This window comes from Benincasa hispida, chromosome 4 (genome assembly GCF_027475165.1).
Source record: "Benincasa hispida cultivar pf3 chromosome 4, pf3_genome.v1.1, whole genome shotgun sequence".
Classification (NCBI taxonomy): domain Eukaryota; kingdom Viridiplantae; phylum Streptophyta; class Magnoliopsida; order Cucurbitales; family Cucurbitaceae; genus Benincasa; species Benincasa hispida.
In genome coordinates, this window is record NC_143481.1 from 22954004 (window position 1) to 23026092 (window position 72089).

The 72089-nt window shown below is 35.2% G+C and overlaps 3 protein-coding genes and 1 pseudogene across 3 annotated transcripts; 1 reads left to right on the forward strand and 3 right to left on the reverse strand.

The window, feature by feature from the left end:
- Positions 1-34532: 34532 nt before the first annotated feature.
- Positions 34533-36081, reverse strand: LOC150036580 (uncharacterized; annotated as a pseudogene).
- Positions 36082-38626: 2545 nt separating this feature from the next.
- Positions 38627-40983, forward strand: LOC120076371 (Pentatricopeptide repeat (PPR-like) superfamily protein). The gene is made up of 2 exons (XM_039030184.2): positions 38627-38781; positions 38935-40983. Exon 2 carries the CDS (start codon positions 38949-38951, stop codon positions 40779-40781), a length of 1833 nt encoding a protein of 610 aa, XP_038886112.1. The 5' UTR covers positions 38627-38781; positions 38935-38948; the 3' UTR covers positions 40782-40983.
- A 1034-nt stretch (positions 40984-42017) lies between these two features.
- On the reverse strand, positions 42018-46488 carry LOC120075642 (14-3-3 protein 10). The gene is made up of 4 exons (XM_039029225.2): positions 45107-46488; positions 44529-44651; positions 42951-43067; positions 42018-42330 (listed from the first exon to the last, which is right to left on the reverse strand). Exons 1-4 carry the CDS (start codon positions 45602-45604, stop codon positions 42310-42312), a joined length of 759 nt encoding a protein of 252 aa, XP_038885153.1. The 5' UTR covers positions 45605-46488; the 3' UTR covers positions 42018-42309.
- Positions 46489-46856: 368 nt separating this feature from the next.
- On the reverse strand, positions 46857-53187 carry LOC120076004 (uncharacterized). Its single transcript, XM_039029777.2, has 5 exons — positions 52837-53187; positions 52606-52683; positions 52395-52470; positions 47316-47389; positions 46857-47216 (listed from the first exon to the last, which is right to left on the reverse strand). The coding sequence occupies exons 1-5, from the start codon at positions 52939-52941 to the stop codon at positions 47145-47147; spliced, it is 405 nt and encodes a 134-aa protein (XP_038885705.1). The 5' UTR covers positions 52942-53187; the 3' UTR covers positions 46857-47144.
- Positions 53188-72089: the final 18902 nt, after the last annotated feature.

Here is a 72089-nt window from a genome sequence, read left to right on the forward strand (position 1 = left end):
TTATGTCGATTAACCTAATTCCATCATTGACTTAAATGAATTCATTCAATTTATTTGTTCCATAGTTCATTAAGGTTAGGCCTTAATTCCCTAATTAGTCAGTTAATTAATTAGCCCTAATTTAGTTCATAATTGTTTCCTAAAGACATTCTACAATTAATGCCTAAATTGTATTAATTTTTTGGGTTTTCTTAACTATGACATTCTTGAAATTAAGAAGACTAAAATCAAGATCGATTAATTTAAATATTCTAAACTGGAAATTTTTTTCAAGAAAATAGGAAAAAGTCAAAATTCTCATTCAAGATTACTAGTTCTTGCAACCTAATTATAAAATTGCTATGGAGCTATGTAATTTTGCATACAAAAATCTATAAAAATTGAGTTGTCAATTCAATCTTAAAAGGTTTTATTCGAATTTCAGCAAGAACATTTAAGAACAACAAATTGTAAGAAGAAAATTAAAGAAAAGCCTCAAGAATTGATTAATCAAACATAATCCCCAAGAAAAGAAATTACCTACTCATGGTTTGGCAAAATCATCAAGTGATTCATTGAATTCAACATTGAATATCTAGAGATTGAACAAAAATTGACAGAATCTCTCTAAAAAATATAGAGAAAAGCTCTCTAATTTTGTGGGAATCGAATTCTCTCTAAAAAATTATGAAGTTCCTCCTCTTGTTGAAGTATGAAACTGAAGCTTTTATACTGAAGAGGGTCGCAATGTTGCAACCTTACGAATTTGTAGGTCGACGTTGGCTTACGCAGGCACATACTTTTTATTTTTCCATCATTCTCTGGAGCATTGCAACGCTGCATAAAGCGTTGCGATGCTGTCCTGTTTTGCAGCAAAATAGTGTTTTCTGTCTTGTAGCATTGAGGCAGCGTTGGCCTATGTTTTTTTGGGAGCGTTGCGACGCTCCGAGTACTTCTGAAATGTGTTGATTTGCATTGACTGAGGGGTAGAATGGTAATTTAGCTTTGCTCTTCTTCTTAAGTGATTTTTTTGGCTTATTTTGGCTCGATTTAGCTCCAAATACTTCGTGATGACTCCATTGATGTCGGGATCAGATTTTACCTATAAAATATACATTTTAAACAAAGAATTGAACTTGAATTGAGGGAATTAGCATAGAAATCATGGTTTTTTTTAAGACCTAACAGAGAGTAATTAATTTAGACTTTACTAAAACAAGGAAAGAATTAACTTTAGAGATAAATTTAGATCTTTTACATGAAATCAACTCAGCATACATTCTAGAAATAGCATAAATGTGGCATTCAACACCGAGAGATGGATTCATTTTGAGAAGTTAAACGTGGACGCCTATGTATGACTCAAGAAAATGTTGGTGAAGCTTTTTAACCCTACCTTATCGATCTTCACTACATCGCCTGCTGTTTTCAGTGATTGTTTAACCACTACACCCATACGCTTCACCACACACCATAACATATTCATCGCCTCATCATTATCACCTTGTATGTAGTTAAACCTCGTCGAGGAGTATTTCACACTATCTACACTTCACCACAAAAGATCATGGAATCATTCAAAACATTCAGGATACTAATTCCCTGTGTTCGACCTTGGACTTACCAGAAAACCTTGTTAGGATTTATACTTGGATTCAATTAAAGAAAGCTTCTGGTACATCATTATATTTGGCACATTATCAAATCGTCTTAACAATAATAATAACTAGAGAAAGCAAAAGTGAAGCAACCACAAAGCCGCACCAATATTTTGAAGATGAAGAAAAACCAATATTTTGAAGATGAAAAAGCAAAGTCGCACCAATATTTTTTAAGATGGAAAAGCAAAGAAACCTCTGATCTTGAACTTGAAGAAGAAAAGCAAAGAAACCTCTGATTTTGAACTTTTAAGATGAAGTAAAGCAACCTCCAATCTTGAACTTGAAGATGAAGCGAAGCAACCTTCGGTCTTGAACTTTGAAGATGAAGCGAAGCCCCAATGTTGAAGATGAAGTGCCAAAATTTCGGTAGGCGATGCCTTGAACTTGAAGCAAGTGGCATCTAACAATGCTTCCTTATTTAAATGAGCAGAAAGACGACTGAATTTTCTAGCGAGGTGTCACATACCGCCCCGAGCCTGCTTCCTAAGTCCGAGGAGAGGCATGAAGAACCGCAGATACCACCCTTTTGTGACACCTACTGCTCATCTCTACCTTAATACACTCAGTTGTTTGACTAACTCATTTATTACTAACAGTACAACATTTATACAACTTTCAAGCTTAACTACAAAGTTTACATCAACAACTCTAAAAAATCGGAAGTGTGACTATGGCGTGGCGGACCATGACCTTAGTAACACCTTAGAACTCCTTAACCTCCGCTACCTGGGGGGGGAGGGGGGGAGAAGAAATAAAACATGGAAAACGTGAGCTACAAAGCTCAGTGAGTGGCAGCTTTATACAAACATAGCTTTGATTTTAGAAATTCATTTATGGGAAAACAATTCCATAATCAACAACAATCATATAACAAAATGTAATCTCCCCAACCTGTCAGCTGGACTACCCTAGCATGATCATGTATTTTCCCCGGGTACTCTCTGCAAATAACCGCAATAACTAACGTGGATACAAGCTCAATACCCTATAACCCACCAGCCGTGCACATGTCAACATTTCTTGTTAGACATGTTTGGGTACGCTGACAATCTCAGCCAGATACCCTGCCAATTACCGCCAAGCATCCATAAATCATGCTAAGAGTATCCCGAGTACAAATCCTGTTTCCCAATGCAATTACGCGTATTATGAAAACAACACAACAACAATCAAATCCTGACAAAAAAAATTTCCCGATCATGTCAATATTTCAAATATAACCTATATATATAATCACATTTATACATAGAAATTACTCATACAAACAGTAGAGTAACCACTCACCTTGGTTGGTTAGGAACTTTCCTGTTTGAAGTCCCTAAGTTTCCTCAGATTTCCTTTTTAACCCTAAATTCTAGATTAAAAAATAAGCTTAGATTACTCATAGTTCTAGATCTTATTTCGAGATTCTTCCTTCTGCAAAAATGTTTAAATTGTCTCAAGAATCTTACCTTAAATTCTTAGCTTAGAAATCCTCGTGGTTTGGCCGAAATCATCAAATCATCAAGACTGGCCCAAGCTTACCCTAGAGCTCACCATTCTGTCTTTTCCTCACTCTTCAGCCTGATTCCTTGGAGTTTCTTCTCTAGCAGCCCTACCTTGAAAACTAGACTCTTTGAGATTTCAAGTGGCTTTGAAATCACTCAAAACGCGCCAGTAGTCTGGGAGAACTCCTCATCTTAAGTTGATGCTACTTCATGGTCTCACTGTCCGACAACATCTCCTCCTCTTGGAACCACTTGACCAATGTATGGTCTTGCTACCAACGCATGCCCCTCATGATCAATGGATAACCTACTCCCTATTAGCTCTCATACACTCTTCCTAATGCCTTTTGAAGAGAATTCGAGTTATGATCTGAAGAGAAGTCCTTGGCCCTATTTATTGGCGTCTAAAGTCCCTCCAAGGCCGACACCTCCTACTTGGTTGCATGTCCAGGCGTTCTCTCTTCCTTTTGCCAATGTAGTTCCTTAACATAACAACACTAAAGTGTCTTCTTTTCCCTTATAAGCCCCTCCTTGCATGCTTCCTTGGTCGTCCACCTCAACTTGCACGAGATCTCATCTATCCACCTCCTACTTACTTAAGTTTAACCTCTTCTCGATTAGCCACTATTAGCCTATGGCTTTCTCATCAGCGCATCACTTGAGCCATACTAAACTCAAGACATTGCAAGTCCTTGGCCACATATCTTTCTTCCCTCGCATGGCTCTTGGCTCATGTGCTCAACTAAGATTATGACCATTACACTCTTCCACGCATGCTACTTGCTCAAGCCTTGACCTATGCGCCCACATGCCCTCAGATGTCCTTAGCATATAGCACATAACCAACGCATAATTAACCTTGGGTCAAGCTAGGTCTCAACTCAACGCCTCATGGTTTATCTTACCATTGCTTAGCCTCTTGCTAATGCATCCCTTATGACTAACGCTAGCATGTCCTTGTTGTTTGCTAACGTCCTTAGTCTCTTGCTCAAGACCAATGCAAACTAACCTCACAAGGCTTATGTACCGCAAGCCTTAGCAATGCATAGACACTTCACCATATGCCCACCATGACTTGGCTCATTGTCTAGTTCATCGTGTAGCTCTCTCGCTCATTGCCTAGCTCATCGTCTAGTAATCTCTTGTCGTCGCTCATCATCTAGCCCTCTTGCTGTCACTCATCATCTAAAGCATAGCCCATCGCATAGCGCCTGCGCCTACACCCCATCGCACAGCTTCATCATCTAGTGATCACTCGCTGTCAACGATCTCGCTTTTGCGTATCACTTGCTCATCGCATAGCGGTGACGCCTATCGTCTAGCGCATTACGCCCATCGTCTAGCGCATCCTCTTATCGTGTAGCGCCATCGTCTAGCACCTGCATCTGTCATGCAACATCCCATCGTCTAGCATTCACGCTCATCGTGTAGCGCCCATCGTATAGCTCTTGCATTTATCGCCCAGTGCCCGCGCCTAACGCATCGTCTAGAATCTACACTTATCGTATAGAGCGTCTGAGCTCATCGTTTAGCTCTATCATCTAGTGTTATCGTCCAACGCTTATGCTGATCATTTAGTGCCATCGCCTACCGTGTAGCGCTATCATCTAGTGCTATCGTTTAACACCATATGCAACTACGCGATCGCCTGCGTGCATGCTCCAACGCCCAGCACCTTGCACATACTAGTTAGCACGCATGCCCAGTCTCAATGCCTAGTACCTTACACTCATTGTCTAGCATTCTCGCTCTCGCTCACGCATCCTCCTATCATCCCAATGCATGAGCAACCTTTGGTAGTGCCTCTTGCTAATGCTTCGGCCAACATGCGTCCAAACCTCACCTGCTCAACGCATGGTTGTCCTTGGCTTCAATGCTTAATCCCTTATAACTTTATAAACTTAGTTTTATTAGATCCTTATGCGTTAATGTTTCCTAACATCAAACGCATTGTTGTCCTTTGACTTCATACTTAGCCAAATTTTTACTAGTTGAGGCTCATCTCAAAGCTACTCAAAGAAAATCTATTCAACACTTAGAATTTTCCTTCTCTTTAACATAAGATTTAACTTATACTTAGTTAATTCCCTTAATTACCTGCTTAAGTAGGGAAATTGAAATCGGGGTTCCACACGAGGATCCTATTGTACGCATCCAATATATATAGTATAATATGTTGGGTTGTATGTCCTAAAACTCGCACTTTGTAATGTTAAACATTTTCTATTATCAATAAATATGTAATTGACGTTTATTCAATAAAATTGTTGTTGAATATGTAAATTGCACTTGTAAAGACTAAATCCAATAAACTAAGATCCATGGCTATTACATGAATACTTGGACTTTATGTGGAGACATAAAGATGGATTAAGTTCAAGTAAATAGCTAAAACAATTTATAGTATACAAATAAGATTGGGTATCTTATTCTGGTAACACTATCGATGTGGCCCACTCCGTAGTTGTTACAATTTGTTGTAAAGTGTTGCAAATAAAGTGATCCTGGTTCGTCCATGTGTTTATATGAGGAGTGGGGGTGACCTATGCAATGAGTTTGCATAAGATCGGACCAAGGAATAAGTCACTCTTACTTTATAACGTTGTTTACTGTTTAAGACTGACTGTTTCAAATTGATGACCTAGGTAACTCGACCTTAATTATGAGCTAACTATGAACTCCTGTTTATTTAGGATTATCTTTAGATTTGCATAGGTGAGGGTTGGCTCAACAGCAACGACTCAATAAGCCTCCCATTTCAGGGATAAGACCGGGTAAATAGCTGGGGATATAGGGTGCAATATGAAATTCACACCTAACCGATTTAGTGATAGTAGAGAGGTTGTTCTCTTAAGTACTAAATCCATGTCTTGAATAAGGGCCCCCACCCTCTCATTGGCCTGAGAGGGACTCGATTTAGGGATTGGATCAAAAATAAATTGTTCATTAGAGGATTAGTGGGACTTAAGAAGCAAGATGTAATTTCGGGGGTAAAACAATATTTGACTCAACCATTATTATGAACAACCTGTGAAGGGTCGACTTACTGATTAATGTTAAATCAAGTGGACATAAATATATCTACAGTGAGGAAAGTGCAACTACTAAGCTATAGTGATGTGTCTCGGTGGTTAACGAATATTGATTAATTTGGTTTAAAGAGTTTAGCCAATTAATCTCAAATCATTAGAGCTCATGATCTATAGGTCCATAAGGTCCCTCTACTAGCTCGTAAATCTTAGATTAGTATATTGAGTGAATTTAAAGTGTTCAAATTCAATTTAGGAATTAAATTTCAAATGCTCAAATTTTAAATTAAGATTTGAATTTGAATTGTTCAATTTCAAATTAGGGTTTGGATAATTATATTCAATATAATTAACGTTTAATTAATCAAAATTAAACGTAATCGGAGAAATTAAAACATATTTAGATATTGATTTAAATTTTAATTACATAAAGCAAGTTCGCCACCAACTGTAGCAGCACCGTCTGCTAAAATTTTCCCTTTTTTCATGCTGGTGAACCTAGGATTTTTGCTGCATACAAGTCTTCGTGAATGAAGTAGGTGTTTGGCTAATTTAATATTTGATATTAAATTATTAATTAATTAATTAATTAATTAAATTTGTTTAATTAATTAGAATAAATCATTTTCAAATTAAGAAATTCAATTTTGGAAATTAAATTTTGTTTGATTTAATTAAATTAAAACTTGTTTAATTTAATTGAATTTGTTAATTGGTTTTTGAAAATTAATTTAATTTACAAATTGATTGAGATAGTGGATAAATCCATATTTTGAGCAATTGAAGTGGATTATCTCTAATCCAACACCTAGCACATTTGCAAAGTGCTCTTTGATGTGTCAATGAGCTGAATCTCCTAGTGCTTGCATGTATTTGATACATAAAAGCTTCAATTTTAGGGATTAAAGGAGGCATGCATGCTGAACTTCAAGAGTTTTTTTTAGCAGAAATTGGTTTTTGCTTTATTACTCTCAAAACCCTCCTCTTTCCTTATTCAATTCACATCAATTCTGAGTTCCACCACTCAAATTTAAGTTGGAGAATAGTAGAGAAGATCTCTTGGTGGTTCACTATAGATTTGAGGCTTAAATTCGTGGAGAACAGCTTGGATTAGAGAGGTTCTTCAAAGGTATAAGTTCTTGAAACCCTTCTTTTTTAAATTCTTTTCATGCATGCTTTTAGAACACAAACTAAATGTAATTATAGTGCTTATTGATTCTGATTGCTTCCGCTTTTCGCTTATACTTTCCATCATAGTGCAGACAACATGTGTCTTCAATTTCTCACGTCACATCTTTACTAGGGATGAACATTTTCAATTTTCTGTGTTTCCCCTAGTATGAACAACATCAAATTTTGTAGTGCCAAACTTAGGGTGATTATGCCACTTCTTCTTTTATTTTTCTAAAACTGTTTGATGGACTGAACTTAAATTTATTTAAGTTGCCTACGTACCTTTGAAGAAAGGGATCAAGTCATAATGTAGTTTATTTATTTTTTTTATTTTTTATTTTTTTTGCTATTCACCTTTTAAACTCATGCGAGTCAGGAGCAATGTGCAATTTAGGCTCTTGCGATAAAGAACTTCTATATTTAAACTTCAGAAACTCTTATTTCATCCTGGCTTTGTTCGTCTTCTTCATTTGTAGGATTCGTCAATATGATGAGTTTTGGTTTCACCATCAAGGAACCTTCTGTATTTATATCAACAGATAACTTTCTCTTCGTGCGTGAAGGGACACGACTGTGAATCTTCTCATTGTTGTTTTCTTCATGCAATTGTTTGTCTTCAAGATTTTCATCTTTCTTTCATGTTGATCACTTATCATTTTGAGACGATCAAAAGTAGATGCTGAAGGTTTATCTTTCTTTGATGTGAAGATACTTAGCCTTTTGAAGGTTGAAATTCGAGTGAAAGTAGACGTTGGACATTGGTTTTCTTCTTCTATCGTCGCCATACTCAATCTTTGGAAGACTAAAGATCGAGTAACTAAAGGCTTGATATGATTGAAGACGGAAGTTCTTTGCACAATTTCTTTTGAATTATCGACTTCTTCAATGGTTATGTGATTTCTATTGACAACTCTTGAGCATTGTGTAAATGGTAACTCACACTTCTTTCATCTTAACAAAGGAACATATCACAAGATTGGAGGACTTGTAGCTTTTTCATCTTTTAAAATTTTAGTCTTTGTAGGGCTAGTGGGTGCCTCACTCTTTTGAAAGTTAGAAGTACTTGCCTTTTCACATCATTCTTTTTTGTGTCTACCTATGACTTCAGCTTTGGATTATCCTCTCATTTCATTAGAGGGATTTCTACAGGCATAATTTCTTCAATATTATCATATTTTAGATAGAACTTCGCGTCTGCAAAGTGGGATTCATCTTTTGAGAATCTTGGTGGACCTTCTTTTTGCGCCACTAATTGAAAATTCTGTTGTTGATTTTTCCACGCGAAATTAGGGTGATTCCTCCACCCGGGGTTGTACATATTGGAAAACGGATTATTTTTCACGAAATAGACTGACCGTGGGTTCCTCGGGCATTCCTCCACTGGATGGCCTTCACCGCAAGTAGCACAGCTTGCAATCGTCTGGTTGATTGCGTTGACCTGCCCACTATGCATTCCTGGGCTACTGATTGTGATTCCTTGTATCTAATTCATCATCGCAGTCATTTGGTTTTGAAGGGATATGATGGCCCCATTATTCATGTCACTGTCTTTGATTCTTAATCTTTGATTGCTTTCTCTCCAGTCTTCATGATTTTTAGAAATGCGATCAAGTATATTCTTGGCCTCATCGTAAGTTTTATCAAGCAAACCACCAGTTGTTGTCGTATTCGCAGCCGTCTGCGATATAAAGTTCAATCCATGGTAGAAAATTTCTATTTGTAAGAAATCTGGTAAGCCGTTATGCCGAAAATCTCTTACCAGCCTCTTAAACCTCGCTCAGGCGTCACTGAGCGATTCGTCAATATCCTAATCAAACTTGGTGATCAACTTCCTCCTTCTAGCGTTCTCCGTTGGGGGGAAGTACTTCTTCATGAACTTCTTCACTATCTATTCCTAAGATATAATCTCCCCTGATTCGAGAGAATAAGCCCATTTTCGTGCCTGGTCTCACAACAAAAATGGAAACAATGTTAATCGAACCTCCTCAGCGGAGATGTTAGGGAACACAAACGTGTTGCAGATCTCAATGAAACTTCAGAGGTGGGCATGCTAATCCTCGCCACACCTACCGCCAAATTGCCCAACAGTTTGGATCATCTACAGCATCACCGGTTTCATTTCAAACCTTGATCCGTCAAGAGCTAGCCTCATGATTCCTGGTGAGAAATCATAGAGGTTGGGCGATGCATAGTCCCAGATGGGCCTATTGCGGTCGTTCGCTAAGAGGATGGGATTCACCATGATATTATTTGCATTTGGTGCTCTATCTTCCGGTTGCTCCGCCATGTTTGGATTTTTCTCTTGTTGTTGTTATTGGCGGTTGTTTCTTCTTCTTCTTCGAAAAGTTCTCTCGATCTCTAGGTCGTAATCGGGCTCAGGATTTTATCCTTCACTCATACTACGCTCGCTTCTTCCCTTACCTAAGGAGAAGAAGTGCATAGAGACGGAGAGTCTGCAAAGAAAATCAAAAAGTTACCGTTAGCACAATGTACTGTCGTAGTCCCCGACAACGGTGCCAAAAACTTGATGTGTGGTTAATGCGATGAAATAATGGTGTAGAATGTGATGGTGGAATATGCGTTGTGCATGCAAGTTTTCTCAGCAAGATTCAAATATAAATCCTACTGAGTTGCCTGGTAAGCCCAAGGCCGAACACAGGGACTAAGGAAATAGTATGCGATCGTAATTTTTGATTACCTTGCAGTAACAAATAAATCAATGCGTTGGTTGGTATGTTGTTTGAAGTATAAAGTTTATGCGACAGAGTTGAGAAAAGAGTAATAATACGAAAGATGCGATGAGTATGCAGGAGAACGGGTTGAGAAGGGATTTAGCTAACACTTCCTAAGAATGCGATCATGCTACATACATACAACAGTAAGTCATCTCTCAATGCAAATGCTATGGCTTCTAGTTTTAGAACGCATGCGATGTATGCGATGATGTCTATAAGACCTACATTTAAGCCTCTATTCTTGTCTATGCAATGGCGAATGACACACACATACACAAGGTGACCGCATACTACCATAACCTATCTCTAGGGTACATGCGATGCATGTTGGCAAACAGAACTTATCTCTAAGTCTCTATCTCTTGCTTATGCAGATCTAATTTTGCTTTCTCAAGTCTAGATTCTAACCTAGCTCTCTCAAGTCTTAGGTTCTTTCTTTAGACTCTCTCTCGAGTAGCTCTAAAGGGGTGATGGACGCAATATAAGACAAGATGATCGCATGAAATGAAGAACCTAGGTCATGTTAGCTAAGTACTTATCAACCCATTCAAAAGTTTAGTTACTCATGCGTATTGTAAAGAGAGTGAACAGATGTAGAAATGCAAGTTCCATTCTATATATCAAATTAAAATACGGAATGACAATGTGAAATAAAGGTAAAGAGTCTAGTAGCAATTTCTTGCTTCCCAAGGCTTTTTCACTATTCTTCTCTACTCTGCTCAAAAGATATTCTTGCTCTCGCAAGAGTCGGCCCTCTCTCTGCTTTCCACACTCCCTGGCACTCTTTCGAGCTGACCAGGACAATCTCCCAGCGTCTTTTCCCTTCTCTTACTTCCGCCTTCTAAGTATAAGAAAACTAAGAACAGAGGCTATCTATCTTCTATATGGTGAACTCTCCGAACTACGCGAACTATTTCAACGAAGACAGCCTTCGGTATTTATAAAGCTTTAGGGTGAAGAGCTTTTTCTCTCAAATGATTGCACTGATGGGATGTCATTAATTCTCTGTCTGATGCGCCGAATATTTATCACCGAAAACTTGGGTGTACTTGACAGTGTGTCGTTAACGGCTTATCAACTTAATTCGGAATCGACTGTCATTAGTTTTTTGTCTCATCGTGATTTATTAAGCTTTCACCTTGATGCGTTGGCTCTTTGTGGCCACCTTCTTGAGCAGATTTTCGTGAATGCAAACGATCACATAACCTTGCGGTCGCAATCTCTTAATGCGCTCGAGCGTTAATTTCTTTGGATCGCAATTCTACCTTGCGCTAACGCTTGTTCAGCACAAAATACATAAGTTAGCTGTTTTTAATGCAATGGACGCATGCGATCACAATGTTATAAACTTAATGCTTTTGGATGCAATTTTGTATATTTTTACTATCGCAATCCTTCATTGTTTTCTATTTTTGCGCTGTAATAACGTGCATTTCTGTCCATTATCACACCCTCAAATTTAAAACAATGCTTGTCCTTAAGCATAAGCTAAAGATTTTCTCTAGAAAGTCGACCGCCTTCTTCTTTCCTAGATCAACTTGATTTCTCTGTTGGACACTTCAACTTGACCATTTGTCTATGGATGGTATGAGGTGGTCACTTTATGGAGGATATTATATTTGAGCAGTAAATTGCTGATGATGTGATTAACAAAGTGGGAGCCCTCATCACTTATTATACCACGTGGAGTGCCAAAACGAGTGAAAATACTTTTCTTCAAGAACCTGGAGACTACCATCGCATCGCTTATGGCGCATGATACCACTTTTACCCATTTGAAAACGTAGTCGACGACTAACAAAATGTATTTGTGACCATTCCATAGTGGGAATGGTTCCATGAAGTCAATGCCCCAGATGTCGAACAATTCCAATTCTAGTATGATGTTCATGGGCATCACATGCTTCCATGAAATGTTTCCCGTGCATTGACACCGGTCACATTTCATCGCATAGTCCCTTGCGTCCTTGAATAATGTTGGCCAAAAATACCCACTTTGTAATGCTTTTGCTGTTGTGCGTTGGCCTCCAAAGTTTCCTCCATATGGTGAGTCATGGCATTGTGATAGTATGTGTTGGTGAGCAGCATCTGGTACACACAGGCGCAAAATCTGGTCTGACCCTCGCTTATAAAGATTTGGCTCGTCCCAATAATATGATTTGCATTCATATCTGAGCCGCCTCTTTTGGTTGTCTATATAATCTTCGAGAAATTGTCCACAAACCAAAATTGACCACGTCTGCATACCATGGTAATTCTTCAATTTTAAATAGCTGCTCGTCTGGGAAAGTTGCGTTCAACTCTGACTGATTGCGGTCAACTTCTGAATTTTCTAATCTAGATAAATGGTTTGTAACCTGGTTCTCCGTCCCCTTGCGAATTCCTGGAGGAGGAGAACCCATCTAATCAACTTTGGCTTCGTATCTTTTTTTGTCATCAAATATTTTATCGCCGAGTGGTCAGTGTGAATGACTACTTTAGTTCCCAGCAAATAAGCTCTAAATTTTTCCAACGCAAATATCACTGCAAGCAATGCTTTTTCTATGGTCATGTAATTTGTTTGAGCAAGGTTCAAGGTTTTACTCGCATATGCGACCGGGTGTAACATTATTTTCTTCTTTTGCACCAGCACAGCTCCCATCGCATATCTACTTGCATCGAACATTAATTCAAAAGGTTGTGTCTAGTCTGGTGCGATCAACACAGGTGCGGTTGTTAATGCGTTCTCCAATATTTTGAATGCGTTGAGGCATTGGTCATCAAAGTCAAACTTTCTTTCTGCCTCCAGCAATGCACTCAGTGGTCATGCAATCTTTGAAAAATCTTTTACAAAACGTCTATAAAAGCCAGCATGTCCTAAGAAGCTTCTGACAGCCTTCACATTCGCTGGAGGTGGAAGCTTTTCAATCGCCTCAATTTTTTCCTTGTCCACCTCTAGCCATCCTTGGAGACCTTGTGCCTAAGCACAATACCTTCCTTCACCAAGTGAACTTTCTCCCAGTTAAGCATGAGGTTCGTCTCTTCACATCTTTTCAATATCTTCTCCAGATTGTTGAGACGGACTTTGTATGTTTGCCTATACACTGAGAAGTTTTCCATGAAAATTTCCACAGAATCTTCCAAATATTCAAAAAAGATGGCCATCATACACCTCTAGAAAGTGCTCAGTATATTGCATAGGCCGAATGGCATGCGTCAAAACGCAAATGTTCCATACGGACAGGTGAATGTGGTTTTTTATTGATCTTCAGGAGCAATCATGATTTGGTTATAGCCGACATATCCATCCAATAAGTAGTAGAAATCATTTCGAGCTAGGCAGTCTAGCATCTGGTTGATAAAAGGAAAAGGGAAATGATCCTTCTTTGTCGCCACATTTAGTTTGCGGTAGTCCATGCAAATCCACCATCCAGTGACGGTCCTCATTGGTATCAGTTCGTTATTTGCATTGGGGACTACCGTCATCCCTCAGTTCTTCGGCACACATTGCACGAGGCTGACCCACGTGCTGTCGGCTATTGGATAGATAATTCCCATATCTAACCACTTGATTATCTCTTTCTTTACGACCTCCTTCATTGCAGGGTTGATTCTACGTTGATGTTCGATCGATCCTTTCTAATTGTCCTTGAGACGAATCCTATGCATCCAATATGCAGGGTTGATTCCTCTAATGTCTGCGAGCATCCAGCCAATTACTTTTACATACTTTCTTAGGATGTTCAGCAGCGCATTTTCTCAATCTTCATTAAGTGTAGAGGAAATAATAACTGGTAACTTTTCATTATGCCCCAGAAACGCATACTTCAGGTGGTTTGGAAGGGTCTTCAGTTCTATTGTTGGTGATTGTTTCAAGGATGGTTTTGTTGTTTTTCTTTCTTCACTCGCTGTCAGCTTGTCTTCTTTGGATGCAATCATCTCATCTTCTTTGGTTGTTTTTTTTGTGATCGCATTACAGGCTGTTATGGATGCGGTCGTATCCTCATCTTCATTTTCATCTTCAGACTTTTCTTCTTCATTCAAACTCGGTTCATCATCGGATTCATTGAGGTCTTCTTCTTCAGGATATTTCATGGCTCGGATAATGCCAAACCTAAGCTTTTGTCCATTCATGCCCAGTATGATCTCTCTTTTGTACACATCAATCTGAGTGCGACCAGTGGATAAAAATGGTCGTCCTAGTATGATGGGTACATCATTGTTCGCTTCCTAGTCCAGGATGATGAAGTTTACTGGTAATATAAATTTGTCAATAGTAACTAAAACATCCTTCACCTTCCCTTCTGGATGCACAAGGGATCTATCAGCTAATTGGAGAGTCACCGTTGTAGGCGTCAACTGCCCTACATTCAGTCGCTTAAAGATTGAAAGGGGCATTAAGTTGACGTTGGCCCCGAGATTGCAAAGCGCTTGACCAATGTATAACCCTCCAATTGAGCAGGGTATGGTGAAACTTCCAGGGTCGCACATTTTCGGTGGAATTATAGATTTTGAAATTTGCATGCCACTGTTGCAAACTTACCAATGCTTCTCTTCTTTGTCACCATGACCTTCAGAAACTTTGCATACGTGGGCATTTGTTCAATCGCTTCAGTGAATGGAATGTTAATATGTAACTGTTTCAGCATGTCCATGAAGCGTTGATACTGTACCTCATCATTTTTCTTCTTTTTGAGTCTCTAGGGGAATGGTGGCAGTTGTATGTTCACGGTTCTCTGTTCTTTCGGCTTCGAGGTGGACACATTCTCCAGTTCCATCGCCTCCTTTTCTTCTATTTCTTCCTGAGTCAACGGGATCTGAGGTTCCATTGCAATTGGAGTGGTCCGACTAGGCTCCTTCTTTTCCTTCGCCACAGTCTTTCTGCTCTGCAACGTCATAACTTGACATTGCTCTTTTCCCACAGGAGCTTTTTTGAACTCGAAAATGCCCCCTACGTTCTATTCTTGAGTTCGCCCGCAATTTGTCCTATCTGAATTTCCAGATTGCGGATAAACATCGCTTGGTTCTGAAGCACTCTTTCATTCTTTTCAATATATTACTTCAATAAACTCTCAAAAGATGAAGATTGTGACGCCTATGAACGGCTGGCTTGATTTTGCGTTTGACCATTAGGTCGCGGGAAAAATCCTTGTGGCCCTTCTTTTTGCGCCACTGATTGAAAATTCTGTTGTTGATTTTTCCACGCGAAGTTAGGGTGGTTCTTCCACCCGGGGTTGTACGTATTGAAAAACGGATTATTTTTCACAAAATAGACTGACTGTGGGTTCCTTGGTCATTCCTCCACTGAATGGTCTTCACCGTAAGTGGCACAACTTGTGGTCGTCTGGTTGATTGCGTTGACTTGCCCACTATGCATTCCTAGGCTACTGATTGCAATTCCTTGTATCAAATTTATCATCGCAGTCATTTGGTTTTCAAGGGATGCGATGGCCCCATTATTCACGTCACTATCTTTGATTCTTAATCTTTGATTACTTTCTCTCAAGTCTTCACGATTTTTAGAAATGCGATCAAGTATATTCTTGGCCTCATCGTAAGTTTTATCAAGCAAACCTCCAGCTGCTACCGCATTGGTAGCCGTCTGCGATGCAGGGTTCAGTCTGTGGTAGAAAATTTCGATCTGTAAGCAATCTGGTAAGCCATTATGCAGGCAATCTCTTATCAGCCTCTTAAATTCGCCCAGGCATCACTGAGCAATTCGTCAATATCCTATTCAAACTTGGTGATCAACTTCCTCCTTCTGGCGTTCTCCGTTGAAAGGAAGTACTTCTTTATGAACTTCTCCACTACCTGTTCCCAAGATGTAATCTCCCCTGGTTCGAGAGAATAAGCCCATTTTTGTGCCTGGTCACACAATAAAAAAGAAAACAATGTTAATCGAACCTCCTCAGGGGAAATGTTAGGGAACACAAATGTGTTACAGATCTCAATGAAACTCTGGAGGTGGGTGTGCGAATCCTCGCCACACCTACCACCAAACTGCCCAGCAGTTTGGATCATCTGTAGCATCACCGGTTTCATTTCGAACCTCGATTCGTCAAGAGCTAGCCTCATGATTCCTAGTGAGAAATCATAGAGGTTGGGCAATGCATAGTCCCAGATAGACTTATTGTGGTCGTTCGCCAAGGGATGGAATTCGCCATGATATTATTTGCATTTGGTGCTCTATCTTCTGGTTACTCTGCTATGTTTGGATCTTTCTCTTGTTGTTGTTGTTGGCGTCTATTTTTTCTTCTTCTTCGAAAAGTTCTCTCGATCTCTAGGTTGTAATCGGGCTCAGGATTTTGTCCTTTGCTCATACAGCGCCTGCTTGTTCCCTTACCTAAGGAAAAGCAATGCATAGAGACGGAGAGTCTGCAAAGAAAATAAAAAAGTTACCGTTAGCACAATGTATTATCGTAGTCCCCAACAATGGTACCAAAAACTTGATGCCTGGTTAATGCGATGAAATAATGGTGTAGAATGCGATGGTGGAATATGCGTTGTGCATGCAAGTTTTCTCAGTAAGATCCAAATATAAATCCTACTGAGTTGTCTGGTAAGCCCAGGGTCGAACACATGGACTAAGGAAACAGTATGCGATGGTAATTTTCGATTACCTTGGGGTAACAAATAAATCAATGCGTTGGTTGGTCTATTGTTTGAAGTATAAAGTTTATGCGACGGAGTTGAGAATAGAGTTAATAATACGAAAGATGCAATGAGTATGCGGGGGAACGGGTTGAGAAGGGATTTAGCTAACACTTCCTAAGAATGCGTTAATGTTATGCGATCATGCTATATACATACAACAACAATTCATCTCTTAATGCAAATGCTATGGCTTCTAGTTTTAGAACGCATGCGATGTATGTGATGATGTCTATAGGACCTACGTCTAAGCCTCTATTCTTGTCTATGCGATGACGAATGACACACACATACATAAGGCGACCACATACTACCATAACCTATCTCTAGGGTACATGCGATGCATGTTGGCAAACAGAACTTATCTCTAAGTCTCTATCTCTTGCTTATGCAGATCTAATCTTGCTTTCTCAAGTCTAGATTCTAACCTAGCTCTCTCAAGTCTTAGGTTCTTTCTTTAGACTCTCTCTCGAGTAGCTCTAAAGGGGTGAGGACGCAATATAAGACAAGATGATCGCATGCAATGAAGATCCTAGGTCATGTTAGCTAAGTACTTCTCAACCCATTCGAAAGTTTAGTTACTCATGCGTATTGTAAAGAGAGTGAACAGATGTAAAAATGCAAGTTCCATTCTATATATGAAATTAAAATACAGAATGAAAATGTGAAATACAGATAAAGAGTCTGGTAGCAATTTCTTGCTTCCCAAGGCTTTTACACTATTCTTCTCTACTCTGCTCAAAAGATATTCTTGCTCTCGCAAGAGTCAGCCCTCTCTCTGCTTTCCACACTCCCTGGCACTCTCTCGAGCTGACCAGAATGATTTTCCAGTATCTTTTCCCTTCTCTCGCTTTCGCCTTCTAAGTATAAGAAAACTAAGAATAGAGGCTATCTATCTTCTATATGGTGAACTCTCCGAACTACGCGAATTCCTTCAACGAAGGCGGCCTTCGATATTTATAAAGCTTCAGGATGAAGAGCTTTTTCTCTCAAATGATTGCACTGATGAGATGTCATTAATTCTCTATCTGATGCCCGAATATTTGTCACCGAATACATAAGTGTAGTTGCTATAGTGTGTCGTTAACGACTTGTCAACTTAATTCGGAATCGACCGTCATCAGCTTTCTGTCCCATCGTGATTTATTAAGCTTTTTCCTTGATGCGCCGACTCTATGCGGCCACCTTTTTTAGCAGATTTTCGCGAACGCAAACGATCGCATAACCTAGCGGTCGCAAACGATCACTTTCTATTGTGCTGACAACATGACATGTAGCAACTTCTTGTACTTCATTTGAACAATCGTTGTGGAAGTTATTTGGGAGGAAGTCTGCCAACGTTATTGAACGTCGAGGTTGAGAAAAATTCTTGTCTTCTTCCTGCACGAGCTTGGAATTCCATACCTTCTTTTTCCCTTCTTTTTCTGAGTCTTGCTCCCTCTTATATACCTTTGATAGAAGTGCAACTCTTTTGGGTAGAACTTGACTTTCTTTTCTTTCGAGAGTCACGAGGATCCATCCCTCACCATCATCGTCGTTGTCAACATGCTCATCTTTGTTATTAGAATCTGTCATCGGGATCACTTGTTAAAACCGAACAACTATAGGTTCGAAAGTCCCAAACTAGACCAAACTTTCTCTTTCATCATAAAGCACAGTTGATGTTGGAACATCTGAAGTCATTGCGACTACGGTGTGGTTATTTTAAGCCACTTCATCTCGATCCAACTTAATCTTTTTCTCACGAGCCAACTTTAGAATTAACTCCTTTAGCACATAACACTTTTCCACTAGGTGGCTAACGACTTAGTGATACTTACATTAGATAGAATTGTCTACTTTTCCTGCTTGCTCTTGTTGCTTGCACTTTGGCAGTTAAATGAGTTGTTTCTCTAACAGTTGCTCTAACACGTCTGCAACATCAGAATCAAGCAACGGATAAACCTTTTCCTACCTTTATTTAAGAATTGGGTGAAGTTTCTCGCCCTCATTGTATTTTCTTTCAAATTTTATTTTTTTCTCCTTTAGAGGAAAATTTCATTGGGGTTGCATGAACGACCATAGATTATTTGGTGGCACCATTCATGATCTTTTCAGTATGCTTCGTTTCATCCTTATTTTTCTGACCTTAAGAACCAAAAATTCCTTAGTTTCCCTATTGGCAATGCTCAACTCCATGTCACGGGTGTGAGTCACTAGCTCTTCGAATCTACAAGGCTTTATCCCTTGCAGAATGTAAAGAAGTTACCAGTGCATCTCTTGGGTGCACATATCCACTGCAAATAATTCAGTGAGTCTATTTTTACAGTCCAAACTCAGAGCTCTCCATCGATAGATGTAGTCGATGACTGACTCTCCATTTTGTTGCTTGGTATTTTTCATCTCTATCATACTAACGGCACACCTTGTGTTGTAGAAGAAATTCATGAACTCTCTTTTCAGCTGCTCCTAGTTGTCAATCATTTCTGGCTCTAGATCAGTATACCAATCGAAAACATTTCCTTTCAATGTTCAGAAAAACTACTTGACTGGCAGGTCTCCTTTGGTCCCTATATTTTTATGAGTTTCAATGAAGTGAGCAACATGTTGTTTTGGAATAACCTTTCCATTGAACTGCTATAACTTTGATGGTTGGTAACCAGTTGGCATTTTGAGGTTGTCAATTCTCTTGGTGTATGACTTGGAATACATAAAAGAAGATTGCAAAGGTCCTCCGTAGTGAGTCCTTGTAGTTTGTAATAATATCTTGCAGTTGTTGAACTAACAGGGAGTTGACAAAGGTAGATTGTTATGGCTAATTTTCCTGCATGACAGTCTTTCCTTTGTCATTAGCTTTGGTAGCTGGAGCTTGACTCGTCTCAATAGTTTCTCAAGCCTAAATTTGATCTCTTAAGGTGGCGATTTCATTATTTCGATTCTCTACAGCTTTCATTAAGAGATTTATCTTCTTCTTCATCCTGCCATGGCCAACTCAACCGTTATATCAGCCATTATGGCAGACATTACATCAAAGTGTGATTCTTTCTTCGATCAATCAGAAGTAGGTATAGAGTCATCAAACAAAGGATTTTCTTTGATGAAGATCCTGCCTTTAGAAACTTCTATCAACTATTCCCAGATTTTCTCTGCGATAATAGAGGATTGTTCTTGCTCATGCAGGATCCCCTTTGAGTGACTTCGAGTGTTAGGTTTCGTATAGGATCCGCTTGTAGTAGTTTCTTTGGGTGCAGCTTTCTTTGGCATCATTAGTTTGTTTGAATGTTGAGAAGGAGATGAGAGGTAGAAATGATCCCACCGAGCTTGCCAATTTGTCTACACAAGATTTTCGGAGAAACTTAATTCGTGGAGTTGAACTTGTATTTGTACTGATTTGATCGTTGTGGTTCGATCTCTAGTACTTAATCCTCTGATTCACTCTCAGTTGAATGCGTATGCTTGACTTGGGGAAACGGATTGCGTGATGTTCTTGAAGTTGAAGTCTTGGGAGAATCTTTAGCTCTTCAGAACTTAAGCTTCAAGGAGTAGTTCATCCCTCAGATGTCAAGGAGTCTTCTGATTGTAAAGAATTCTCTCTAGGCTCTCTAGAGTATAGAATTGCTAACCCCCTACAAATGAAGAGAGATCTCCTCTATTTATAGAGTTCTCTAGTAGGCTTTGCGGGCTTGGGCTTGGTTGGTTGACCTGGCCCTTGGACCCAATTATTTGGATTTGGGTCTTTGGCATTTAGAATAAATTAAGCCTATTTTTTTTGCTCAATCGGATTTTAACCCAAATAATAATATCAAATTGAACCAAATTAATTTTATTCAATCCAATATCCATGATGAAAACACATAGCATCATCGAAATTTGTAAATTTATGTTTTTAATTTCAATTTGGGACACATGTCACCCTTTAATTGATCCCAAATTTAATTATTTGTAATCGCGTAATTAATTTTGTAAATTACGTGACGATTTGTAATTGGTCCAAAATTTCTTGTTCAACAATATGATTGATATCTAATTACCATATGTTTGTTATTCGATTGTTATCTGATTACTATTTCATATTTATTTCTAATTCATTATCTATTTTTTTAGGTTGTTGAAAATAGAATGCAAACAAGGAAATCTTCATAAAATAAGCCTATAGTGAGGAATGAACAACCAAAAAGAAAATTAAAACCCACCCCTAACACGGTTGATTTGGAAATGGCAAAAAAACACAAATCTTCAAAAAAAAAAAGGCACGAAATACATTTATTGAAACACCTAGTTTTGACTTTAAAAATTTTACAATTGAAATGAGATGTTTTTCTTTTGGAAGATTTTTTACTTTGATGTTAGACTTTATGTTTTTTATTAATAACATGCTGAATAATGTTGTATATAATTTTATCTTATATTTTATGTTAAACTTTCATATTAGCACGATGTATTTTTTTTTATAAAGCCACCGATAATGAAAAGTTATTACCAAAATTTTGTATATTGTTATGTATTATTGTTATATCAATAAGGTAGTAATCACATGATAATCAAATAGAAATCACAAAATACTTCATCTTTAATGAAAATCACATGACAATCAAACAGAAATCAAATAGCAATAAAATACTAATCAAATAGCAATCACATAACAATCACATGACAATCAAATACAAATCATAAAGTACTTAATATCTAATGAAAATCACATGGAAATCAAATAGCAATCAGATAACAATCACATGGAAATCAGATAGAAATCAGACACAAATCAGGTAGAAATCAGATATCAGTCATATAACCATATTTGATTCTTTATACTTAGACAATTCACTCGCGCTTCTATTTCCCAATTTGATGGCCTTCTAATTACCATATGATTAACTTCTATTTTTTGTCAATAGTTTCTCCTAGCCTTCTAATTGTAATCTGATTACCTTTTACTTTTTGGCCAATTACTTGGTAGTTTCTGATTGTTATTTGATTATATTCTATGTTCTGTCGATTAGTTTAAAAATTGAGAGAAGAGACCATTAAAATTGAGAGAATAGACAATTTTTTTTAAAAAAATAAAATAAAATAAAACAATAACAACAATAGTAATTTGAGATTCGATTTAAGTCAAGAAGAAACTTCATAATAAGGAATATCTTTTTTCCATCTGATTGCCATAATTAGTCGTTTTTTATATTATCAGTTGGTTGCCTGCTGATTATTATCTAATTACCATATTATTATTATACATGATTACTGTCTTATAATTATTGCTAAATAATACACAAAAAAAAAAAAATAACTACTAAAACAATACACCATTGTACTCACAAGAAAATAAATAATAAAGATATCTTTGATGTCCACAATTTGATTGTTCAAACATGTGTAAATTTACATATTCTTCTTTTGTGATCAACATGCTTATAATGGTTACACTTTGCGTGCTTTGTCAATTCAACAATTTAAGGAACCCTTTGCTTCTTGTCCTTTAACTCTACAGTACTTATACAATATTAGATAGGAGTCAATAGCAATCACATTAATATAACTCACATTTATATATAAGTATATAATACTAAAGATGATAATCAAATAGAAATTAAATAACAATCAGATAACAATCTTATGACAATCAAATAGCAATAAGATGACAGTCATATAACAATCACGACGTAAGATACAATACTCAATCTCTAACCAAAATATGAACTAAGAAAAGCTAAATTAGACCCCTATTGATGAACCTACACTTCACAATCTCTTCAAATCCTAACAAAATCACCTCATGGAAGAGGAAGAAGAAGAAGAAGGAAAAAAAAAAAGAAAAGAAAAAAAAAAGAGGAAAGCACAATCATCCTTCTGAAATAATATTCTTTTAGGAAAAACTTTGATGTAAAAATAATTACCATCTTGCTCTTCTTCAAATCATTAAAATCATTGCTCTCATCATCAACGGGTTTCTTAATAAGATATTAAGCAATTTAGTTATCTATGGGTCTTAACAAAATAGTAGTGGGAAAATAAGTAAATTGTACCAATTCTTCCTATCGTGAACATCATCAGAATGACCATGACCATAATCTGGGACCCGATTTACAATATCCCTCAAAAAATTAAAAAAAAAATACTGTAGCTTTATACACAACGCTTTCTGTAATAGAAGTTGAGAAATAATGTTAAGGCAAATTGATAACCAAAAACGTAACAATCAAGTTCGATGAAACAAATAAGAAAGGGGAAATAGAGTGAATACCAGTTAAGCTCGTAGGTCACCCAATGAATTAATCAGTTAGATGCTAAAGGTAATTTCAAAACAATAATTAAACCACAATAAACATTGTCACACCCTCTCCTAGATTACATCTCTTACCTAAAAGGAGGCGTAAAGACAACAGATATCACTCTTTCATGATACCTATTGCCCATTCTTACTAGTCTCCTTTAAATCAATTAATATTGCAGCGAAAAAAATTAGTGAAATGTTAATTATCTACCGTGCGTGTAGGTAAATTTGTAAAAAAGCTTCATTCAAGATGGAGGTTTGTGTAGTAACCTCATGTTATGGTATTATAAGTTGAAATAGACTTATAGAATTATGATTCCACTCACTGGGCTTCAAAAGCTCATGTTTTATCTTCATGTTTTTCTGGCAGATACAGAAGAGTCCAGGTTGCAGGAAGTGGTCGAGGTCTGCTGCGAGATAGAATAATTACTTGAATAAAATTTGTAATCGGGATGGCACTAGAAAAAGTAATATTTGTTGTCTTCACGCCTCCTTTTAGGTAAGAGATATAATCTGGGAAAGGGTGTGACAAATATAAATTTTTCGAGTTTAAATGCACGACTGTCACAAAATTTTAAAAGAAAAAAAAGGTCAGTTAAAATATATTCTTACAGGTGTAATGAGTTCATTGTCTTTGCTCCTCTTTGTAGAGTTATCTCATACGTAAGATCACAGAAGTATTGCAGGAATAGTTCCAATGCTTTAGCTGGTATTAATGTTGAAGTTGAAAAAACATTAGCAATCATATATTTTTTATGATGGAATACACAAACATGCAACGGAAGCAAACATAATCAATAAGCACTCTAATTACATTTAATTTGAGTTCTAAAGCATGTTATTTCATAAATTTAAAAGAGGGTTTCAAGAAGAACATACCTTTGATGATTTCTCCCAAATCCAAGCTGCTCTTCACTCCAAATCAACTCCAAATTGACAGTGAACCACCAAGAGATCTTCTCTACTATTCTCAGTCTTAAATTTGAGTGGTGGAACTCGAATTTGAGTGAATTTGGTGAAGGATATTGAGGGTTCTTATGAAGAAGAAGATGAAGTAGCAAAAACTCTTTTCAGCTAAAGCATCATCGAGATCTTCACTAAAATTGAGAGTTTTATATTTCTTCAGCATGCAAGCATTCATCAACCATCAAAGACTAGCACCTACTTCTCAATTCAAATGGGATCATGTAGCTACTCAAGGTGTTTTGTGGGCAAAACCCATATCATCAGTTTTTCCAATTTTTTCATTTCAATAGTTAATTAATTCAAAATTAATCAAAAATTGATTTAATTAATTCATAATTATCAAATATCGAAATTCAATTTCTTAAATTAAATTTAAAAGTTGAAAATTAATTTGAATTTTAATTAATTAAACATATTTAATTAATTAATTAATTTAATATCAAAATATCAAATTAATCACACATTAAAATTACATGACTCTAATTTCTGTAATTGATATTTAAATCAATATTTAAATATCATAAACTCTCCAATTTCGTTTAATTTCAATAAATTAAACGTTAAATTATTATATTAAATATTATTTATACAAACCCTAATTTGAATTTGAACTTATCCAAATTCAAACCCTAATTTCAATTTGAACATTTCAAATTGATATCATTCCAAATTCACTCAATTTAATAATTCAAGGTGTTCATGTTTTACGAGCTAGTAGAGGGACCTTATGAACCTGCTCCAACGATTAAGATTAATTGGCTAAAACTCTTTAAACCAAATTAATCAGTATTTGTTAATTATCAAGTTATACCATTATAGCTCAATAATTGCACTCTCCTCACTGTAGATATATATGTATCCATATGATTTAACCATAACTAGTAAGTCAACCCTTCATAGGTTGTTTGTAATAACGACAGGATCAATATGTTGTTTTACCCCCGATATTACGTCTTGTTCCTTAAGTTCCTACTGATTCTCTAATGAACAATTGGTTTGTGATTCAGTCACTAAACCAGATCCCTTTCAGGCCCGTGAGAGGGTGGGACCTCTTGTTCAAGATCTGGATTTAGTACTTAAGAGAACAACCTTTCTCCTATCCCTAAATCGGGTAGGCATAAATTTTTTCTTGCATCCTATGTCTCCAGCTATCTACCCGGTCTTGCCCCTAAAATGAGAGGCTTATTAAATCGGCATTGTTGAGCCAACCCTCACCCATGCAAATCTAAGAATAATTTCGAATAAGTAGGAGTTCATAGTTAGGTCAGGATTAAGATCGAGTTACCTAGGTCATCTAAGCGAAATAGTCAGTCTTATATAGTAAACAGCGTTATAAAGTAAGAGTTATTAATTCCTTGGTCCGATCTTATGCAAACTCATTGCATAGGACACCCCTACTCCTCATGTCATTACATAAACGAATCTAGATCACTTCGTTTGTAGTATCTTTACAACAACTTGTAACAGCTACAGAGTAGGCCGCATCCAATAGTGTTACCAGAATAAGGTACCCAATCTTAATCATGTATTATAGACCGTTTTGGCTATTTACTCGAACTTGATCCATCTCTATGTCTCTACATAAAGTTCAAGTATTCATATAATAGTCATGGATCTTAGTTTATTGGATTTAGACTTTATGAATGCAATTAATAGATTCAATACTTTATTAAAGAAATGTTGAATAACATCTTTTATTTGATAATAGAATATGTTTAATTTTTACAAACTACTAGTTTTAGGATATAAGACCCAACATCTTAAATGAACGACAAACTAATCCAAGATCCTCCCAAGCGCCTTCGCATGAGTTTCTCCCATAATCCCACAATTTAGTTTCTGCTGAAGGAGTAAAGCAGTCTAAACGGTTTTTGGTGGCCCAATCATCCACAAAAGGAAACACAAAAACCCTTCATATTAGTAAATAGAGTAATACATAGAAATGTTCCGATGATTCGATCAAGGGGGCGGCTTGTTTCTTGCACTATTGGATTAGAGAATAGGGAGAGTATGAATTGCGCAAGGGAACCACGAGTGGATGAAAATGGAGGATTGAAAATGCTAGAGGTGAAGATGAGTGGTTGTAGTACACATTGACAGATAATTTTGGAATTTGAAAAAGTTTAAAATTAGATTCCTGTTAAAAAATCATTAACGTGATTTTAGTTTTCAAGATATTGCTAAATTTGTAAATTTTCAAAAATGGGAGACAGTTACTAAATCCTATTTTTAATTTGATACCTATTGCAATTTCTCTAAACTCTAATGTTATATTAAGAATAAAACATGACTAACAAATATTATTTTGTTTCTCATCGAAAAAGCATTTAAAACTTGTGTAACACAAAATCAATTGAAATAAAATAATATATCATTTCATGACGTAACAAATACATCATGGAAGGAGTATGTAATAGTACGAGAAATTGTTGCATTGGCTTGAACCCAACTAATCAAATATGGTATAGTTCAATTGACAACAAAACTTACACTATCAACTTGACATTAAAGTTCGATTATCCCATTAGACAAAAAAAGACAAGGAAAACTTAAGGCCCACCAAGGGCAAACTAGGAAAGATAAATGGGGAATGTGTGGGGCACATGTTTTGTTAAAATTCTAACTGAAATCAAAATTTGCCAGAACTCCAAAATAAACCTCAAATATTGCTATATACTCCAATTTCTCACAAAAAAACAAAAATAAAAGAATAAAAACAAAAGAACAAAAAAAAAGGATTGACTAGATAAATAGCAATATTTAAGTTTTCATTTGGATAAATAGAAAAAACTTTTAAAATTGTAAAAATAGCAAATGGAATATAAAATTAAAAAATAATGATCAACAATTGTCAAAAGTACCCCCAATGGAATTCTAAAGGTCTGAGGTTTCAAAACTGTTTGAAAACAACAAATACACTCTACCTACAACTATTACACACTAAACAATGCATTCTGACAAAGTGTCTAATCCACTCTCACACCTCACACAGTAATCAATGAATTTCAAAAACTCAATTCATTTAAATCAAGACCCCAACCAAAAGCTCAACCAAACATTTTTCCCTAAAAATCGTTCAACTCAAGACGTAGGTGTGAGGGTTCTCGAAAACTTCAAAAATTGTTCGACGAAAGAAAGATTTCTCTTCAAAAAATCGTTCAAGAGAAGAAATACCTTCTCAACAGCTTCAAGTGCTTGACCTTCGACATTGAAGCCCCTTCTCAACAGCTTCATGCGGAAGTTTCAAGGAATTTTGCACAACATCGAATATTTCTCCACAGGTATTGAATCTTAACACTTGCTTCTAGTCCTTTTAAGCCCTCCTTTACTGATTCCCACACTTTCGACACTGAAGCCCCTTCTTTACTCATTTGAGTAAGGGAGGAAGGTCAAGTTTGGAATCTGCTTAAATTTTCTAATTTTGTATAGCATTGCGATTCCCAAACTTTTTTCTAATCCATGCATTGCAATCTAGTCTAACTCTTGTTTGCACGTTGAAGAGATGAAAAAAAATGCTAAACAAAACTATTTATATATAATATATAAATATTCCATTATTTTTCAAAAATAAACAAAGATTTAACATTGGTTTTTAGATATGAAAATGTAGTTTTATTGTTAAATATTTAGATTCAAATCTTTTGGGCCATAAAATAGCGTCGTCTTTTTAGGACTTGTAAACAGAAACGATTAACGAAATAAAATCTCGCCCTTTGGTTGTTTGTGTAAAACTGATAAGTCTACAATTAATCAAACATTTCAAGTTATGGAAAAAGAGAAAGTCGAAGGAAGAAGCAGAGCCAACGAAAGATTAAGAGCTGCTATAATTGGTGGAGAAAAACAAACAACCAAAGAGCCAATAGTTCTCAACAATGATGACGAGGTATGTTTTAGTTTTTATTTTCAAGTAGTTGTGAACACCAAATTTTGATCATGTATGAAAATAGGGGAAAACGGAGATAATGGCAGGGGGATCAAACATAAGACGCACAATTCCAATAACTAGCAGCAAATGTAAGCGGGATGCTTCTACACTAGAGGTCAAAGTTCAAGCAAACAAACCGAGGATAACGAGCAAGGTCAGGATTATTTGATTCAACAAGAAATGTTAAGGGTTGAAGATCTTATAGATCTAAATTGCGATGCAGGTTGTGAAAAAAAATGACAAAAACAAAAAAAAAAGAAAGGGAGAAAGGACGTAGTAGAAGAAGAGCAGTAGGAACTACATGAGGGAAAGGTATGATAATGTAGATTTTATGGAATCATCTATTAATTACAGTGTATTTGTTAAAGTATGTACATAATATAATTAATAAATAATGAAACAGGATGAACAAGATAGTAATGAGTATGAAGAGGAAGAAGGGAATCTTGAAGAGACATGTGAAAACGTGCAAGATGAAAGCAAAGACAATGAATAAAAGAAGTCACAAAGTCATAGGGAAACAACACTATCAGAAAAAAGGTCATCCAGTGGACAATCAGATAAGAGGATAGAAACAAAGAAAAGAAAAAAGGCAATCATCTATGGAATGAATATATATGAGGTATTTTTACTTAATATTTACTGATAAGTAAATATCAAGTAATAACTAGGTCAAATAAAGGAAAAGGCAAAGTAACAACATACCAAAAGGGAAAATCAATCGAATTGATAGATACACATGATGTATTTTTACTTAAATACTCTGTAATTATATTTACTATTAGCATATTATTAAGTTTGTGTTTATGGTTTATTTCAAATGTGTTAGGACTGTTTGTATCTAATGGATAGTGCAAGGAGAAATGAACCACTGAAAACAAACTTGCAAACAAAGATTTCTGTAATTGATAAACTCAAGGAGAATTTAAATGAAGAGTTACAGTAGAAATTTAGATAAACTATTTTTGGACATTTCCTTTATTTTTCCATTACAAATCAATCTTTCCAATTATTGTTACACCTAATACAAAGATAGTGTAAACCAAAGTCATCATCCCAGTTGAATTTCTTTATAGGGGGTCGAGTACTGAAATTTGGTTTGAGAGAATTTGCACTAATAACTGGTCTAAATTGTGGTGAATTGCCAATAATTGATAAAAGTGGGATAAAATGAGGAAGTAATATAAGAAAAATGTACTTTGAGGATATGAAGGCTGTGACTAGATAATTCCTTAACATAACTTTTAATGTTAGCAAGGCAGGATGTGAAAGTGACAAGATAAAAATAGCGAAGCATTTCTTGGAAAGTTTTCTTCTCCCAAAACAAGATTCAATGAATGTGAATATAGACCACATCTTGATGGTCGATGACGATGACCTCTTTGATAACTACCCATGGGGAAAGGTTGCTTTTAATGTACTTGTTGATGTTATGCATAGAGCAATACACAGCAAGGGTAAATCAGGAATATCAATGGGGGGATTTATATTCCCAATTTAGCATGGGCTTACAAGGTCATACTGATGATAAAAATTTGGGAACGCATATTATGATGCATGTCTTAGGCTATGCGTTTATTCTCATGCGTCGGTGGTCATACGTTGGAATGGAAAGTATGCGTTAATCTCGTATACAATGACCATGCGTTCCTATCACAAGTTTTCTTGCTCTTTCGTCAAGTATTACGAGATCGCAAGTTTCTCGGGTGATCCGAGGTCGAACTCAAGGACTTGTAGCTAAATGTTATGCGGTAGTGTGTTTGCAGCGAAGAATAAAAGAATGTTGAGGTTATAGGCTATGCACTACTCCTACTCCTAACTAACAGATTAAGCAGTGGAAGTATGACTGTGAGAGATGGAGACACGGTAACTGTTGATGCATAGTAGAATGCATGGAAAAATAGATAAACTGGCGAGGATGTCTTTACTACAACACTAAGCTTGACCGCAAGGGTAACCCCAGCCAACGCAAGTTATGCGATCATGCTATACACACTTGACGAAGACGCATGCGATGTATATGCGATAGTGTCGAGAGGTCTTATTTCTAAGTCTCTAGTCCTGTTCACGTGCTCTCACACATAAGCAAAATGACTGCATACCACCATATCCTACTTAAAGGGTGCATACTCTGTGTAGTAGCAAATAGAGCTTATTTCTAAGTCCTCATTCTTACCTATGCAATCCAATCTACTCTCCCGAGTCTAGATTTGGTTTTTAGACTACTCTTCCAAGTATGTCTAAATGATGAAAGAAGCGCTCATAAGACAAGGTAATCAAATAAAACATAGTTGACGTAAGATTATTCCTATCTTTAGTGAACACTCGCTTACTTTGTTTAATGCGATCAACTACTTACCCTCCGGGCAGTCGGTTGCTGTTGTTTAATGCGATCAACTACTTACCCTCTGGGTAGTTGGTTGCTGTTGATTCTACTCATAGACAAGCATTGCTATAGCTTCACACTAAGGAAATAGGATTTTCTCACAACACTCGCGCAATGCACACCTCTCGGTGGTTTCTTATATGCTTCATATGTCTATGCCGCATGATTAAGTAATGTGATACTCTAGCAGTCTTACTCAGTGATGCAATGAAAGTAAAGGATGCTAAGTAAATGAAGATGGAGATGGAATGAAAGGAAAATATATAAATGCATTGATCACAAAATGTATTAATCTCTTAAGCCACAACGTAATACAATACAAGGATAGAAGAGAAATGGAGGGCCAGATAGAAGCAATGTCTTGCTTTCATCAGATGTATGTCAAGGCTACCAGTGGTGTCATGGATGGGCAGTGGAGTAGAATCTCTCGAGCTCTAACTCCAGCGAAGGCTCCGGTCGTCACTCGGAATGGATGAAGGAATGAAGAACTCTCAAGAATATCTTCTCACGCTTTTGTCTGGATCACAAGGATCTGCCCGAAGGCAAAAGCTCGTAAGTCCTTCAGGTAGGTGACCTTGGATCCTTTTAAGTTCTGCTCTACGTCTTCTATTTATAAAGCTTATCACCGACAACATTAATGGTCCTTCTCTGAAATTCTGCAGCTAATGGCATGTGGACATGATAGATCTGCTCTGAATCCCTGCTGCCAACGGCGTGGTAGGTGAAATGTCAACATCACCTTTTGATAATCCTAGTGTATGCATTCATGCTTGAATTCTACCAACCTTGCGTTCATCCCTCTATTATGGTTATTACTCTATAGCTGTAATCTCCCTGCGATGACCGCATTCGCTTGATAGCCGCAACACCCATACAATTGACGTATGCGATCACCACATGCGATCGTCTCCGCGATAGCCTGGCTTCCGTGCATGTGATCGATTCCTGCGTTTGCTACAAAATAAACAATTGAACGCATAATAATGCATAATAGTGGGTTAGCCGAGATTCTTGATGTCGATGGACGCAAGCTCATTTTCTCACAAATTCTTAGTATAATCGCCGCATATTCTACTTATCAGCCCTCATAATTCTAAATAAAAGGCTTATAATGACGTACATTTCTGCCCGTCATCACATACCCACTTTAAGCTCGTCACAAAATTTATTTTCCAAGAAGGTTTCTAACAATGTTCAAAGGATAGTAAATTGGGTTGCAAATAGCCAACTCAAATAGAAAGATCTCAAGCTAAGAGTATTTGATTCAAAAGAGATATAAATATCTATATAAACAAAATAGACATACAGTCTTAAATTCTAAACTATAAATTAACATCTTATTTCCTTGTTTACTTGACAGCTTGAAATTCGTTCATTACTTGAAAACCCACAGGAAATGACTATACCATATTTTGCTCCATTCATTGAGGAGGAAAAAAGGGTGCTACAAGAGGTCAAAGAAGAAATGAGAAGATATTGGTCGAGAGAGAGTGGTTGAACTATCCTTGAATAGAGGACTTGGTTTAACATCTGACAAAGATAAAATGAAGGAAAAGTTTGAAGGAATAGAGAAAATACAATAATTAATGAACACAAGGATGGATGAAAACATTGATGCCATGAAGATTAATCAGCAAAGTTTGACGAAGAAGATAGATAACTTAGTGGAATCGTTAAACAAATGATTGACTACATGAAGACTACACAGGTTGTTCAATCACACACATCGACAAGCAATCTGTTTATGATATGTAAACTACCTACACTGTATTTATTGTATTTCATAGTACAACCCTATTATGAATTATTTGGAAGCAGCCTGCATCCCAGTTCAAAAAGGAGCTAGATGGTATTGAAAAAGAACAAGAAGAGAAAGAAGAAGAGAAGGAGTTGGTTGATGCTTCTGATGCTCCCATAATAGTTCGAAGAAAAAATGACGATGAGGACGAAGAAGGCCAAGGAAACAAGGATCATGGATTGAAAATACCATCAGCAATATACAAAGAAGCATACCATGGAGATAAAAACAAGGAGTCTGAAGAAAAAAGAAGTAAAGAACCAGAGGTCAAGGTGAGTTGATATAAGCGTGTTAGAGATTATATCTTTTAACAATACATGGAAATTGACTAGCAACATTGATTGAGATAGGACATGTTAATGAAGAAATCAACAAAGTAATTCTATCAATTGATGAAAGAGAGATTTACAAGAAGCCGGAGATATCAAACAAGCGAAAGACAATAATATCGGTATATTTCTTCAAAATTGTACAAAATTTAATTATTATTTTTTAACTTCATATTAAATCAGTTATTTGGATTTTTTAACATGTTAACAGAATTGCACTCCTAAAACTTCAACAATTAAGATTCTTGAAAAGGTACAACCATTGTAGTGTAAAGGTCAACACCAACAACAACAAAAAAAAAAAAAAAAAAAAAACAAGAGGTATAATACTACAACTAATGTGGATCTTGAACTTATAATTTGTATTTATACATAAATGTTGTTTCTTTAATAACTAATAAAAGGTAAAAAAAAGTTGGACATGACTGATAAGCTGTACAACATTGATGAAGATAACCCTACTATAAGGATCATACTCAAACATGTGAGAATAATTGATCATGTAAGTTTGATCACTATTATAATTTGTCAAGTCCTAACAACAACTAATTGGTCATTAAATGTTGATAGTTAAACGTAACTAAGCAAGATTTGATCATGATGGCTAACCAAGAGGAGAAAAGAAGATCGAGGCAACAAGAACTTAGAAGGAAACTGCCAAAAGTGAATGATGCAGATCCACTAATGACAGGCGTATGGATAGATGTAGCAAGAGGGATAATATGAAAACCTCAAACCATGGATGAAAATACCCCCGGATGGCCCATCATTTGACTTGCACCTAAACCAAGCCTGAACTTGCGATGAATGAACCAAGTGATTTTGACTTTTTCTGACATTCTCGTTTTGGATTTTGAAAGTAGAATACATTTAGATTTTGTGCAGCTATTTGGGCCAATTTTATAATCTTGTTTTGGTATATGTTTTAAACTTTAGAACCTTTTAGTAGAATTGGTTCTTGCATTGAATGAAGGGAATGATTTGGATATGTTGATATAGTTTCTATTTTGGTATACAGTTTAACTATTTTGGATTTTGAATCTATAATAGATTTGGATTTGGTGCAGTTGTTTTGTACGAGTTTATTGTTAAATTTAGTATAACATAAATGTATTTGTAATATACCATGTACTCCATTATTCCCATTCATATAGGTACATGATGTAAATGACACAAAATACACTATAATTCTAAAGTCTTAATATGGGTACACTAAAATAGACCAAAATGGCACAAAATACATTATTCCCATTCATATGGATACATGATGTATTTTAAACTTATGGAACAGGTTATCTGGCCAACCCTATACTAAATAAAGTCGATAAAATGGGTTTGTTAAAGTCTCAATCGTCCAAAGGGCATATGCATAAATTATTTGTAATTTTAGGTGAATTGAACTTTTGACATTGCACATACATAAAGTTTAATAACAACAAACACACTCTAATTATAAAGCGTACAGCTCAATTTCCAATCCTCAATATCATAAATGAACAATGAATGTATCAAGTGATTTGGACTTATTATATCATTACTTTTTTAGTATACAATTTAAATATTTAGATTGATTTCATAAACACACTGTAATTCTAAAACGTTTAGCTCAATTTCCCAATATGAAAATTACAAATGACTGAACAACCAACATAAATTAGTAATATTTAACTTTCAATTCCATATACAATAATTGTTATATCATTACTGTTTTTGTATACAATTTGAATACTTTGGATTGATTTCACAAACACACTGTAATTCTAAAACGTTTAACTTAATTTTCCATTATGAATAATACAAATGACTGAACAACCAACATAAATTAGTAATATTTAACTTCCAATTCCATGTACAATCATTGTTATATCATTATTGTTTTGGTATACAATTTGAATATTTTGGATTTATTTCACAAACACACATAATTCTAAAACGTTTAGCTCAACTTTGGCCATTATGAATAATACAAAAGACTGAACGACCAACATAAATTAGGTTTAAGTATTGCAAATGACTGAACTACTAACATAAAAGTAAGATAACAAACTGTAATATCAATGCAAATAATAATTCCTTTCATAAACGCCAATAAGTTTGAACATTAAAGAACTGTTTGAAGAGGGAAACAAACTGCAAAGTAAAGAAAAACAATACTAAAAAATATAACATTATATATAAGTGCATTCAATGATGTATGGGATCTTTGCAAGACCTACAATTATGACCCTTCGTACCGCACCAACTACAGCAGACTATAGCTCTATTTTCTAAATAAGACATGATTTTTTTTTTCTTAGGCCTCCCAGCCGGACATTTAACATTAGGAGGAAAAATTGGATCATTGCCAACTGCATGAATTGCATTGAATTGTTAAACATTGTCAATAGGTCGCGTTTCCTTTCTGTATAACAAACGTAGATTAGAAACACGATAGAAATCATGTTCATATGACTGCAGTTGAAGATTCCTACAAGACAATGCAATGCATGTATGAGAGTACGGGATCATGTCTAGGTCCCAATGCATACGTGAGCAAGTACAATTCAGAATGTTAACAACAAATTGGTTGAAGTGATATGCACTTCAAATTCATACTAGTTAATGGGATATAATTGCCAAAAAAAAGAAAATAGAAAGAAGAAAGATAAAATTACAATATTTACTATTAATAATAGGCTCAATCGAATACAAATACTGTGTAAATAAAAGAACACTTACATCCAGTGATCCACTGTCACTTAAGGTTGATCGAGTAATGTTCTTTGCATACAAGGACAATTCAAAACGCTAGAAACTCCAATGACTACGACATTTGTAAAACCATTTTTTAACAAAACTACGGATAGATTCAAGGAGACCAATAACGGGTAATTCCCGTGCTTCCTTTAAAGTTGAATTCATGCATTCAAATATATTGGTTGTCATTAAGAAATATCTTTTCCTCCGACAAAATGCCCTAGTCCATTTGGATTTGCCAACATCCTCTAATTCAAGCCTAATGGACAGAGCAACCTCATCCAATTGCATCATGTAATACTCAAATTCAACAATTGTATATGCTCTTGCACACATATGGAAAGTGTCTTCAATTGGACGTGACTTATGGTTCTTAACAAGGTTCTTGTACAAATGAAATGCACAAACCCGTGTTTAGCAAAATCGTAGATAAAACTAACACCCTTGGCTATATTTTTATGACCATCCGACACAATAACATGGTCGCTAGAATCCCCAAAAATAGCTTTAAGATTACGAAAAAACTAAGACCATGATGCATCATTCTCATAATCGACAATAGCAAATGTAAGAGGTATAATCTACGAATTGCCATCAAGTGTGCAAGCAGACAATAATGTCCCCCAAAAATTTGTTCTTTAGACTAGCATCATCGACTGACATAATAGGAAAATAAAATTTTCATGCATCTATGGAAGCAGCAAGGGCCATAAAGTAATACTTAAACCTATCTTCATCATCAGATTCTTGTGTTGTATATGTTTCTGTAAGGAATAAACATTTACATTAATTATACAAGACAAAATAAACTGTATATAATTGCTTAAACTAAATATAGACAAGAAAAAATACTAGGATTGTTTTCAATCAACGCAGTTGAAAATGATGATAAAACGACATATGAGGACTCAAGAGTCTCCCTGAGGGAATCGAGGGCAACCTCACAACCTCTCCAAGCTTTATCATAACTTATATTTATACCATGTTGTCTTCACATATAGCTTACAACATCACAAGGTCGACGTGGGACTTTGTCCTTCATTTTAAAAAATGACTTTGTACACTCAACAACAATCCAAGATGTTGCTTATTGATGATTATCTTTAACAATGTCAATAGATATCAATGTATTTTCGAACCATCCACACACCACCCCCTCTATATACAGATGCACGTAGATGCCACCCACAAGACATATCCTTGCAACGAATTTCAAATGAAGTTTTGTTTGACCTAGTAGTAGTAAGTTCAAAACCGTTTTTAAGAGCAAGCAAATAAATTGTTATATTCAATACAGACTTGTTACTAAAAAATAAACCTACTCTAATGGGAATACCAAATTGAAAGGAATCGAAATCTTGGAAATCAACTCAGTGTTGCCTTCAGGGGGTTAGGAAGAATTATCAATGTCTGCTAATTCATTATTCAAATATAGTGTATTACGAGTGTTCGAGGTAACAGTGGTCAAACACTACACATAACTCAATTTGGGGGAATCTGATAACACTTGACATCAACCACAAAAATATCTTTATCTTCAATAATGCTAACAAGATTCGAACTGGCAGAACCAATCCGGTACATTGTCAAACGAGATATAGTTAACTCACTGGAGGGAAAAAGTTTACCTTGGATATATTCCACACATTATTTAAACGATGAATTTGATGGAATATGCGCCTCAAAATTTTTAAATCATGGTAGTGAGAAATCTCATCCCATCGACCATCAAAGAGAAGTCTAATCCATTGTAAAGTCATAGCAAAAATAGTAGCTTGTTAAGGAAACCACAAGAAAATCTAAATCGATGAACACTTGTGTGAGTAACAAAAGTTATGGCCCTTTTTTTAAGAAATGATATTTCTTTTTGCAAAATCGTTAAAATAATAGCAAAAAATAGTATATACAAATAATTTATTAAGAATATCATAAATATATAGCTAATTTATTAAGAATATAGGTATAAAATTATATAAAAAACAATATAAAGATCTGAATAAAATTGAATAAGTATAAACCATTCAAAGATTTGAATAAAATATATGGATAAAATAAAATTTAATAATATATAAATATTTCAAATATAAATTTGGTAGAAAAATCTGGATATTTAATTAAGGTGAGATAAATTCAAAAAGTGGTTAAACAGAATCTAAAATAATAATAAAATATAGAGATTATATTAACTACATAAGCAAAATTAGAGCGTAAATATAACCGACTCTGATTTCTATTATAGAATTACCTAGTATTTATAGTTTCATCAACAACAGCATCTATGAACCAAAAAATGGCAAATTAGGGGCTTACAAATTTGTGGTCATGTGCATCTTACGTGAGTTGTCATAAATCTTATTTCTGGGTGATTTTGCCATTTTCAAAATGAAATATTAAATTCTGCCATATGCTCCAATTCCGGGCTGATCAGATAAATAACAAAATTTATGTTTCTTTTTTAGATTGTAAAAATAGCAAACAAAATATAAAATTAAAAAATAATGATTAACAATGGTCAAAATACTCCCAACGTAATTCTAAAGGTCTAAGGGTTTCAAAACCGCTTGAAAACAACAAATACACTCTACCTACAACTATCACACACTAAACAATATATCCAGACAAAATGTCTAATCCACCATCACACCTCACACGATAATCAATGAATTTACTCACATTCATTTAAACCAAAACTCTAACCAATCATTTTGCTCTAAAAATCATTCAACGCAAGAAGTAGGCGTGAGGGTTCTCGACAACTTCAAAAATCGTTCGACGAAAGAAAGACCTTCTCTTCAAAATTTGTTCAAGAGAATAAATACTTTCTCGACGGCTTCAAAAGCTTGACCTTCGACATTGAAGCCCCTTCTTGAAGCTGCGGCTTCAAGGGACTTTTGCATGACATCAAATATTTCTCCACAAGTATTTTAATCTTAACACTTGCTTCTAGTCCTTTTAAACCCCTCCTTTACTGATTCCCACACTTTCGACATTGAAGCCCTTTCTTTACTGATTCGAGTGAGGGAGGACGGTCAAGTCTGGAATCTGCTTAAATTTTCTAATTTCGTACGACATTGCGATTCCCAAACTTTCTTCTAATCCATGCACTGCAATTTGGTCTAACTCTTGTTTACACGCTGAAGAGATGAAAAATGTGCTAAATGAAACTATTTATATAATAATATATAAATATTTCATTATTTTTTCAAAAATAAACAGAGATTTATTATAGTTTTTTTAGATATCAGAACATATTTCTATGGTTAAATATTTAGATTCAAATTTTTTGGGATAAAAATAACGCCGTCTTTTCTAAATAGAACCTGGTATTTGTAGTTTCATCAACAACACCTATGAACCAAGTAACAGCAAATCAGGGATTTAGAAATTTGTGATAATGTGTATGCCAGGTGACTTACCATAAATCTTATTTTTGGATAATTTTGTTATTTTTCAGAATGAAACCTTGAATTTTGCCATGCTTCAATTCTAAAAAAAAATTAAAAAAAATAAATAAATAACCCTTGAAGCCCACCGGAATTGATTGGGCCTCTAACCTATGGGGCTGGCTTTGCTTCAGTGACTCACCTTAGCAGTCCACCAGCGTCTCTTCCCCGAGGGAAAGACGACGACTGGCTCAGAAACTGGATAAGCAAAAACGCCGCTTCACCACTCTTCCACCTCCATTTTTACACACTCTGTAAGTTTCCCGCTTTCCGAATCTCTCTCCTTTTCCAAATTCCCCAATCTCTCCCCTTCCTAAACAGGAAAACCATTGCCCTCCACTTCTTTAATTTCTTCACATTCCATTAAAATGGAGTTCTAAGCATCGGAACCTTTTGTTTCCTTCCAGTTGAAAGGTGTATTATGGATATAACCTTGCCCGCGAAGCATTATACAGATGGGTTCTGTTTATTTCACCGTCGCCCCTCCAAAAATCGCGGCCGGAAAGTTAGGGCCAAGGGAAGGGTTTCTTCAGAGACCAATTCGTTAAGGCTTTATGTAGGAGAAAAAGGGAAACCTCGGTTTCTCGTTATTCCTTCTGATTGTTCTGAAGAACCCCTTGTTCGTGCGGTTCCAAGGGTCGACACATTTAGTTCCAATGGTAGATTGCAACAGGGGGAGAAAAATCTCCATACCCATTTGAATGGCTCCAGTTCTTCATCATCTTCCTCTTCAAATCATTCGCAGAGTTTTGAGGAATTCGAGAACAATAATCATCTTCGTCGACTGGTAAGAAATGGGGAGTTGGAAGAAGGATTTAAATTTCTAGAGGATATGGTTTATCGTGGTGATATTCCTGATATAATTGCTTGCACTAGTTTGATTCGTGGTTTGTGTAAAACTGGAAAAACTAGGAAAGCAACTAGGGTAATGGAAATTTTAGAAGATTCTGGGGCTGTTCCTGATGTGATAACTTACAATGTTCTTATAAGTGGTTACTGTAAATCTGGTGAAATTGGTAGTGCTTTGCAACTTTTGGATCGAATGAGTGTTTCTCCTGATGTTGTTACATACAATACAATCTTGCGTACGCTTTGTGATAGTGGGAAATTGAAGCAAGCAATGGAAGTTCTGGACAGACAACTGCAAAGGGAGTGTTATCCGGATGTAATAACTTATACTATTTTGATTGAAGCAACTTGCAAGGAGAGTGGAGTTGGGCAAGCAATGAAATTGTTGGATGAAATGAGGGACAAAGGATGTAAGCCTGATGTTGTTACTTACAATGTTCTTATAAATGGGATTTGTAAGGAAGGAAGATTAGATGAAGCTATTAAGTTCTTGAATCATATGCCTTCCTATGGTTGCCAACCTAATGTAATCACTCATAACATCATCTTGCGCAGCATGTGTAGTACAGGGAGATGGATGGATGCCGAGAAGCTGTTGGCCGAAATGGTTCGGAAGGGATGTTCACCTAGTGTTGTCACTTTCAATATCTTGATTAATTTCTTGTGTAGAAAGGGGTTGCTTGGTCGAGCAATCGATGTTTTGGAGAAGATGCCTCAGCATGGATGTACTCCAAATTCCCTGAGTTACAACCCATTGCTCCATGGATTCTGCAAAGAGAAGAAGATGGACCGGGCGATCGAGTATTTGGATATCATGGTTTCGAGAGGCTGTTACCCTGATATTGTGACCTATAATACCCTATTGACAGCATTGTGCAAAGATGGAAAGGTAGACGTTGCAGTTGAGATACTGAATCAACTTGGTAGCAAAGGTTGCTCTCCTGTTTTGATTACATACAACACAGTCATTGATGGGCTGTCAAAGGTAGGTAAAACAGAAGATGCCATAAAACTTCTAGATGAGATGAAGGGAAAAGGACTGAAACCAGATATAATTACATACTCCTCGCTAGTCGGAGGACTGAGCAGAGAAGGAAAAGTTGATGAAGCAATTGCATTTTTCCATGATTTAGAAGAAATGGGTGTGAGGCCAAATGCTATCACATACAACTCTATCATGTTAGGACTCTGTAAGGTTCGACAAACTGTTCGAGCTATTGATTTCTTGGCATACATGGTTGCCAAAGGCTGTAAACCGACCGAGGCTTCATACATGATTCTTATTGAAGGGTTGGCCTATGAAGGTTTAGCCAAGGAGGCATTGGAGTTGCTTAATGAATTGTGCTCTAGAGGAGTTGTGAAGAAGAGTTCTGCAGAGCAGGTGGTGGTTAAAAACACTTTTTGATGGGTTTTTTTTTTTTTTTTTACTTCATCTGTTGTTTGATGGCATTGGATTTCATCATTAAATTTTCATAGATGTGGGATTTATGATGATCTTGGAGCCGAATTATGTTTATTATCTTTCTCATAATGGGTAGAATCTATCAATTTTGTAAGATAAAATGCTCAACTTGAGTAGTCTTTTAGTATACAGCAGATTTGATAAAGCAATCGTCCTTTGATAATTTGCAATTTGCATTGCTTTTCAATGTAGATAATTCCTCCATTGAACTCAGCTGGATCATCATTTTTTCTACTTTCAATTAAAACTTCAATCTAATAAATTTTATAAACCCTAACAGTCCGATACTTTTAATAAATATTCAACGATAATTTTTTATAGAAATTGACTAAATAATAATAATAATTTTCAAAAAATTATATTTAATGGTTTGTATTCTCAAAATTTAGAGTGAAAGGCTAATAAATAAATAAATAATTTAAAATCCAACAATAAATTAATTTAGAAATACATAATTTTTACCCAAGATTTTTCATGAGATTTTTATACGCATTATCCAAATTTAAATTAACTTTTTGCTCTACCTAAATTAAGTCCACCATCCAAATTTAAATTAATTTAGAAATACATAGGTTAGTTTTTATTGTACCTAGTCATTTGACAATAACCCTACTTAAATTAAGTCCACCATACAAAAACCCTCATAGTTCTGATAATTTTATTCCTATGTTGAGTTTATAACATGATTATTAATAAAATCGAGCTAAAAATACTTGTAAATCAATAACAAAAGTTTGAATTGATAATTTTAATGGATACAAATTCAAAGCTAAAAGTTAGGACTACAAATTGAACTTTTTTTTTTCAATCAAATCTTTTTTAAAGGTTACCATTTTTTGACCCAATACTTTTTGTCTGATGGGTTTTAAAATTTTCAAAATGGACATAATAATATGAAAACCGACCCCGCCTAAAGCTGAAAGCCTGAAACTGGCCTACCTGAGACCTGACACACAAAAAGCCAATTTATCAGTCTAAATTAAACCGAATCCACCAACAGTACCAAACATGTGGCTCTGCCCCCAAATCCCATAAAAAGTTACACCTATTGAACAGTTCCTAATCATTTAGACAAGCTGTTCAACTATAAATGCCATATTCCCCTTGATTGTCTTCAACCGAATATAATTGACTACTAAGTGTTGAGTATATGAATATCAGAACTTGAGATGAAGCAAATGAAGCTAAAAAATGTTCTTCATTCTGAATCTTTTCAAGTAAAAAAAAAGTAAAAAGAGCCCCACGCTTGGTCAAGAAAAGAAAAGAAAGAAGAAAAACCACCAATTTTTTTGGAACTTAGGAATTCAAGATCAAGGTTAGTCTGAGTAACAAGACATCATTCACAGACTAATGCGTTTAATTTTCCAGATTTCACACATTTAAAATATAGCATATAAGCAAATGACATTTGAAGCCCACCTCCTCCCCCCACCCTTCACAAGCACAGGACAGGTCGAGCTTATGATGCCTTCTATGACTCATCTAACTGGTCCTGCAAACAATCCAACATAATTCACTAATGTTATGCCCTCGTAGTTAAAGGGAATACAGGCTGCAATTTGTGCTTTCTAAGGGATTCTTTTCAGAGAACCTTGAGTTCTTAGTACAGTTTTCATTTGATATTTGGTTTTAAAATGTTACATTTTTACGTTTAAATTTGGAGTTCTATTTGATTTCTAGGTTTCAAGAATTACATTTTTACCTTTGATTTTTCACTAAATACTCACTTTTGATCCTTTATGTTGATTTCTATTTTACATAATTTAAAACAATTAAATTAATTTTCAATATCACGATTAAAATTAATTAAAAATGTTCATATCCTAATTTTTTTAAATGAATAACTGAAAGCTAACGTGTCAAAGATCAAAAGTGAGCATTAGTGAGTGTAAAATGATGAAACATATGAACCAGATGGAAACTAATTAAACTCAAAATTTAAAATTCAAGGGTAAAAGTGTAACATTTTGGAGCCTAAGGACCAAATGGAAATAAAACTCAAAACTCAAGAATAAAAGTGTAACATATTGAAACCTATGGACCAATTGAAACTATATAAATGAACAATGTTTTTTTTCCATTTTTTTTCCTGGGTGGATGGTGTTCACTGACCTGCGCATCTGAAGTCCAGAGAGTGAGGTTGTCCCTCAATAGTTGCATGATGAGGGTACTGTCCTTGTATGATTCTTCACCCAAAGTGTCCAACTCAGCGATGGCTTCCTCAAATGCCTGATCAGAAGAAGAAGGACTGATGACTAACACACGAAAGAACGATGGGGGAAAGAATACTGCTTGTAAGTCACTTACAAAACGGTCATTAGGTGACTAACTTTACAATAGTGCAGTTCCAAGTACTTAGCAAAAGGGGATATGAAAATACACCAAAAGGCTCAAGAAAATGTAACATGTGCAATACACGTTTCAAAGAGTCCAACAGAGAAATTATTCAACAGGACCATCACGATGTGGCTGACAGTTGTTCACTGTTATTCACTGTTGGACGTAAGAGAGAAAAGTACCTCATTTGTATCTAGAAATAATTAGAGGGCATAAAGATCTTATTGAATATGTGGCTAACATCAGTCAAATAATACATACCCTTTTCTCAAGATTACATGTTAATTTGGGTTAGAAACCTGCGAGGCATGCCATCAAGGTATTCTGGTTGAAATGAAAAATTTGAAAAGAGGGTCCTTGGGGTGTTTTTGGGGGAGGCTTTCTCAACCCCGCCCTTAGGCTGTTTCTTAGTTCTTTTTTAATATATTCCTTTCACTGTTTCTTATATATAAATAATTTTTTAAAAGAAGAGAACAAAAGACATCCATTAAAAATTCAATCAAATAAAGTGGTCAACCATAAGAGAGATTACTCTGGCAGATTTTGTAGTCTAATCCAACAGTTATTATGAAACAATCCCATTGTGATGGCCCATTGAATAATTTTTTTTCCAAACACAGGCAGTAATATTAGTTATTAGCAAAGTTTCAATGTCTGATAGACCTCTTGCAAAGGGAGATAGATCAACACATGAATCACAATAAGTCACAGATCCAATCATCCTCTGTAGACTTAACCCACTTAATGACATACTTCAATAATAAGGATGATACATTTTCATATAAAATGAACTAAAAATCCAGTGGTCTGAGGAAAGATACAATAGTATGTAGGACAATATGGCAATTCCTGAAAGCTGAAACTGAAGAGCAAAAGAATGAAATAAAAAACCCATGCAACAGTGTGAACAATTTGAATCATTGGTCAATGAAGATGCATATTAAACAAACGTGTCCAAATCTACATATGCAAGCCTACAATTTAAAGATCCACGCAATACTGTTTCATATGAACAGTGGCGTTCACGTCTGCATATGAATGATCCTAAACATAACCATAGAAGTCAAGTTTTAGGAGAAAGGTCCCTTGCCAACACATAAAGCAATTAACGTAAAGACAATAGTTTGACCAAGTCGCACCAGTAATAGTACCAGCTGACACAATTTCTTAGGAACAGTTTAATAACCCAAAATACAATAAGACAAAGATCTATAAAAGGAGGCCCCAGTGATAAAAGCAAAAGTGTGCCAGAATCAGCCCACTTCTTCTCATTGATAAAACAAAGAGAAATATACAAAGGAAAATAATGTACAACGAGAATGCTATTATGCTACATAAAGGATCAAAACTTACCTCCTTGGCCATGCTACATGCTTTATCGGACTGATTCAGAATCTCGAAGTAAAACACAGAGAAATTGAGTGCCAGCCCAAGCCTTATCGGATGAGTGGGTGCAAGATCTGCAACTGCGACATCCTTCATAGCATAAAATCCAACAAGTGCAAAATCAGCATTCAGAATATTCCAATCTCAAGCACTCATATCGCAGAATTGAAAATTCCTATTATCTTTTGATTCAATTATTAAAATAAACCATTAGAAGAGACATAGAAATGATCTCTTGGAGACTGGAGATCCCACGAAGAAAGCAACGAAAAACAGAGTAATAAAGAAAAATCGTCATCAATTTGAAAACCATTGGAACAGTCTAAATCAAGATTTGATTTCCGTGAGAGAAGAAGGCTGTAACTTAGAACACGGAAACATAACAGTAAAAGATGGATCGGATAAGTAGGGATGTTCGGTGGATACTAAATCAGTATTCAAAGTCAATTCACTAGTCAAATGTTCAACCTCACAGGTCCATAAAAGTAGCCCCAATTCGAAAATATCTCAATAATACCAAAAGAGAAAAAAAGATCCACAAATACCTGAGCAGCCCTATAAGCCAGCATGGTATCCTCAGCAGCGGCTTTCCTCTCATCCCCAACCTTAAACTCCGCCAAATACCTATGGTAATCCCCTTTCATCTTCAAGTAGAAAACCTTCGACTCACTAGCAGAAGCTGAGGGAATAAGATTCGAGTCCAAAAGCTGCAGAATACTCGCACAGACGTCGGAAAGCTCAGACTCAACCTTTGATCTATAATCCTTAACAAGAACAACATGCTCTTCATTCTTACGGCTCTCCTCCTTTTGCTCGATGGAAGAGACAATCCGCCAAGCGGCTCGAAGTGAGCCAATCACGTTCTTGTAAGCGACAGAGAGAAGATTTCGCTCCTCGACAGAGAGCTCAGAGCCTGGGGTTGAACCAAGAACGAGTTTCTGCATGAACTGAACCATCTCTTCATATCTTTCAGCCTGCTCGGCAAGCTTCGCTAGGTACACGTATTGCTCGCGAGAGAGATTCTCCGGCACGGCGGCGGCCATTTTTGAACTCCGGCGAGCAGAAGAAAATGATACAGAGAGAAGAAAGGGATTTGCGTTTTCGCCGTTTGGTAAAGATGCCGCGGGCGGCTTTAAAACCCAAAAAAGAAAATGAAAAAGAAAAAAGAAAAAAGAAAAAAGAGTTGTGCTAGCCTGCGACGAATGTAGAATAAGAGTTAAACGAGAGCCGTTGGATTAAAGTTGGGGACGATGACATCGAGGTGATTGAGGAGGATTGCCAGCTAATGCAAATGTAAGGAGAGAGAAAGCTAACACATCTTTTTCTATTTTTAATAATTTCAATCATGTTGTGAGGTAGCGTTTCAATTAATTTCTAATTATTAATACGTCCATGGGAGGAAAAGCCACGACCTTGCCACGTCACAAATTTTTTTAATTACATTAAAATTATCATATTTTATTCAAAAATTAAATTTAAGATGGAAAAAAAAACAGCTCTAAGAAAACAAAAATATTCGTTTATTAGCTGTTAATAAATTGATGGGAGGGAAGTATTAAGATTTAAGGGTATTGAATATGTATGGAATATGGATTGACTTTTTAATGAAGATTCCTTATATTACAAAATAAATAAATAAATAATTTTAAAATTTTCACTTTCTTTTAATTCCCTATTTTTCTTAGCTTTCAAAAATATTATCAAGTTTAATATATCATTCTAGTCCATAAAATTTCTCCAATTTTCAGTCCCCACTTTTTCTAGTCTTTGTACTTTTAATAAATCTTAAATTTTGATCTCTAAAGTTTATTTTTATTAAAATTAGTTCAACAACCCTAATAATATTCATGCAAGAAAATATAACATAAATATGTTTAAAAAATTTATAGTAAAGATGCAAATATATTATATACAATTTGAAAAAAAAAATAAACTTGTATTATAGACCAATTTTAAGATTTATTGAAAATATCTGCCCTAAGTTTAAACAAATTTCATAATTCTGAGATAACATGATATTTAAACTAATTTTAAAATTTAAAATATGACATTAATGAGTACTCCCTAAAAGTGAAAGAAAACGCATATACATTGACTCCATTCATTTTATAAAGATGTTTCATTTTACTCGCAAACGCAGAAAAATAACTAGAACTATGAAAAAAAGTCTTTAATGACTTAATGAGTCATCAACATATAAAAGAAAGTCCATTCTAGTTATCTGTCAAAATTGGAGGCGTTGAAACAATAACAATTTCAACATTTTAAACTTAGCTTTCAACCTAGAATCGAAAATACAAAGCCAACATCCATGCATATTAGTGAAGCAAATAAATAGTATTCCTTTTCTGTCCCACAGATTAAGAATTTAGGAAGTGTAGTCAGGGAAGATAATTGATACAAATATGAAGGGTTTTCTTTTTGTTTTGGAATTTATACAAATATCAGAACAAATGAAAATATGGGGCAGTAGAAAGTCGAAAGCATTGGCTTGGCTCAAACAAGCCTTCATGTACTTGAATTGTCATGTCGGCAGATTGCTAGATAATATGGCAATTGTTCCCAAGAGTGATGTTTCTGTTTCTACCAAATTGAATGTTTAATTCCGAGGCCATTGCAAGTCAATATAAGGCCCTTGAAACGGTTGAGATATTCCTGCACAAAACATAATAATTTGCAAACATAAGAATAATAGAAGGCGTGGTTGGATGTTGTTATTAAAAGGTAGAATAGAGAGAGGAAAGGATTTCTTACAACTACGGTGTAATCATATTTGTACAACATGCCTTTGTTGTCGTATTCTCTCCTCTTGATGGGATCACTCAAAACTGTCCATGAATAAAACAAGTTTTTTGTGAGATCTAGAGTTTATTAATTAACAATTGTGGGTTACTTTTTTTTTTTTTTTTTTTTTTTTTAAGGGGGAGGAAGGAAGGGGCATGGGAGATTAGGTAACCTCCAAAAGCCAAAACAGCCTTGACTAACAAAGGAGTGGAGTTGCAAACTCCATAGAGTCATGAAGTAGAGAGTTGTGAACCCATAGGATCCCCAGTATAAGAAGTTAAGAAGGTATAAGATTGATATTTTTAGTAATAGGATCCACAAACTTCTTGACCAAACATGGAGTGCAGTTCACAACTCCTATTTCCCTAACTTCTTTTGACCAAACACCTTAGCAGCTGTGGGAAAGAAAGGAAAAAGAAGATGGTAAGAAAGTCGAATGTAGGGAGAAATATTTATCCAATTCCAAATGCTGCTGAAATTTATCTATCTCCATCCTGAAAAAACTTTCATATTTGTCTTTAGGGACGGAAAATTTGAGTTCAAACGGAGATCCTCTAAATTTCCTTCTCAAACATTCCCTCAGTTCTCTTTAGAAGAAAAGGGCACAGAAGATTAGGTAACCTCCAAAAGCCAAAACAACCTGGACTAACAAAAAAAAATAAAATCCTTAGAGGTGTTTGGCTCACCAACATGAGTTGAGTTGGTATAATATATCAACTCATTGTTTGGCCCATCAACTTTAAATGTTGGTAGAGTTGAGTTGGTATATTTTACCAACTCTCCCTTATTCTCATGGTTTCAATCGGTCGTTGTCACACTCCAAGGACTAACTTCAGGCTCCGACAATCACCTCCGATGATAACTCCGGTGACCAACTCCGGGCTCCAACAACCACCTCCAATGACAACTCCAGCGAACCAACTCTAGGTTCTGACAACCACCTCCGATGACAATTCCGGCGACAAAATCTAGACTCTGACAACCACCTCCGATGACAGCTCCAGCGACCAACTCCGAGCTCCGACAACCTTCACGCAACCAACTCCGACAACCACCTCCGGTGACCCAACTCCGACGACCACCTTCACGCTACCAACTCTGACGACCAATTGGCTCTGACAACAAACTCCGATGAACAACTCCGACAACCACCTTCTTAGAATCCAACAACTACCTCGGACTACAAACTCCGATGAAAATCATAACGACCACTTTCGCCCGACCAACTCTAGGATTCAAAAACCACCTCTGATGACAAACTTCGATAATCAACTTCGACATCCACTTTCCCACTCCTACAAGACTAATGATTGATAAAGAATGTTGTAGGGTTGTTGATTATATTAAAAAAAAAAAGATTATTTTGTCTACATTAAGTGCAATGTTTATACGTAATGAATTCACATATCAAATGAGTGTTAAGAATATTTAGACAGAAAGTATGTAACATATAACAAAAAAAACCATAAAATGAAAAAAAAAAAAATTCTGGAACATTTTCCGACAAGAATTAGTGAAAATAGAGATTTGTTCTCTGATGATCCTCCAAATTTAGAGGAAATGAAAGTGAAACTGTTGAAAAAATGTGATAACATTCCATTGGTTGTTCTAATGATGGGAAGATTTAATTTTTTAAAAAAATCATGACATAGCAAAAATATAGAGCAACAATAGGAAGAAGAAGAAAAGAAAAGATGACAATGAAATTCATGAAGAAAAATTAGCTAGAATCAAAAGTTTTGATTTTGCTTTAGTTCCTCATTTTATTTAACCATATTTCTACAAGAAATGTAATGAGTTAATTGTTGTTCATCGCCCAAAAAATAAAGAAAGAAAGAAAGAAAAGTTTTAAACATTAAAAGAAAAAAATTGCAATCTATATTTTATTCAAACAAAAATGGGTAGAATTATTGAATAAAAAAGTTTCAAAACAAAAATAGTAATCATAAAAGCATATTATTTAGAGTTAAAAAAACTACATCAGATATCTAGACATTTGAACTCAACTCTGCAGCCCAAACACAGATATGAACTCAGACCAAATAACTCTACACCCCAAACACAAACATATGAACTCCACATACATATGAACTCCAGACATCCTACTCAACTCAGCATCTCAAACAGCTCCTTAGAGTCAAGGCAGTGGGGGAGATAGTAAGAAAGTAAGTGTAGAGAGAAATATTTATCCAATTCCAAATACTACTTAAATTTATCCATCGCCATCCTGAAACAGCTTCCACATTTATCTCTTAGGACGGAAAAACTGAGTTCAAATGGAGTTCCTTTAAATTGCCTTCTCAAGCATTCTCACAACCATATTTAGTCTACTAAAATAGGTTTTCTACCTGATCTTAATAGTTAAGAGAATCTTACCCATTCATTTATACAGATTCACAGGAAAATGGAATGAGTAGTTTCATCTTGAAACATTACATACTCCAACTAATCAAGCTAGCAATTGATTCGGACCATGAAGATACGCAAAGGGAGAGCAGTCAAAGATAGCTTGGAAAAGAAAATGCTAGGCTAGCTAGATGGCTGCTACCTCCTTGTGACTCATGTCAAAAAGGTCAAATCTTCGCATGAAAGACGCACTTAAACACACCAAGAAAATCAAGCAAAATCAAATGCATATAAGAAAACACCTTAACAGCAAATTAATATCAGTTTACCAACAAAAATTCTCTACCCTCTGCTTTCAAGTTTCAACCCCACAAAACTACAGCAGATTAAGTTAAACTGATAGGTCATGGTTATATAGAGTTCTCCCTTGTAAATAACATTTACCTTTATATATCTCCAAAACTAAGATCGACTCTAATATATCCACCATCCATCAATTCTCTTATCACATAAAACGAAGACAAGGAACTAGGAGTGGGGTGGGGGACTGCTGACCGTTCCAATAACAAGGGAATTCTGCCCTATCGGGAGAAAGCTGGTAAGCCGACCACAAGCCAACAATTTTCTCTGGATTTACTTTTCCCTATTATGAAAGTCAAATCGTCAAAATAGAGAAACCTATGGCCTATGGACGAAGTTCAACACAATATTCTACATGGAAAACCCAGAAAAGGACTCTGATAAATCTTTTTCTTAAAATAAGAAACTGAACTTTCATTAAGAATTAGCAAGATGTGGCTGCAAAAGAAAGGCGGAAAGGGAAAAGCAACTTATTTAGGTATAGCATTGGTGATTTTCTGTTGCAGCCAACCTTCTTATACCTATAAAAGAAAGGAGAAAGGAAGTAGCCTAGGTGGGAGCATGTACACTTCCTTGAGAGAACTGGAGAGAAAAGAAAATGTCAAAGCCACGAGAGAATTATTTATAAAAGTGCAAGGAGTGAATTCAGTGGCAAAGTTTGCACCTTATGCAGAAATTACTTTTAAAAAATAACTAATATCGTCTTACTGAGTTAATCTTCTGGCACTCTTATAAGCCCACAAACTCTGCATGTAAACAGTAAATTGATATTTTCAAGATATTTTTAGACTTTGTCTCAAGATTTCTCCTATTCCAGGTTTCTCACATAGAATATTGGAGTATAGTTTTATCCAAGTTATCTCTCTATCTTATTCGTTTTATTATTTATCTAGATGAGTAAATCATGGGAGAATACTAGTCCTTAGACATATTAGTTTAGTTGATGATGTTTGAACCATTTTTTCCAACAAATGGTATCAAACTAAGTTACTAAACCAGGCCAGAACACAAAAGCTCAGCACCCCAACATGTCCGTACAATAAGTTAATGCATCAATTAATAATGGAACCTTTCCTCCTCAATCCACCTTGTGGGGAGAAGGGTCACTTTTTATGGCTTGCTAAGGTGTGTGCAATCTTAGAAACAATGTGGGATGGGTGGAATAGTAGGACTTTTAGAGGGATGGATAGGGACCTTAGTGAGGTTTGGTCTCTTGCTCGCTTTCATGTTTCTTTGTGGGCTTTGGTTTCAAAGACCTTTTGTAACTATTCTATAGGTGTTATTTTGCATAATGGAAGTCTCTTCCTGTAGAGGGAGGTTTCTTTTTGGGGCTTGGTTTTTAGTACGCCCATGTATTCTTTCATTTTTTTTCTCTATGAGAGTTGTTTCTATCAAAAATTAATAATGGAACCTCCCAACAGTACATCAGTTTTTTTTTCTTATAGGACTCAACAGTACATCATTTGTGATTTTTCTGTTTGTGTGGTCTCAACAGTACATCATTTAAAAACTGTGTATTGAAAGTGGGGTCATCGGCTTTGTCTTATAGCCTTGTATATTTGTGAACTTGGCTTGTCTAGTTTATGAGTTCTCTACCACAACCTCTATGGTGGTTTCATTGTTCTTGATGGTAGTCTTTCCTTTCATCACCCCCTCCCCACCATCACCGCCACCCACGAAAAAAGAGATGCAAGAACCAAAAACTTGTCATCTCCCACAACAACAAACCAGCAACATACCTGAGCTTCTCATTTCAAACTAAAATTACTCAATTTAAATGGAAACAACACTAGGTTATCATGCTCTTTAAAGAAAGAATGAAGATGAACATACCTTTGCAGGCTCTCTTCCCACCGTAACTACTACTACAAAGCCCCTCACAGAATTCACTTTTCCATTCTTGTTTCTTTTCTTTCTCTGAGTACTTGGGCATCTAAGATCTTCATGTAACAAATATAGAACCTTGGAAGGAGAAATTAGAAGTACAAGGAGGCAATCTAATTGATATTCGGTATTTCCCCTTGACCGGGAGCCGATTCCTTGTCTCCCATTTGTACTACTTTTACTCTAATGATGTCTTCTCTCTCTCTCTCTCTCTCTCTCTCTCTCTGTGTGTGTGTGTGTGTGTATATATATAACTACATAATCTCTACTCTACTGCTCAAGCCTTCTTATAGTGTGAACATTTTTTTTTACTTAAAATCCATTTCGTGACACAACACAACTCACAAATCACGAGTATACACGATCCCTAACTAAGACGTATGTGATGGAAAATGCAGGAAATCCTGTAAAATAATGAGAGCAGTAAGATGCATTAAAAACTAAAAGATGAAACCTGACCTTGAAAAGCCTCGTTTATTTCCTGAAATCTGGAGGTGGCAATATCTTGATCTTTCTGCTTATCAGGATGCCATTTCTACAGGGAACCAATTCCAAGTACCGGTAAAGATTATCACCCACAAATAAGAACACTGAAATGAGGAGCAAATCAAAATGGATAAAGGAAAAACGGGGAAAAGAGACAAAATGGAGAGGACACGAAGTCACGAACCAGAGCCAGCCGTATGTAATTGGCTCGAATATCATGATCAGTTGCATCGTAATCCACCTCCAACGTCTTGTAATAATCCTAAAAAGAAGCAAAACCCAGAAAACTTCATCAATACGGAAAAATGCCCAACAACCAATACCAACTCAAAACCCTAGTACGTTTCACATGGACAATAAATGCAATTGGAAGAGGAAGAAGAGGATGTGCGAGATACTCGTTAAGTGGAATCACCTTAAAATTAGTCGCTGCAGAGAAGAAATCAAAGTTAATAAAGGATTCTTGATCGGATTGTGGCTGGTGGGAGTCCGGCAACCCACGATGGCAATCGTCCCACATCGCAGCACAACAGAGAGAGAGAGAGAGAGAGATAAAATCGGGAGTGCGTCGGAGGCGATGGATTAAAGCGATTGGAAGGTGGTAGCTGGCCTGCTGACTCGTCTAGTTTGTTCGTGAATTTTTGTGCTTATCGAAATGCCGCGTAATACAGATTATTGTGATTTTAGCCTACGCATACGCTATGCAATCCGAATCAAAGAAAAACAACAAAATGTAAATACAAGGAAGGTTCTAAATATGGATGCCAATGGAGAGTGGAAATTTTGAGAAAACTTATTAAATCGGTAGAAATGGTTATAATTCGAAATATGATCTCGATGTAGATGAAAATTTTGAGAAAAATTATAGAAATTGAAAATTTTGTTATAATTAGTTAATGAAACTTTCGTAGTTGTTTAATTACTATAATTGATTATTTTTAATCACAATCTATACTATGAGACAAACATTCAATTTTCCTTTTGAGTTATTGGTTATAAGGTTATATGAGTAATTTTACTTTAAAATCGTTAAATAAAAAAAATCTCCTATTTAATATTTACATTTGTTTTTTTTTTTTAAATATCGAACATCACGTTAATCCATTCAAAAATATTATTTATCTTTTATATATTTTTTAATTCTCATGTCCTTTTATGTTTATATAAGTTCACCCTCTTTCAATCTTCCAATTCTCAAAACTTCCTCTCAATATTCTCTTTTATTTAACACGAGCGTAACTCAATTGACATAATACTCGTATGACATAATATTCGTATCAATTCCCCCACCTAACATAGTATCAATTGGCATAATACTCGTACCATGCAATTTCTTATTTGATTAGGTTATTCATTCTCACATATTAAAGAGGGTAGAGATGGAATACTCTTGAGGTTCCAACAATTTAATGGTTTTATAAGTTTTTTTTTTTTTTTTTTTTACTTTTTAATTTTGTAGATACAAATCTACACCCATGAATTGAGTTTAGTTGAGTGATTATACTTTTTTTCTCCTTAATTTGTTGTAAATACACCCATTTGATCCATATTTTTAAACAATATTTTAAGGCTTTTCATCTTCATACAAAATGATATTTTTATTGCAATGAAGTTTAAAAATAAGAAAATACAACAGTAAGTCTGTAGAAAAATAATATTTTGGTTTAAAATAATAATAATAATAATATAAAATAAACTAAGAGAGGAGTATATATATATTTATATGTATATATAATTTGAAAGATCACGAAATTTGTAAGGAAATAGAAAAAAGTTGTTTTGATTTAAATTAAAGATTCAAATTAAGAAAAGTAATAAAATCAAAAAATGAAAATAATCTTGTTTCCTTCTATCTTATTTTCTTAGTTTGATCTTTCTCAAATTTTCAGTTTAGATCTGGTTTACATTACTATATCATATATTTATTATTAAATTCTAGATTTTTATAATTATTTATTGTTTTAAATCTTTAAAAAAAATCTTTCAACTTTACTTTAAAGATTTTCGGCTACACACTCACACGTTTTCGAGAAGCAAGCTCCCTCCGATTTGCCTTGAATCTTCCTCTGTTGACCGGAAGAGATACCCGAAAGGCTTCCGAAAGGCTTTTTTTATAGAGAGAGAGTAAGGGGGCGCGGTACGGAAGATTGGTCCGTTCCGCAAAGCTGAGCTTTATGGAATAAGACCCGTAGAGTCCCGTCGGGTAGCCAGAACCTGCCAGTTTTTCACTAAATAGGCATAAGACTATCTTAGTCGCGAGATCGGCCCCGCCTAAGGCGTTTGGACTAGTTTACGAGGAGTGAAGCCGCTCGCCGCCTACCAATCAAAGAGGTTGGAAGAATAGGTAATAGACATAAAATCATCCATTCAGGTTCTATATTTGTTCGAACATCCCGCTACTGGCACTTGAAAAAGCTGCTTTCTAGATTAAATAAAATTTTAAAAAATTACGTTACTAGATTTTTTTTAAATCACATTTACTCCTTAATCTCTAATTCATGTTAATTAAAAGTAATTTTAAAAAAACGAATTTTATCTCTATTTAATATTATCTAAAACCGAATTCACATTAAAATAAAAATTTATTACAAAGAAAAACTCATGTCATCTAAAAACCTATGATAGTACATGTTTAAGGGGGAAAAACAATTTTATCTCAAAATCACGTTAGAAAGGATTTTTTTAAAAAAACAAAACACATTTTATCTAAAATTTACATTAAAAGCAAAAATAAAAAAATTAATGTTATCTTTAAAAAAAATCATTTAATTCATTTTAAATGATAAAGAAGTTTACAAAATAATAATAAAATATCATTTTATGTAATATTATTAAATAATCTCATTATATTCAAGTATGATTCACACTAAATGCACGAGATTTTTGTTTTAAAATCTCATTAAATCTAATAATTTTGAGATTTAATTTAAAATTTGAATCTAAGATTTAAATTAAATCTCAAAATTAAATTTTGAATCTATTTTTTTTTTATAAATAACTAAATTGTGCTCACAATTTTTTATGTATCTTCTTTTATTTTATTTCTTAATTTTATATTTCATTATCATTTTTTTTCTTTTTGCAGTTTCATGTCATTTTTATCTCATTTGAGATATGTATACTAGTTTCATCTTACTGAACTTTTTTTCTTTTAATATTTAATTAACGACTTTGTTTTCTTCTTTTTCTACCTCTATAGTTGACGTTTTCTCAAACTTTCTTTTTTTAAATATTTATGGTGCACCAGTCTCCTTTTATTTCTTACCTTTCTTACCACCCTGTTAAACTATTTTTTCTCTTATCATTCGCTAAATTTTTTATCGTATATGTTTTCCTTTTTCTTCTAATAGATGTAGCCATAAACTAGCTAATGGGAGGAGATTTAGATTGAATAATCTTTTTTTTTAATTAAAAAATAGTGAACTCGAATAGTAGTTATAGATACCATAGAAATATCTTTTATTTTAAGATTTCTTATTATAAATGCAAATATTATTAGTTTATTTGTTTTTTAAGGAAGTTTATTTATTCTCTTAATATCGAGTATTTAAACAGATAATAAGATGCCTGAGATGGTGTTAAGATTCTGTTCTTTCGATTTCGAAAAATCTGAATCCCAAGAATATATTGAGCATCTCCCAAATCTTTCATTTGGAATTGTGATGCTAACCATCTCTTTATGTCAGCAAAGTAACTTGTCTCATTCCCAATGAGCAAGATATCATCAGACCAAGAATGCTACAGTTTTGTTGACTATCTTCTTGTATACATGAGATTTGTCAACATTTTGTTCAAAGCCATAAAATTTGATCGTAGTGTAAATCTTATATTCTAGGATCTAGAACCTTGTTTCAATCCATAAATGAATCTCTTAAGCTTACAAACTTTTTGTTCTTAACCCTGTTTAATGAACCCTTCTGATTGAGACATAAAAATACCTTCAAGATGACCATTCAAAAAGGCTGTCTTAACATCCATTTGCCATATCTCATGGTCATAATATGCAACAATGGATAAGAGTATTCTTATTGATTTTATCATGGCAATAGGAGAGAAGGTTTCTTCCCAGTCAATCCCCTCTCTTTGGGTAAAACCTCTTGCCACGAGTCTGGCTTTATAAGTTTGCACCTTGCTAGTTTGATCTCTTTTAGATCCATTTACAACCTATAGATTTAACCTCATATGGATGATCTACAAGATCCTAGATGGAATTAAAGTACATAGACTCCATTTCTACGTCCATGGCTTTCATCCATTGTTCCCCAACATCTTCCATTGCCTGTTTAAAGGTCAATGGATCTTCTAGACCATAATCAAATATGATGTCTTGGGTTTCTGTTAAACCCACATAGTGTTCAGGTTGATGAACAATCCTCTCACTACATTGAGTCATTCTCAACTCTTGAGAAGAATGTGATGGAGCAACAACCATTGTTGATGGACTAGCTTCATCAACAACTTTTATTGATTCATCTATAGTATCTTTGGTCATTTCTTTCAATATCAGTTTACTACGAGGTTGATGACTTCTAATATGATCTTCTTCCAAGAATGTAGCATTTGTCGAAACAAATACTTTATCTTCTTGGGGATCATAGAATAATCCTCATTTTGTTTATTTTGGGTATCCAATAAAGAGGCATAACTTCGAACGTCCTTCCAATTTTTTAGGGTTTTGTACCAACACGTGTGCCGGACATCCTCAGACCCGAAAGTAACGTAAACTACCTTTACATTCTTTCCATAACTCATACGGTATTTTAGAAACATTTTTTGAGGGAACCATGTTCAGAATATATACCACAGTCTGTACTGCATACCCCCAAAAAGGATTGAGGTAACTAAGAAAAACTCATCATGGATCAAGCCACGTCTAACAAGGTTCGGTTTCTCCTTTCTGCAACACTGTTCTATTGTGGTATTCCAGGTGCTGTGAGTTGGGATTGAATTTCATGATCTACCAAATAGTTCTGGAATTGTAAATCCATATACTCACTACCTCGATCTAATCGAAGTGTTTTAACTTTTTTACCTAATAAGTTCTCTGTTTCGGTCTTGAAATCCCTAAACCTTTCAAGAGTTTCAGACTTATAACTTATTAGGTAAATATAGTCATATCTAGAATAATCATCAATAAAACTGACAAAATATTCATATCCACCTCGTGCTCTTACATTCATCGAACCATAAAAGTCTGAATGTATAAGTTCGAGGGGTTCTTTGGCATGAAGATCTTTTCTAGTAAAAGATCTTTTAGTCATTTTTCCCTCAAGTCATGATTCACAAAGAGGTAAAAAACTGTCTTCTAACTAATTTAGATGACCGTTTTGAACTAATCTCTCAATCCTATTGAGATTTGTGTGACCAAGTCTGAGATGCCAAAGATAGGCGTTAGGAAAAATCTTCTGTTTTTTATTTTGAGTTTCAGTCGTTTTAAACATCTCTATATTTAAAATGGCTTTTGCTTCAGTTGGTTTTAACACATACAAGTTATTCTCAAGTCTAGCAGAACAAATATGAACACCTCTTGAAAAAACAAACACTTTATTAACTTCAAAAGATACTTTATACATATTTTCAAGTAGACAAGAAATGGAGATTAAGTTTCTTTTCATCTTTGGTACATAATACACATATCTTAACAAGACAAAAGAATCTCCAAAAAATAACTTGACATCTCCCAGTGCTTCTATTGAAATGACTTCCCCCGTTCCTGCCTTGAAAGTCATTTCATACTCTAAGAGTTATTTCCAAGAACTAGTTTCTTGTAGAAAAGTGCAAACATGGTTAGCGGCTCCTAATGTAATATCCAGGTCGAGTGAGAATTTTCCACTAAACATGTTTCAAAAGCAAGTAAATCTGATTTACCTTGGTTTGCCTTTTCTGCTTTCTTCTCAGCTAAATACTTCGGGTAGTTTCGTTTCCAGTGTCTGTCTTCTCTACAATGTAAACATTTTCTTTTAGGAGCCTTGGTTTTCTTTGCAGTAGGTTGTTTATTCCTTTTCCATTTTTCTTTATCTATACATTTTTATCTTTAGATGAAGAAGGGACAAACTTCTTTTTGTTACCGGGTTTCATTCCTGACGAAGAACTCTTTAGAAATTTCTTTTGACGTGAAATAACATTTGCTTCACTCTCTTTTAATTTCATCATTGACTAATAAGTCTGCAATTCGTTCAATAAAGTGGTCAAGTTGTAACTTATCTTATTCATTACGACATTAGTATGAAAAGTTAGGTAGCTCTTCGGAAGAGACTCTAATATCATACTGACTTGACTAGTTTCATCTATAATAGTCCCATGAGCTTCAGCGACATTAAAATGAATCATCATGTCTAGGACATGTCCCCAGACATTGGTTCCATCTTTCATTCTCGAGTTATAAACATATTTTATTGCCTCGTGTCGAACAGAAGATGAGGGTTGCCCAAATATATCATGTGATGATGCCATAATTTCACGAGTTGTCGGCATGGGATCATGTTTCTTGTTGAGCATATCAAATATGCTCGCTAAGATATAGGCCCTAGCCTTTTCATTCGCCCCCACCCACCTATCATATGCATCCCGAACACTTTGGTTTGTCGTCGAACTGGGAATAGGAGAACATTCCTCCGTTAACACAAACCTCAAATCATCAACTATTAATATCGTGTTTAAATTTGACTTCCAATTGGAATAACCCTCTTTGTTAAATTTGTCAGAAGTTAGAAGTTGTATAATTGAGTTTGACATGCTGAAAAATGAACAAATTCTATTATTAAAGTGCATCTAAATCCAATTTTTAGCAAACACTAATAAAGTACCCATAGATCTTTATTTATTTGCAACCATACTATAGTGATTTAGAATAAGTGCTACCTGAGGTAGCCAAATATCCCTTCACTAAAGCAAGACATTCTTGACTAAATATTGTCTCCAGAATATCTCATATTCCAACAGTCATTTAGCTATCGTTTTCCGGTCAAGAACTTACTAACACTTAGTAATTCTGTAAGTGTGACTCGCCATTTTTCAGATCTTATAGAATGGTATGAACATGCCCCCGAATTGGAAGACAATGTGCAAGACAGAATTATAAGACCCTATTCATTTCTGAAGCTTGGGTTGTTATGAATCCTATGTTACAACCCTCCAAAGGGATCGCCGCTATTAACGACTAGCTAGTGTCGCCTAAAAATGACAGTAGACGCAACATAGAAATCTCACGGTTCAAACTAATGGAGGAGACTGTAAGATACGCTATCACACTTCCTTCATCCACTTATTATGAACTACTTCCCTCATTCACCTTGATATTGACCCATGCAAACACTTTCCGAATGGAGCAGTCAAGGTAAAATCGACACGAACCCGAGCATGGATCTCACGATGTGAACTCTTGAGGACATGAGAGCTAAAAATGATATATCATATATATTGTTAATCTCCCACTGAAGTGTTCTAAATGTTTTGGGTATTTGTTTACTTAAGTTTGTTACAACTAATTTTAAACAACCTAAGTTTATGTGTTTATTATCCAAATATAACATTTATATTTGGATTTAACCTATGATGTCTAGGTTAAAACTAATTTTATACCTAACACTGCTCACGCATGCTCATAAATCTGGTTATCAATTTTCGTTATTTTAGTCATATTCTCCAGGTAGGAGGTGTTACGTAAACCGTCAACTTAAGTACCTCCATGTTGGGTTTGGTAACACTTGTGGGCTTTGTATGATCTTGAATTGAGGAAAGCAGGAGGTAGACGATCGAGTAAGTGGGAGATGAATATTGTCTATCGTATAGACGATGTACTCGATTGTTTAGAAGATGAAGCCCAGACTTTGCTACTTGTTCATATAGCAACGATTAACTATCGTATAGTAAACTCGTAACTCGATCGTGTATGCTTTCTATGCTATAGCTTAGTAAAACTCAATCAGCCTTAGACAGGATTGTGAACTGATTGAGTTTGTAACCAAAATTTATAAGATAATGACCTATTTTAACTATTAAAACAAGTTGTTAACCTAAGTGAGCATGCTTTTTATTTTTGTTATGGATTTTAATGTTTAATTCAATTTTATAACAAATTACAAAAATAGACATGCTAAACATCTATAACATACATCAAAGGCATTCAACTTTTAACATAATCTTTATATTTAAACTATTGAAACCCTATACATGCATACTGTACATTATAACAATTTTATAACATACTTCAATGCATGTAACTTGCTTCCTATGGTGGGATTTTTAATTCTATGTAGCATACTTTATGCATATACAAAAATATCTAATTATAACATACATCAAATGCATAAATAATTAAACATAAAACTGATATGGTTTTTGGTTTTGGCAGTTCAAAGTAAATAAAAGCCTAAATATTACATAAATCAACAAAACCGGCTTAAAAAACTTCTGGATCGCTTGGACCGCCTTGAACCGGAAAAAACTCATCAAGTACCAGCAAGCAACCAGCATTAAGTATGCTGGTGTGCATTGAGTATGACATCGAGCATCATCGAACATAAAATATTTCACGAAAATACCATCGAGTAGACGCCATCGACCATCCAGTAGGGCATCATGCATCGAGTATTGAGTATTTCATGAAATATCATTGAGTAAAAATGCAACGATTACCATCGAGTATGGAATCGAGCATTGAGTATTTCATGAAATATCATCAAGTAAATGCATCGAGTACCATCCAGTATGGCATCGTGCATCGAGTATTTCATGAAATATCATTGAGATTGCCATTTCCCATTGAGCATCGAGTATCTGGCAGAAATTCGAATTTCCAGTTCTTGCTACTTCAACCTTCTTTACTTTTTTCTTCAATTACATCCTAATTGCAACTTTAATGACTCCAAACGAATTATAGACTCTTAAACACATATTAAGGCCCATCAAACAAGAGCTAATTAGAAGAGTTACAACATAATTGAAAAGATTCAAATGCCAAAACACTGAAAAGCCATATCAGTTCACCATTTTCATATAGTTCATGAAGAACACCCACCAAACTCAAATTAACAACAATTGAGTGCTTAAATCATGCTCTAATATCAATTGTTAGAGTATATTAATGTGCAACGGAGGAAAAACAACATCAATAGGTACTCTAATCATACTTAATTTGAGTTTAAAACATGCTTCAAAGTAACTTTTACAAAAGAAGGTTTACTGAACACAATACCTTTGAAGTATCCTCTTCAAGTCTGGCTGAGTTCCATATAAAAGAGCTTTAATCTTCAAGTAGACAACCACCAAGATCTTCTCTACTATTCTCTTGCAAGGATTGTGTAGTGGAAACACTAAATTGAGCTGGATGTATATAAGATATGAAGAGGGTTTGGTGATTTCTGCAGAGTTCCTTTCAAAGTTCTTGTAAGCATGAATCATAATTCAACTCAAAACTTCAATTTATAGAGCTTTCACCATCCAAATTCATAGTTTGCATGAAGGACAACTCCTACTTCATGGAGAAAATGGAGTTGTGAATAAGGAAGTTCAAAACATAGTGGAGATTTTCAACCGTTTGGAAATCTCCACTTTGAAAAATGATTTTAAAATTTTTTTCCAAAAAATGATTTCTAAAACCATTTTTATATTAAACTTATTTAATTTCATTTAGTAGTTTTATAAAAATTAATTCAATTAATTAATTTTTAATAAAAACTAATTAATTAACCTTTTAATTAATTTTGTTAATTTAACATCTAATATTAAATTAATAATGAAATTAATATTATACAATTAATATTTAAATCATATGTTAAACATGAATCATTTCTCTAATTTCATTTAATTTCAATAAAATTAAACATTTTAATTGTATCGAATACAATAAATAGAAAACCTAATTGAATTTGAGCATTATTCTAAACCCCATTTTTAAATCTTATCAAGACTACTCAATTTACTAATCCAAATTATGAACTAGTAGAGGGACCTTATGAACCTACAGATCATGAGCTCTAACGACTTGTAATTAATTGGTTAGACTCTTTAAATCGAATTAATCACTATTTGTTAACTACCAAGACATTCCACTATAGCTCGATAGTTGCACTCCTTCACCGTAGGTATATTTCTGTCGATTTTAACCATAATCGATAAGTCAATCCTTCACAGGTCATTCGTATTTATAGTTGGGTCAAAAATTACCTTTTTACCCCTATAAATACATCTTGCTCCTTAAGCTCCCACTGATCCTCCATTGAACAATTGATTTATAGTCCAGCTTATAAACATAACCCTCTCTTCCATGAGAGGACGGGGTCCTATTGTTTAAGACAAGGCATCAACTATGTCTCCAATTATCTATCTGGTCTTATCCCCAAAATGGGAGGTTTATTGAGTAGTGTTGTTGGACTACTCTCATCTATGTAGATCAAAGGATAATCCCGAATAAACAGGAGTTCATAGTTAGCTCAGGATTAAGATCGAGTTACCCTAGGTCATTGAGTTTTAGATAGTCAGTTTTAACAGTAAACGGTTGTTATAAAAAAAGTGACTATTTTGAGGTCCAGTCTTATGCAAACTCATTGCACAGGATGTCTCCATTCACATATCTCTACATGAATGATTTTAGGATCACATCATTTGTATCAGTATACAAAATAGGCCACATCTAATAGTGTCACTAGGGTGAGGTACCCAATCTCATCCATATACTTATACACCATTTTGGCTACGTATTAAAAGATGATCTATTTTTATGTCACTACATAGAGTTAAAGTATTCATGTTACAATCATGGATTCGTTTATTAGATTTTCATAGAAGGATGCAATATCAATAGTGATTTATTAAATAAAAAATCCAACAACATTTTTATTGATAAATATAATATGTTAACAACATTTAGAACTGCGAGTTTAGGTCATTCCCAACACAAAAAGGAATTGAATCTTGTGCGGAAGCGCTTGATCACTTTCTGTCCAATTTTTGTTACATGAAATTTGTACAAAATAGAGACAGAAACATATTTAAGTATATTGTTTGTCAACGAACAAAAAAAATATATTAATTACCTTTAAAGAACCTTTTCACAAATCTTCTCCCGATCTTGAACAAATAGTACGAACAATAGGATCATGAACTTGATACCACGAGCAAGACATGACCACAGGACTTCTCTGCTATTCTCTTTGGACATGGAGGATGGTGGAGCTTTTTTGGAAGTAAGAAAAAAAAAAGGAAATCCTTTTGCAGAGAACTTTTCTCTGTGTTTTGAGAGCAAGAGAGTGTATTTTAGGTTGCAAGAGTTTTTTTTTTTTTTGATAAAATGTTCAATAACCCTTCAAATGCATACTCCTTTGCCATTTTAATACATGAGGGAAGTTACGACTCCCCTACAACTGCGGGGGAGTTAATTAATTAAAATAATTAAATATAATTTCACCAATCCAATTAAATATCATATATTTAAATTAATGCACATGTAAATCATATTCTAATATACGTAATCTCTCTTGACCTATAGTTTTAATATGATCCCAATTCACATAAATCTTAACTATATTTTAAATATAAATTCTATTCATATTAAATTAATATTTGTATCTTATTCAAATATTAATACTCTCATAGTATATAGTTTAATTTGAATATTATTTACAGTTAACTTTATATTATAATGTATCTATATATATTATATTAATTGCATCATATACAATTAACATAAATTTTCTTAATAATTAATTTGAACACTTCAAAAATTTTCAACTTTATGAACCTTGTTTAATTCATTTGTGAGCTAACAGGGGGACCTAATGGACCTACAGTTATAACCTCCAATTATATGAGATTAATTAATTAAAATTTTTAATTAAATTAATCCACATGAAGAAAATATAAACATAGAGATCCAGTGTGCAGAAGCAGATCATTCCAAATCCCATTGTTAAAAAACTCAAACAATTACAGTCTAAACGGAAACGATTATGCATAACTATAAATTACAACATGCTTCTTATAAATGAACAAACAAGGGATAGAGTATGTAAATCTTTAAAGAACTTTTCTTCAAGTATCCCTCGATCAATCTCTAATGCGTCCTAAGAAATACTCGAACGCAATGATCAGAACAGCCAACAACATGAACTGAAGAATCCTCAATCACTATCGAGTCCAACTCGATCTTCGACCCTCGAATGGAACAAGAACACCACCACAATAGTTACCTTGGTATTCTTGGTGTGAGAATCCAGGAGTTGTGGGCTCTGTGTGACTTTGGATAGAGGAATGAAGGAGGTAGACGATCGAGTAAGTGGGAGATGGATGAAGTCTATCGTATAGACTACGACTTTTTGTAAGAAGAAGCCTATTGTATAGACTTGCTACTTGATCATGTAGTAACGAGTAACTATCATATAGTAAACTCGATATACAATCATTTAGTCTGTGAGATGCTATTGTTTAGTAAAAACATTTTTACTTAATAGTCTTTTCTTTTGTGAAACAATACAATGAATCTGTTGGATTTTATGTCCTAAAACTCGTAGTTTGTAAATTAATAAACATATTTTGTTTTGTTTTTCGATAAAGTTGTTATTGAAATTGTAATCTTGAATCTAATAAACTAAGGTCCTGAGGCTATTTAATGTAGTTTGAACTTTATGTAGTGACATACTTGTGGATCAAATTCAAATATATAGCCAAAATGGTTTATAGTATATGAATTAGGTTGGGCGCCTTATTTTGGGGACACTATGGATGCGGCCCACTTTGTAGTTAGTACAAATGATGTGATCCTAAATCGTTCATATAAAGATATGTGAGTGGGGGCATCCTATGCAATGAGTTTGCATAAGACTGAACCATGAAATAGTCACTTTTTATGTTCTAAATGTCGTTTTATGTATAAAACTGACTATTTCGTTAATTGATGACCTAGGTAACTTAATCTTAATCCTGAGTTAACTATGAACTCCCGTTCACTCGGAATTATCCTTAGATCTGCATAGGTGAGGGCAACTCATTATTGCTGGCCCAATAAGCCTCCTATTTCAAGGGTAAGATCGAGTGGATAGCTGGGAACATAGGGTGCAAGACGGAATTCACTCCTACCCGTTATAGGGATAGTAGATAGGTTGTTCCCTTTAGTACTGAATCTAGGTATTGAACAAGGGGCCCCACCCTCTCCTTGGCCCGAGAGGGGTTCAGTTTATAGGTTGGACCTTAAACCAATTGTTCATTAGAGGATTAGTGGAACTTAAGAAACAAGATGTAGTCTTGGGGGTAAAACGGTTTTTTTGACCCAGTCGAGATTACGAACAACCTGTGAAGGATTAGCTTACTAATCATGGTTATATCAAATGGACACAAATATATCTATAGTGAGGGGAGTGCAACTATGGGACTATAGTGGAATGACCCGTTAGTTAACGAATATTGATTAGCTCCGTCTAAAAGAGTTTTAGCCAGCTAATCTTGGATCATTGGAGCCCATGATTTATAGGTCCATTAGGTTCCCCTATTAGCTCATATGGAATAAACTTAGAACAGTGTGATAGAATGATTTGAATTGTTCGAATTAGGTGAAGAGAGAGACACCTACAAGTATATGTGATATAGTAGTCGGTTTTCAGTTTAGAGATACAACTTTAATATTTAAATGTGATTTAAATATCAAGAATATGAATACGTTCATATTCGGAAGCTCGAAAATAATGAAAATGGTCAAAGATGTAAAAAGTGAAAGAGTTGACTTTTGACTTTGAAGAGTCAAACTTTGACTGACCTTATATTCAAATGTGATTTGAATTACGAGAAAATGAATGTGGATTCATGCTCGGGAGGTCAAATTAGTCAACACCAAAAAATCATAAAAAGTCAAAATGTTGACTTTTTGGTCAAAGTTTGACTTTGACAAAATGACTATTTTGCCCTTTGACTATAGTTAGTGGGAAAATCCGAACTTTTGTTGGATAATTCCACTAATAAAATAGTGGGCTAGGTGTTGGCTTATAGTGGAGACATTAAGCCCACTTAGATAGTGGATTCTAGTTGTTAGGTTTTTATGAAGTTGTTTCATGCAATTTTGCATGACCCTTTTCTATAAATATGGGCTTTTGAATTTGGATTAAAAACTTTTGCCATTCTTACAAAAATTAGTTTTCAAAATTGGGCTGAAAAAATTAAAAACCCAACCCAAAAAATCTCCATTTTTTTCCATCTCTTTCTCTCTCTCGGGTTCTTCATAAATCGGGTCCCACAATTTGGTTATGAGTCTAGAGGATAGTAGGTCAACTCTAGTAGTGGTCCGAAAGAGTTCAGGTCGAGATTCAGCGAGGAAAAGCGATTTTCGGGAGCTTCAAAGGTAATTTTTAATTTACTATTTTTTCCTTCAATTGCATGTTTTTTCCTTTAAATTAAAAGCAATTAAAGTGTAATTAGATCCTTATTCCGCTGCGTATGTCCCGTGTTCCATCTGAATCAACCCTAAATTTTGGAAAATCATTTTCCTTTTATCTCACAATTACCGTAACCGTACAAAACCTCCCACTCAAATTGGTTATTAAAGAAAAAGAATAATTAATTATCATATAATTAATATATTATAAATAAATATGATAACCAACTTATCATATTATCTTTATAATCTATAGTTTTAATATTTCATCATATGATACATATAAACCATAGTTCTTTTTCTATGTTATGGTATTTAATATAAATCATATTTATATTAATTCCTCTATAATTGAATTAGTTTAATTATATCACATATAATTAAATTTTCTCTTGTTAATTTGAACACTTTAAATTAACCCAAAATCTGATTCTCAACTTCAACCCATTGAGCTACCAAGGGGACCTCATGGACCTGTAGCTTGAAGCTCCAATGGTACGTGAATAACTGATTAAACTCTTTAATCACGAGATCCACCATTCGTAACTGTTGATCACTCCACTAAAGATCGACAGTTGCACTCTTTGCATTACAGATATATTTCTGTGTCCATTGGATATAACCAGTCAACAGTGCGATGACCCTTCACAAATTGCTTATAAGTACAGCTGGGCCAATTTACCATTTTCCCCCGTAGTTATATCTAACTTCTTAAGTACTACTGATTCTTCTGATGAACAATAAGTTATATTCCTATTATGATTCAGTCCTCTCTTCCTAAGAGAGGGTATGATCACTATGTTCAAGACCCGGATTCAGTGCTTAAGGGATATCTACTAACCTCTGCTTTGGAAAATGAGTGAATTCCGTCTTGTGTAGCTGAGTTTCCAGCTCCCCAATCAGACGAATCCCCAAAATGGTAGATTTGTTGAGTTGGCATTCTAGCCACTCTCACCCATACAAATCAAAGGACCACCCTCATGAGTAGGAGTTTCCAACTCACTCAAGATTAAGGTCATGTCACCTATGGTCATCCTAGTGAAATGTAAGTCTCAATTATGAATGATGTTACATAAATAGACTAATCGTTTCGTGGTCCGATCTTATACAAACTCTTTGTATAGGAAATCCCCGCTCGCATGTCTTCATATGAATGGTCAGGATCAAACCATTTATAGCACTTTACAACACTAACATCTACAAAGCGGGTCATATCCGTAGTGTCACCAGGATAAGGTATCCCTCCTTTATCCTTATAATACAGACCATTTAGATTATTACTTAAGACATGATCCACTTGTATGTATCCACATACATGCTTAAGTTACATAAAATAACCTTGGATCTTAGTTTATTGGATTGAGTAAAAGCTTATAAAATAACACTTATTTTATTAATAACAATATGTTTATAGAGTGTTTACAAACTATGAGACTACTAGGAGAATTAGGAAACTAATCCTAACAATCTCCCACTTGTTCAATGCCTCAGAAGACTAATGTATAGTACAAAATAGTAGAAAATACAATAAACTAGGGCATACTCTATACCCCAGTATCATCTCCCACTTGCCCTAGACAAGGTGCCACATGTCCTGCAGACCCAGACTCCCCAAATGACCCTTGAACACTTTAGCTGTAAGAGTCTTTTTAAACGAATGAACAACGTTATGCTCCGATGCGATCTTCGTGACTATCACATCACCGCGATGCGCAATCTCCCTGATCAAATGATACCTCCATTCTATATGCTTGCATTTTCCTTGACTCCAAGGTTCCTTCGAATTTTCCATAGCCCCGCTGTTATCACAATAGAGTGTGATCAGCAAAGACATATTTGGAACAACTTCCAAATTGGTAAGGAACTTCCTAAGCCATACAACCTCTTTAACAGCTTCACAAGTGGCTATGTATTCGGCTTCTATAGTCGAGTCCGCGATGCATCCCTGTTTAATGCTCTGTCAAACTACAGCCTCTCCATTCAGAGTGAACATTAACCCTGATGTTTATTTTCGAGAATCTCTATCAGTCTGAAAGTTAGAGTTTGTGTATCCTGTAAGGATCAAATCCTTATTTCCATACACGAGCATATAGTTCTTCGTTCTTCGAAGATACTTGAGGATCATTTTGACCGTCGTCCAGTGATCTAATCTTGGATTGGACTAATATCAACTGAAAATCCCTACTACATAGTAAATGTCAGGTCTAGTACATAACATTGCATACAAGGCTACCAACAACCGATGCATAAGGAATTCGTCTCATTTACTCAATCTCTTGAGATGTCTTAGGACACTGTTCCTTAGACAAAAAAATTCCATGCTTGAAAGGTAATAAACCCCTCTTGGAATGAGTACTTGATCAACATCTTGTCAATGTGCGATGCCTGAGACAAGATCAACCTTTTGTTCTGATGATCCCTTGTGATTTGGAGCCCTAGAAAAAATTGCGCCTCTCCCAAATCTTTCATTTGGAATTAGGCGGCTAGCCACTTCTTAATGTCAGTTAGAAAACTTACATCATTCCCAATGAGTATGTGATGCGTTATTTTACGATGTGAAAATATGGATGATCTGTAGATCCTAACCATTTATGTGGAGACATGTGAGCGGAGGTGTCCTATACAAAGAGTTTGTATAAGACCGGACCATGAGATGATTCGACTCTATATATAACGCTGTTGATACTGAAGATTTACATCTCACCTAAATGACCATAAGTGACATTACCTCAATCCTAAGTGTTTTGGGGACTCCTGCATTTGAGGGCGGTCTTTTGATTAGTATGGGTGAGAATGACCAGATTGCCAACTCAACATGCCTACCTTTTTGGGGACTTATCTGATATGGGAGCTGGAATCTCAGTTACACAAGATGGAATTCACTCCTTCGTCAAAGCAGGGATAAGTAGATAGATTGCTTCCTTAAGGGCTGATTCTGGGGCTTGAACATAGTGGCCACAACTTCTCTTTGGAAGAGAGAACTCAATCATAGTAGGACTATGACTTATGTTCATTACAAGAATCAATGGTACTTAAGGAGTTAGATGTAACTACAGGGGCATAACGGTTATTGGCCGAGTTGTACTTATGAGCGATCTGTGAAGGGTTATCGCAGTGTTGATTGGTTAAGATGGACACATAATATATCTGTAATAAGAAGAGTTCAGTTATTAGTCTTTAGTGGAGTGTCTAACAGTTAACGGATAGTGGATTCCGTGACTAAAGAGTTTAGTCAGTTATTCACGTACCGTTGGAGCTTCAAGCTATAGGTCCATAAGATCCCTTTGGTAGCTCAATGGATTCAAGTTGAGGATCAGTTCTTTGTGTTGATTTGAAATGTTCAAACTGACAAGAGGTAATTTGATGATATATGATATGATTGGTATGGTGTATGAGATATATCAAGTGGAGGGTTAATGTAAATGAGATTTACATTAAGGACCATGAAATAGAAAAAGAGCTATGGTTTATATGTTTCATGAGATGAAATATTAAAACTATAGGTTATAAATATAGTATTGTAAGTTGGTTATCATATATATTTATAATAATATTAATTATTGGATAATTATCTCTTTTTCTCTAATAACCAATTGAGTGAGAGGTTATTGGTGGTTTCATGATAACCGTGAGATAAAAGGAAAAATGTTTTCCTAAATTTAGTTAATGTTGAATTTGAGATTTCTACTATCGGAAAGTTCTCACGGAAAGGTTGTCAAGTAAATACGATTTACTTAACGGCAACTTGGAGAAACTAGACAATCATGGTGTGTTTCTTTATGATAGACACTCAGCTGACCAATGAGCTAAACGATCGTATAGCTTTAGCTATACGATCGCAAAGCTTTTGTTAAATAATTGGGCATTGTCCTATACGATAGGATTTGACATCTCCCACTTGCTCAATCATTTACACGATTGTTCTCCTCTGGTCTTGTCCTCTAACCATGTCCACACAGAGGCCACACTTTTGGATTGTCACACTGAGAATACCAAGGTAACCTTTATAGTGGTGTCATACTCAACTCGACATTAGTCGAGGTTCTGTGGAGGTTGTTCGTTGCGTTTGCTATGTTCATGATCTGAGTGATCGTTGTGTTCGAGATTGCTGTGGATCGTGCAGTGTAGCGGTCGAAGTGTTTGAGCATTCGTGGTTGCTGTCTTGCTGTGAACGAGCGTTCGTGATCAAGGGTCTTGAAGATAAGTCTTCAAAGGTATGTGTAATTCTATCCCTTGATTTGTAGAAAAGCATGTTGTAATTTCTGTTTTGCGCATAGCCTGTTATTTCCGTTTCTTGATTGTAATTGAGTATGTTCATATATGATTGAAATTTGGAACGATCCTTCCACTGCTCATGGAAATCCTCGTGTCCGATTTCCTTCAATTTTGCCTTCAAGGCAAGATTCACATACTGACAAAGAGTTTGTTTCTAAACCATTTAGAAGTCCACATTTTACCAACTTCTCAATCCTATTGAGATTAATGTGACCTAATCTTAGATGCCATAGATGGGTGTTTTCCTTAGGAGAAACCCTTGGTCTTTTTGCAGTTGTTACTGTTTTGAACGTTTCAGTATTAAGCAAGGCTTTTATGACTAACGACCTTAGTACATACAAGTTATTTTCCATTGAACCAAAACCAATCTCCATACCATTCTTAAAAATAAACATTTTATTCTCAGAAAAGGAGATGGAATAACTTTGTTCAATCAGAAAATAAACTGAAATTAAGTTCCTCTTGATATGTGGAACTACATAAAATTATCTAGTAACAGATAACATTTCTTATCCAAAAATAACTTAAGTCTACCTACAGCAACAGTTGAAACAACCTCACCAGTACCGACTCTAAGAGTCATCTCTCTAGCTTCTAACTGTTTCCAGAACTAAATCCTTGATGGGAAGAACATACGTGGTTAGTAGCACTTGAATCAAGTATCCATACAGAATCATCATTCTCTACTATACACGTCTCCAAGACAAATAAATTATATTTATTGTTTTTAGACTTCTTCCTCTTCTGGAGAATAGTGGGATCAATATCAGAACCTATATAAGCTCCAAGTTCCATTTCAGAGAACAATTCTCGTCGATGAACTTCATCTGAGTCAACAACAATTGCTTTCTCTTTTAGTCCCTTGACATTCAAAAAGGACTTGAGATTATCTTGGGAACTGATACTACTGGTTTCTTTATCATCAATCCCATTTTGCTCAAAAAGTGAGAACTTACGTTCAAACAATTCTTGTAACGAGTCCATGATCTCTTATGCAATGACCATGTTTTCAACCCTTTTGGCCAAGCATCAGG

Bases quoted from the DNA above. Each gene is read 5' to 3' on its own strand.
- LOC120075642 (XM_039029225.2), bottom strand. From the start codon at position 45,604: ATGGCCGCCGCCGTGCCGGAGAATCTCTCTCGCGAGCAATACGTGTAC. The intron at 43,068-44,528 runs GTAAGTTTTGAT...TCTTCTGATCAG, and splicing joins CATGTAGCATGGCCAAGGAG to GCATTTGAGGAAGCCATCGC. The intron at 42,331-42,950 runs GTCAGTGAACAC...GATTGTTTGCAG, and splicing joins TCTGGACTTCAGATGCGCAG to GACCAGTTAGATGAGTCATA.
- LOC120076004 (XM_039029777.2), bottom strand. From the start codon at position 52,941: ATGTGGGACGATTGCCATCGTGGGTTGCCGGACTCCCACCAGCCACAA. The intron at 52,684-52,836 runs GTGATTCCACTT...GCTTCTTTTTAG, and splicing joins CTGCAGCGACTAATTTTAAG to GATTATTACAAGACGTTGGA. The intron at 52,471-52,605 runs GTTCGTGACTTC...GGTTCCCTGTAG, and splicing joins ATTACATACGGCTGGCTCTG to AAATGGCATCCTGATAAGCA.
- LOC120076371 (XM_039030184.2), top strand. From the start codon at position 38,949: ATGGATATAACCTTGCCCGCGAAGCATTATACAGATGGGTTCTGTTTA.